The sequence below is a fragment of the Pleurodeles waltl genome, chromosome 12, assembly GCF_031143425.1.
Source record: "Pleurodeles waltl isolate 20211129_DDA chromosome 12, aPleWal1.hap1.20221129, whole genome shotgun sequence".
Taxonomy (NCBI): domain Eukaryota; kingdom Metazoa; phylum Chordata; class Amphibia; order Caudata; family Salamandridae; genus Pleurodeles; species Pleurodeles waltl.
In genome coordinates this window covers 693,668,698-693,740,786 of record NC_090451.1, presented here as the reverse complement: position 1 = coordinate 693,740,786, position 72,089 = coordinate 693,668,698, and the positions used below count along the sequence as shown (strand labels likewise).

Genomic DNA, 72,089 nt, shown 5'->3' with positions numbered 1-72,089 from the left:
CCTCACCAAGCACATGCACACTGTCACTGAAGATTGTGTGTGCTGGTGGGGAGAAAATGGTAAAGTCAACATGGAACCCCTTCTAGGGTGCCATACACACAGCCCACTGCCTGTGGCATTGGTAAGTCACCCCTCTAACAGGTCTTACAGCCCTAAAGCAGGGTGCACTACAGCACAGGTGAAGGAATAGCTGCATGAGAAATATGCCCCTACAGTGTCTCAATCCATTCTTAGACTTTTGCAAGTACAATATGGCCATATTAAGAACATGGGCTGGGAATTTTGTCATTTCGAACTCCACCGCTCCATGATGGCTTCACTAAAGGCTGGGAAGTTTGGCATCAAACATCTCAGCACAATAAACCCACACTGATGCAAGTGTTGGATTTATTATACAATGCACACAGGGGTCATTTTAGAGATGCTATCTGTATTCTACCCAACCCTTTAGAGTAAGGCTGACCAGTCTGTGCCAGCCTGCCACTAACAGACAAGTTTCTAACCCTATGGGGTGAGAGCCTTTGTGCTCTCTGGGATCACAAACGAAGCCTGCTCTGGGTGAAGGTGCTTCACACCTCCCCTGCAGGGACTAACACTTGGCAGTGACCTCAATAGACTCAGGCCTCTCGTCACAGTTCCCGAGGGTACTACACCTAGTGGAGATGGTTGCCCCTCAACCCCCACCCCCCAAGGAATCCCTGCTTTTGGCAACAAGTCCGGCGGGAAAATTAAGTAAAACAGGCAGAAGTGACCACTTCAGCTAGGACCACCTCTAAGGTGTCCAGAGCGGAAAGGACCCCCCCCCCTTCAGAATCCTCCATTTGGGTTTGGAGGACAGGGACCAATAGGGTTAGGAGTGTGCCCTCCCTCCCCAAAGGAAGAGGGAACAAAAAGGGTGTAGCAACCCCCAGGGACAGTAGCCATTGGCTTCTGCTGTCTGACCCCTGTAACACCCTAAATCTAGGGTTTAAGAACAACTCTGAACCTAGCTCATCAGATTCCTGGCGACCTCACGACAAGGACTGCTAAGCTGACCCTAGTAGAGAAGACTCCAGACACCAACTGATTTGGCCCCAGCCCTACCGGCCAGTCTGCAGCTTCAGAATCCCTGCTACAAAAATGTGACATATTCTGCAGGACCAGCAACCTCTACAAACCCCCAGAGGATTGCCTGTCCAGCAGAGGACCAAGGACTCCTGAGGACAGTGGCCCTGTCCACAAGAAACTCCAACAAGGACTCCAGAACTGCCACCATCCGAGAGTCCTGCCCACTCTGCACCTGACGTCCGCGGCCCGAGTCCAAGTGGCCCACCGGTCCAGAGCAGGTTCTCAGGTATTCTCACCATGCATCCACCCTAGGTTGACACCTCCTGGCCAACACGAGGACGCCTGCAGCCTAAATCCAGAGGACCCCCTGCCCGCAAGAGAACCGGATGGAAATACCCAACTCCCAAAGGTACCCCTGAACCCACAACTCCCTGGCCTTGGGGAATCCAACCGACGGTCTAGCAACGTTCAACAGGTGGCCCTCCTCCTTATTCAGCCTTTGGTTTTCCAGAACAGAGCCCCCATAACCCAGCCTGCAGCACCTTTGTGACACCCCAGAACCCCTACTGAAAAGCATTGGGAGGCCAATGCTGTGTTTCCACCATGCACTCGGCTGCCACTGTGTCGCTGAGGGTGTGTGTTTGGTGGTAAACTGTGTTCACCAGTTAAGGAAATGCCTCCTTGGCATGGTTACCCCCTGACTTTTTGCCTTTGCTGATGCCAAGTTATGATTTGAAAGTGTGCTGAGGCCTGCTAACCAGGCCCCAGCACCAGTCTTCTTTACCTAACCTGTACCTTTGTCTCCACAATTGGCACATCCTGGCATCCAGGTAAGTCCCTTGTAACTGGTACCCCTGGTACCAAGGGCCCTGATACCAGGGAAGGTCTCTAAGGGATGCAGCATGTCTTATGCCACCCTGGGTGCCCCCCCACTCAGCACAGACACACTGCTTGCCAGCTTGTGTGTACTGGTGGGGAGAAAATGACTAAGTCGAAACGGCACTCCCCTCAGGGTGCCATGCCAACCTCACACTGCCGATGGCATGGATAAGTCACCCCTCTAACAGGCCTTACAGCCCTAAGGCAGGGTGCACTACACCATAGGTGAGGGCATAGTTGCATGAGCACTATGCCCCTACAGTGTCTAAGCAAAACCTTAGACATTGTAAGTGCAGGGTAGCCATAAGAGTATATAGTCTGGGAGTCTGTCAAACACGAACTCCACAGCACCATAATGGCTACACTGAAAACTGGGAAGTTTGGTATCAAACTTTTCAGCACAATAAATGCATACTGATGCCAGTGTACATTTTATTGTGAAATACACCCAGAGGGCATGTTAGAGATGCCCCCTAAAAACATACCGACTTCCAGTGTGGGCTGACTAGTTTTACCAGCCTGCCACACACCAGACATGTTGCTGGATGCATGGGGAGAGTGCCTTTGTCACTCTGTGGCCAGGAACAAAGCCTATACTGGGTGGAGATGCTCCTCACCTCCCCCTGCAGGAACTGTAACACCTGGTGGTGAGCCTCAAAGGCTCACCCCCTTTGTTACAGCGCCACAGGGCATCCCAGTTAGTGGAGATGCCCGCCCCCCCTGGCCACGGCCCCACTTTTGCGGCAAGGCCAGAGGAGATAATGAGAAAAACATGGAGGAGTCACTGGCCAGTCAGGATAACCCCTAAGGTGTCCTGAGCTGAGGTGACTGACTTTTAGAAATCCTCCATCTTGCAGATGGAGAATTCCCCAAATAGGATTAGGCGATGAGACCCCCTCCCCACCGGGAGGAGGCACAAAGAGGGTGTAGCCACCCTCAGGGCTAGTAGCCATTGGCTACTAACCTCCCAGACCTAAACACACCCCTAAATTGAGTATTTAGGGGAGCCCAGAACCGAGGATGATAGATTCCTGCAACCTGAAGACGAAGAAGGACTGCTGACCTGAAGCCCTGCAGAGAAGACAGAAACACCAACTGCTTTGGCCCCAGCCCTACCGGCCTGTCTCCCCACTTTGAGAAAAACTAACAGCGACGCATCCCCCAGGGTCCAGCGACCTCTGAAGCCTCAGAGGACTACCCTGCATCTAAAAGGACCAAGAACTTCTGAGGACAGCGGCCCTGTTCCACAAAGACTGAAACTTGCAACAAAGAACAACTTTTAAAGGACCACACGTTTCCCGCCGGAAGCGTGAGACTTTCCACTCTGCACCCGACGCCCCCGGCTCGACCTGCAGAGAACCAACACTACAGGGAGGACTCCCCGGCGACTACGACCTTGTGAGTAGCCAGAGTTGACCCCCCTTAGCCCCCTCCAGCGACGTCTGCAGAGGGAATCCCGAGGCTCCCCCTGACAGCGACTGCCTGCTTCAGAGAACCCGCAGCCCCGAGGACCTGAAGGATACGACCCCCAGGTGGCCCTTTGCCTTGCCCAGGTGGAGGCTACCCCTAGGAGCCCCCCCTTGCCTGCATCGCTGAAGAGACCCCTGGGTCTCCCATTGAAACCTATTGTGAACCCGACGCCTGTTTGCACTCTGCACCCAGCCGCCCCGGTGCCGCTGAGGGTGTACTTTTTGTGCTGACTTGTGCCCCTCTCCCCCCCCCCATCCCCCCCCCCCACGGTGCCCTACAAAACCCCCCTGGTCTGCCCCCGAAATCGCAGGTACTTACCTGCTGGCAGACTGGAACCGGGGCACCCTCTTCTCCATTGTAGCCTATGCGTTTTGGGCACCACTTTGACCTCTGCACCTGACCGGCCCTGAGCTGCTAGTGTGGTAACTTTGGGGTTGCTCTGAACCCCCAACAGTGGGCTACCTTGGACCCAACTTTGAACCCTGTAAGTGCTTTACTTACCTGAAAAACTAACAAATACTTACCTCCCCCAGGAACTGTTGAATTTTGCACTACGTGTCTTGTTTTAAAATAGCTTATTGCCATTTTTGCCAAAACTGTACATGTTATTTTGTTGATTCAAAGTTTCTAAGATACCTGAGTGAAATACCTTTCATTTGAAGTATTACTTGTAAATCTTGAACCTGTGGTTCTTAAAATAAACTAAGAAAATACATTTTTCTATACAAAAACCTATTGGCCTGGAATTGTCTCTGAGTGTGTGCTCCTCATTTATTGCCTGTGTGTGTACAACAAATGCTTAACACTACCCTCTGATAAGCCTACTGCTTGACCACACTACCACAAAATAGAGCATTAGAATTATCTCTTTTTGCCACTATCTTACCTCGGAGGGGAACCCTTGGACTCTGAGCATGCTATTTCTTACTTTGAAATAGTACATACAGAGCCAACTCCCTACAACCCGCTCCCCCCAAAATCTGTCATCCAAAGTCATGGGCACTTACGTGCCAGCAGATTTGTATCCGAGTGCCCCAGTCTCCATACGATCCCATTCTAAATCCAACACCAACTTTGACCTCCTCACCAGTGTTGCTGGTAGTAGAACTGCACCAACCCCTGTCCCCGCTCCCCAAAGACTGTACTGAATTTTGAAGTGTCAACTTTTAAACATGAAAAGTGTGTTACTTGCCTGTAAACTGTTTCATTTGCCACACCCAAAGTAGAATTAATACCCATGTTCGATACTTACTTGTAAATGTACTTACCTGCAACAAGATCCTTTTGGTTCTCGAACTAAAGTAACAAAATATATTTGTCCTATATAAATACATTGGCCTGGACTTAGTCACTGAGTGTGTGCCTCATTTCTAGACTGTTTGTGCACAAATGCTATGCACCACCCTAATAAGCCTAACTGCTCGACAACACTACCACAGAAGAGAGCATTAGTATTATCTATTTCGGCCTCTGGTAAGCCTCAGGGAACCCCTGGTCTCTGTGCACACTATATCTCATTTTAATATAGTATATACAGGGCCAGCATCCTTCATTGATGGATCAGCGGTGAGGTGTACGGCTTTGCATTTGCTGGACCACTTAGCCAATAACTGATCACACAACTAAGTTCCGAAATTGCCTTTAGATTCAATTTATTTTTGCATTGACAGTTTTTAAAAATTGTTTAAAAGTCCTGCTAGGGCCTTGGTTAAGTCCCCTATAGCATTTCTATTTTAGAAGTAAAGTTATTGTAAGAGTAAGTAACAAGAAGTTGTTTTTAGTTCCTAAACGTAATCCCCAACTTTAGTAACAAAATGAGCAGCTGCGAGGACATGGTTGTGGAGCTCAACCTCACCCTTACCTCCACCTTGGCATGAGAGAGTTAGGGCCCCTTTGCGGACTGAAACAAGTCAAAACTGGTTCCAACCCTGTCAAAACTAAGTTCAAGGAGCTCTTGGCAAAGTATACAAGGGAACACCCTGGTGAAGAGGAAAATCTCCCCTCAGAGGAAGAACAAGTTAGAGTTCAGGAGGAAGAACACCACCCCCCACTCCTAACCTAACTAGGAAGGACAGGGTCTCTGTGCTCCTGTCCTCAAAGGTAGTACTCGCAGGACCTGGGTCTCACACAGGTGGGGCAGACTCCCCTGGGAACAATGAGGACAGCCTCAGAGAAGAGCACCTCCTTTTAGCAAGGATGGCCAAACGATTAGTCTTGGAGAGACAGCTCCTGGCTATAGAAAGGAAGAAAATGGGCCTAGCACCTATTAATGGTGGCAGTAACTCAGTAAATAGGGTCAGAGAGCATTATGACACCTCTAAAATCCCCAAAGGGATTGTCTCCAAGTATGAGGAAGGTGATGGCATCACCAAGTGGTTCACAGTCTCTGAGAGGGCTTGTGGAACCAGAAGATTGAAAAAGTCTCGTTGGAGAGCTCTCCTTTGGGAACTGTTCACTGGTATGTGTAGGGATAGGCTTCTCACAATCACTGGTGCAGATGCTGAATCCTATGACCACATGAAGGCTCCCCTGACTGAGGGGTTTGAATTCACCACTGAGGAGTATAGAGTTAGGTTTGGGGGGGCTCACAAAACCTCAAATCAGTTCTGGGTTGATTCAGTAGACTTCTCAGCAAAAACACTAGATGGCTGGATAACTGGCAGCGGAGTGCAGGACTATGATGGGTTTTATAATTTATTTGTGAAAGAACATCTTTTACGTAACTACTTCAATGACAAGTTGCATTATTATCTGGTAGACCTAGGTCCAATTTCTCCCCAAGAATTGGGAAAGAAGGCAGACCATTGGGTCAAGACTAGAGTCACCAAGACATTCGCTTGGGGTGACCAAAAGAAAGGGGTTACAAAGCCTCCCCAAGGGAAGGATGGTGAGACACCTAAGGATAAAAGTAAAGAGTCTTCTCAAGGGCACCAAAAACCTGCTCAGAAGCATCTTCACAATCTTCATGTGGGTGCAAGGGTAAACACTTTGATCCAAAAAAAAGCCTGGTGTTGCAACTGTAAACAGCATGGACACCACACTGGAGCTTTGGCCTGTCCCAAAAAGAATCCCCAAAAGCACTGCACCAGATACCAGTGGTATAGCCAATCTCCGGGTGGGATCATAGTGTGCCCAGAGGAAATCAGGGTTCACACTAAAGCTACTTTAGTTTCTGAATGTGAGGCTGCGACAAGAGGAGCAGGAGCTCGGTAGACCAAAACTGGCATGGCCACTTGGGAACTATGAGTAGTAATCAACAAGGTTCCCTTTTTGTTTGTTTTTTTGTTTTTTTAAGAACTCTTGGTTTAGAACTCTTGGGATCAGTGGGATCGGGGAGAAGTGTAAGCATAAATTCCTTACCCTCTGATCAAAAATGCACCGCCCACGACCTTGTCTGTGTTTGCCAACTTGCATAGTACTGGCATTTGGTGTTCTCTTTTGTCACGAAGAGGTCCAAGCTGGATGGAAAAGAAGATTTAGAGTCTTATGGTTAAGCTCCCAGAAGTGGCAGGTTGTTGTGATCCTGATTAGTGAGTTTGCAAGGGTCTTGGAGACTCCTGGCACATGCTCCGCCCTGAGAGTTATGTGGTGTCGAAGGCCCAGTTCCTTATCGCTTGCTCCCTCTTGTAGAATCTTCACCGCTTCAGATTTAGCATCTTCGGGAAGGAGATCAATGCACTGGGAAATGTCCGGCCCTATTTGGTGATCGTATAGCCCCAGGATCACCAATTAAATTGTTGCCCGGTAGTAGCTGCCATTGTTGAGAATTTCTTTCCTATTGTGTCCAGGCCTCTCCCTTCCTTATCTGGGGGTGCGGAAAGTGGATAAGATGGGTTTCTGGACCTTCGTTGGGCTGCCTGAGTTATCAGAGTCAGGTGTGGGTTGACCAACTAGACAAGCTGGGTAGTTCTCGGGCGCTATGCACTTTTTGTCTAATGTGGGAAGTACCGCTGGAATTGATGATGGAGTCTGCATTCCTTTAAGGCCCACTTCCCAAATAAAATCAACAATCACAAGAGCACAAACTGATTTTATGGAATCCTCCTTAAAGTTGTGAAGAAAGCAATCAGATTTCTTTGTGACAAAGGGAAGCTGAAACCTTTTAGCAGCTTGTTCCACAACACTATAGAACCCTCCTACGTCTTGCGGTTCCATAGGCAATACTTTACTGGGTGAAGTATATGATGGTAACAGTGTCTCCTGTGTGGACTTGCATCTTAAAGTATTAGTGTTATGGGTAGGAAAGGTGGTTGGTGCGAGTCAAAATCCGGCTTGTTATTACTGTCATCGACGGTGTTGCCATTGACGGTGTATCTGCAGAATGTAACCGAGTAGTCCACAGTGCTGCCGTCAATAGTGCTCTGTAGACAAGATGTTAGGACTCCAAGTCCAAGAGGCAAAAGAACAAGCTACTTACCTTCGGTAACGCCTTTTCTGGTGGATACACTAGCTACCTGTGGATTCCTCACCTAATGAATTCTCCCAATGCGCCAGCATTCAATGGAAATTTTATTCCCAGCTCTGCACGTCGACGAGGACGTCACAACTGCCCGACTTCCACGCGACGCTGTCTGACGTCATCGAGGCAAAAAGAGGTCTTCAGCGGTGTGCTGACATCAGTTTTCACCATTTTGTACGTGCCTTCAAGGCGAACAGGTGTCTACCGACTATACATACCTGACATGAATACATCAGTCAAATATAAAACAAAACCTTGAATAAAATAGAAACATCAAAATATCAAATCTATTTAAAAAGCACATATATGTACACATAAAAAGCAGATATATGTACACGCATTTACACATATCAAAGATATACATATATATATATATATATATATATATATATACACACACACACACACCTCTTTACATATATACACACACCCTAGGATATCTTGGTAAGACCAACCAGGCAACGGGAAGGCGGGTGTAACCGTGAGGAATCCACAGGTAGCTAGCGTATCCACCAGAAAAGGCGTTACCGAAGGTAAGTAACTTGTTCTTCTGATGGAAACAACTACCTGTGGATTCCTTACCTAATGACTAGAGTCCCAAAGTAGTACCGCACTTGGTGGCGGTGCCTGAATGGTCACACCATGAAATCCTGCAGCACGGACTGTGCAAAATGGCTATCCCTCCTAACCTCTGAATCCAAGTAATAATGCTTCGCAAAAGTATGGAGGGAAGACCAAGTTGCAGCCTTAAAAATCTCAGCCACAGGAACATCTCTGGCCAAAGCCGAAGAGGCTGACTTAGCCCTGGTGGAATGGGCTCTAATTCCAACAGGAGGAACCTTCTTTGCCAAAGAATAACAAATTTTAATGCAAAGAATGACCCACCTGGATAGTGTTCTCTTGTGGACCATCTTGCCCTTCCTCTTCCCCACGTAGCCGATGAAGAGCTGATCTTCCACTCAGAACTTTTTTGTTCTGTCAACGTAGAAGCTCAAAGCTTTTTTAGGGTCAAGCCGATGAAGTCTCTCCTCCTCTTTCGATGGATGGGGAGGAGGATAAAAGGATGAGAGCGAAATGGACTGCCCTAAATGGAAGGGTGTGCCAACCTCCGGAAGGAAAGCCGCCCTGGTCCTCAGCACCACTTTGTCCGCATGGAAGGAAGTGAAAGGGGGTTTTACGCTAAGCGCCTGCAGTTCACTCACTCGCCTAGCTGATGTGATGGCTACAAGAAAAAAACAGTTTTTAACACTAAAAACCTTAAGGGGCATGAATGTAAAGGCTCAAACGGTGAACCCAGTAAGAATGTGGGTACCAAATTCAGATCGCATTGAGGCATAATAAAAGGAGAGGGAGGGAGCTTATTAGTAAGACCTTTCAAGAACCTTACAACTATAGTGTTATCCGTCAGAACCTGGACCGACTTACCGCCAAGGGAGGGGAGGAAGGCCTTGAGAGCTAAACGTATCGCCCGCAATTCTAACAGATTGATGTGAAACATTTGTTCCACTGGAGACCAACGACCTTTGATCTCCAGGTCCCACAGATGAGCTCCCCACCCTAGAGTGGAAGCATCCGTTATCACTGTGGTCACCGGAGGCGGCAGTGAAAACGGCCTTCCTTTGGAAAGATTGCCGTCCACCGCCCACCACCGTAGATCCGCAGCAGTGTCTCTGGAGATCTTTATCGACTCCTCAAGATTACCCTTTGTGTTGAAACCACTGCCTGCGGAGGCAACACTGAAGAGCCCTCATGTGCCAGCGTGCTTGAGTGACCAACAGAATGCATGAGGCGAACAGACCGAGCAGACAAAGGACCTTGAGGACTAGAACAACCGCTCCACTTTGAAACATTGGAATCAATGACTAAATTTCCTGAATCCGCTGAGGCGGAGGAAAGGCCCGATTCAACGTTGTATCCAGTACAGCCCCTATGAACAGGAGGCGTCGAGAGGGCTCCAGATGAGATCTAGACATGTTTACCAAAAAGCCCAGATCGAACAACAACTGGGTTGTCATCTGCAGGTGACGCAACTCGAGCTCTGGAGACCTGGCCTTGATCAACCAATCGTCCAGGTACAGGAATACCGCTATCCCCTTCCCCCTGAGATGCGCTGCAAACACCGCCATCACCTTCATGAAGACTCGCAGCTCGGAAGTAAGACCAAAAGGAAGGACGGCAAACTGATAGTGGTGTGTCCCCACCACAAACTGGAGATACTTCCTGTGCGACTTGAGAATAGTCATGTGGAAGTAAGCATCCTGCAAGTCGACAGCCACCATCCAATCTTCTTCGTTCAACACCAAAAGCACCTGCACTAGGGTCAGCATTTTGAACTTATCCTGCTTGAGGAAACCAGTTCAAAACCCTCAGGTCTAGGATAGGTCTCAACCGACCATCCTTCTTGGGGATCAGGAAGTATCTTGAATAACAACCCTGATCTCTTTCCCGCTATGGAACCAACTCCACTGCACCTTTTGATAAAAGGACTATAACTTCCTGCTGCAACAACAGGAAATGGTCTTTTGTGCAAAAGGATGGATGGGGAGGGATGGCAGGAGGAAACTCCCTTAAAGGAAGTACATAACCTTTCTCCACAATATTGATGACCCAGGAATCCGATGTGATCAGCTTCCACATGCGGAGAAAAAGAAACAACCTTCCCCCTACAGGAAATATATGGGAAGGAATGGACGGAGGACTAAGGCTGCTTTCCCTGTTGTACCCCCCGGAGAAAGAGGAAGAGGCAGGGTGCTGCTGGGTGGCTCCTCTGGTTCGAGCTCTACCCCTCCCTCTAAGTGACCTATAGGGAAGGTTAGATGGTTGTTGGCCTGCAGACTGGAGTCTCCCCCGAAAGGAAGAGCCTCGACCAAACCCCCTGAACCTTCTAAATGACCTGAATGGGGTCGTGGTAGAAGCCTGCAAACCTAGGGACTTTGCCGTAGCCCTACTCTCTTTGAAGCGCTCTAAGGCAGAGTCAGCTTTTGAACCAAATAGTTTATCTCCATCAAATGGCAAGTCTAAAAGAGTTGTTTGCACATCAGAGGAAAAACCAGAAGACCTCAGCCAAGCATGCCTCCTGGTTACAATGGATGTCCCCATTGCTCTGGCCACTGAATCTGCAGTATCTAACCCCGACTGAATGACCTGAGTCACTGCCGCTTTAGCATCAGTCAAAAGACCCCGCATGTCCTGGGGTAAATCTGGCATCTCAGCCTTAGCAGCGTCCATCAAGGCATCAACGTATCTTCCCAACACACAAGTTTGCGTTAGCCGACTTCAGGGCCATACTGCAAGATTAAAAGATCTTCTTGGCCGACTGCTCCATCCTTTTCGACTCACTGTCTGATGGAGCCCCAGGGAACGAACCAGGAGCTCCAGACTCTCTGGAGTCGGATGCTTAGAGAGGAAGCCCAGATCCCCAGGGGCCACTCTGTACCGCCTCGCCACTGATCTGCTAACCGCCGTTGAAGATACTGGTTTCCTCCAAACCTCAATAATCGGTTCAGTGAGAGCTTCATTAAACGGCAGGAGTGGCTCTGCAGCAGCTGAAGCCGGATATAACACCTCTGTGAAGATATTGGTTTTCAACTCAGCTGCAGGTAACAGAAGATCTAAAAAGTCCACTGCCTTTCTCACCACTGAGTGAAATGAAGCAGCCTCCTCAGTGAATTCCCCTGGAGAGGCCACGTCCCACTCTGGGGAAGTATCAAGACCGCTGGCAGAGTCCAAGCCCTGAAAAATCCCCAGGGGCTCTGCGATCTCGCCTTCCTCTAGGAGCTGTCTCTGATATTTTTGCTCCTCCAAAAGTCTGAGGGCCTTCCGCCGCGATCGCAACCTGGTCTCTATCCTTGGCGTCGATAAAGAATTAGCCGACACCAGATCCATCGGCGCCATGGGAAGTCGAGCTCTCTTCAACTGGAGTCCTGGCGAAGTCAACAGCGCCAGTGAATCAGCCGAAACCACCGGCGTTGAAGGTCTCCTCGGCGACGTCAAAGGCACCACTTGTATGGAGCCGTAACACCCAGATCAAAAGCCAATGGACCTGAGGGACCAGCCGGTGCACCTCCAGGAGCCATGGCACTAAAGATGTTGAACATCGCATTTAAGAAGGCCGCCGGATCCGCTCCCGGAGTCGGGAAGGCAGGATACACCTGCGGCATCAGCACCGACTGAGACGTCGGTACTGGATCCGGCACCTCTGATTGTGAAGGTGAGAAGGCAGGACTCTGGCCAAGCTCGTCCATCTCGAACACTGACGGCGTCGGAGATGCCTGAGGACTTTAAGGCTGTGGCGTCACTGTCGGGCTGACCTCCCACGTCGAGTGACGCTGAGCAGCTGGAGACCTCGAACAAGATCGATCTTTCCCCGACCAATGTTGGGAATCATGCCGACGCCGAGAGTCATGACGGCGCTGTTTCTTGTGCGAAGATTTCAGAGAAGGTCTGCGATGTCGATGCCTTTACTTCTTCCTCGACTTTGCTAAAACAAGCTTGGCTTCACGCTCTTTCAACGCCTTTGGAATAATTTGCTGACAGGAACCACACTCTTCAACGTCATGCTCTGAGCTCAAGCACCATAAACAGTCATTATGCGGGTCCGTGACTGACATACGAATCCCGCATTCCCTACAAGGCTTGAAGCCGGACTTCCGAGGTGGAGACATTTTAACTGGAAAGTATCTCTTCTGAGAAACAATAGCTCCCCAAGACCCAGGAGGAAAAAAAGGTTACTCGAAGGCACGAAAAAAAAGGGAACTGACATCAGCACGCCGGCGACGACCTCTTATTGCCTCGATGACATCAGACGGCGTTGTGTGTAAGTCGGGCAATTGTGATGTCCTCATCAACGTGCAGAGCTGGGAAGAAAATTTCCGTTGAATGCTGGCGCATTGGGAGAATTCATTAGGTGAGGAATCCACATGTAGTTGTGTCCATCAGGAGAGCAGTTTTCAGAAGAATTTGTCAGAAAACCTCTAAACTGAGCAGAGCTCAGGGAGACTCCCTTCCAACAACGTGCAGTAGAAAATCTGACAGACTGGAGTCTTTGTGGTTAGGGTTCTAAAGGGTGCCGTTGTCTGATTGGCAGGACTTTTGGCCATGTCTAATAACACTGATAAGCTATTCAAGCATACGTCTTTTGCATTAACTTCAATGCAAAATTTTTAATTACTGCTTTCTATGTACAGTTGGACTCCCACTTCGAGGACAGGGAATGATTCAAGCATGTGAATCTATGAAAGATACCCAATACAGGAGAACTAAGGATTATGCATGGGACAATCCATCTAGGTAAAGATTGTTTGGAAGTGGCATATCCTGTCCGTAGAGGACCATAGATGACAAAGTTGTTTTGATTTTGTCATAGCAAGAAACAAATTCATAACCCTCCTAACATCCACAGTATAGAGAGACCTTTCTGCATGAGGAGAGTGGTTCTGACAGAATGTAGGTAAAGTAATAGTCTGATTGGCATGGAAAACCAAGATACCTTTGGGAGGAATTTAGGATGGGTCCTCTCCACTACCCTGTTGCTATGGGTTACTGTGTAAGGTTCAGGTGAAAGGAGAACCTGTTTCTCACTAACTCTATGACCTGAAATTAACTCTTCTAAAAAGGATGCCTTCCAAGAGCAGTTTTGGAGAGAAGCCTTATAGGTTTGACAGGAGGAACCATAAGGCAAGAGAGGACATGTTCCCCATGGAGGAATAGGTATCCTGAGGGGAAGATATTTCTTCTTAAAGCCTTCCAGAAAATCTTCAATGACCAGCATTCTGACAAAGAACGTTTGAGAAGGACATTTTCGATAAGCTTGGATTGCTGTAAAGTGCAACCTAATTGAGGAGAATTGCAATTTTGCTTTAGTGAGATGGAGAAGATATTGAAGAATAGCCTCTTTCTGGCAAGTAAGAGGGTTGACATTGTTCTGAGAGCACCAGATACAGAATCTCTTCCATTTGAAGGAATAGGTAGTCCTAGTAGATGACATCTTGGCTTCCCTCAGCACATCCATGCATTCCTGAGGAAGGTTTAGGTGGGCATATAGTATGAGTTCGGGAGCCATGGAGTCAGGTTCAGAGAGGGAAGGTTTTGTTTCTGAATCTGGCCTCCGAACTTCTGAAGAAGATCCGGTCTTTATGTTAGCTTCCCACGTAGGCACTCAGAGATGAAGACAATCTATGTACCACCACTGTTGAGGCCACTCCAGTTCACAATGAGAATCATTCTGACTTAAAACTGTGATCAATGTTAGCAGTAGGGGGACTGGAGGAAAGGTATAAAGAAATTTGCCTTATCAGTAGATCCATAGGGCATTCAGCCAGTGTGCCCAGTTGGTAGAATATGGAGGCAAAGATTGGTCATTTTTTGTTTCCACCGACTGTGAAAAGATCTATTTGAGGAAATTTCCAATTGGAGAAGATGTTTTGTAGTAAAGCTTCATTCATGATTTCCTTGAATAACTGCTGAGAGTGTCAGCTTAAGTATTTTGAGTTAATGGAAATGGACTACTGTAATCTTGAGATCCCTGGAGATGAGCCACTTCCATATTGTTCGCACTTTCAGGAACAGACGTCTGGATCTAGTCCTGAGATAATGCATCATTGTTGTACTGTCTGTTTGAACAAGGAGAGAGTCTAATCTGAACGACGGGAGGAAAGCCTTCAGGGCAATATGTACTGCCATCAGTTCCAAAAGGTGGATGTGGTTGCACTGTTCCTTCAGAGACCACAAGCCTTGAATCTGTATATGGTCCATATGGGCATCCCAACCTGTCAAAGAAGCATCTCACTTTGGTCTGGGCTGGAATGTCTTGGTAGAAATTGATCCCTTTGAGGAGACCCTCTGAGCAGCACCACCATACGCATGACGGGTCAATATTACTGTCTCTCCCCATCTTCCTGAGTTCTGATCCCATTGACATTCAAGACATTTTTGGAGAGGCAACATGAAGACACAGGCGTGCAGTATCAGAAAGATGCATGACACCATGGAACCCAGCAGGGAAGAGACTTGTATCACTGTTGGATGGAATGTTTTCTTCATACTGTGACATTTCTGAAGAATAGATAATTGTCGCTGCTCTGAAGGAAAGACTTTTGTGTGGATTGTGTCTAGAACTGTACCCAGGTAATGCATGGATGAACAGGTGTTAAAATGGATTTGTCGTGATTCATGTGCAGACCTAGTCGACTGAGAGTCATGACATTTTAGCGGATAATGTAGGCTTGCTTGCTGATAGAAAGATGCCTTGATGAGCCAATCATACAGATATGGATAGATGAAGATTTTCATTTTTCTGAGGTGGGCTTCTAGAACCGCCATACATTTGGAGAAAGTTTATGGTGTAGACTTGAGTCTGAAGGGAAAAATAGCGGTCTTTTACTAAGGAATATTTCATGTTTTGTGGCTATTGGGATGAGAAAATATGTATCTCACAGGTCTATTGAGCAAGACCAGTCCCCTTTCTGGAGTTGAGGGCAGATCTGATGAAGAGCCACCATCCTGAATTCTTCTCACAAAACCCATTTGTTTGCTTTCTTCAGGTCCAAAATGGGTCTGTATTTTTTTTCTTCTTCACCAGAAAACACCAGGAATAAATTCCCAGTCCTTTCAGGTGAGAGGGACCATCTCCACCGCATGTTTCTGCAAGAGGATGGATGCTTCTTGTTGCAGTTGTTCCTGTTGCTAAAGGGAAGACTCAGTTCCGTCTTCATGTGAGACATCTCATCATCCTCATGAGATCAAAATAACATATTACCTAAAAAGGAAGTATGATATTGTGTGGTGCTTCTAGCTTTAGCCCTGTAAGTTGGAGTCATGATGAGCGAGGGAGAATTAGGCTCTGACAATATCTATTTGAGAGTAGAAGGACTGACTGCAGCACTGATGATTTGACTTAACACCATCATGCCTGTGTTGATAAGTTTGTTGAAAATCTTGACCTCTGTCCCTTGGAAGATCATCTAGGATTTTTCGATCAAGGTCCCAAACAGATCTATCATACTTCCCCTGAAGTGCTCGTCGCTTTTATTGTGAACGAGGAAGTTCCACATACCTTTCTTCCTACAGAGTCCAAGTTTGTACTCTCCTTGCCAGGAGGAACAGTGGATGAAGGTGCAGTAGCATGTAACTTATGTGTCCCTGAGACTATAACTGAATCTGGAACAGGGTCTGCATGTAGTAAAGAAGCATCTCAATCTGGAGGCTTTCATTTCTTCTGAAAGTGGGAGGGGCAGTCTTCACAAAAGCCAGTGTCAGAAACAATTCCATAGCCAGTTCCAACAATCCAGATACCAGTGGCAGTAGCTTTGGTGCAGCATCTCAAAGATTACTGATGTGTTAGCAGTAGTTATTTGTAAGTCAATATTTAGTTTTTATTGGCTCCTCTGATGAGAACCTCCTGGAAAGTGTCAATGTCATCTATAGAAGATATTCTTGGTGGTGGAGAATCTATCAGAGTAGGTGAATATAGACCAGAAGGCGCAGATGTATGATGGGACCATGAAAATCTTGATTAGGTGGAAGACAATCTTTGCTGTGAGTATGATAATCTTGAGTGACAATGTCAGCAGCAAGAATTAGATATTGAGTGTGACATAGGTGCGAGGTCTGATGAAACGTGAGGTCGATCTAGAATGCCTCTGAGAGGTTATAGGTGAAGGCTGAGAAGAAGTAGTGGGCTGTGGCAGACATACTGCTGGCATGGCTCGTTGTGAAGGAGAAGATGGAGGAGGTGATTCTGCAGTAGCCTGAGGAGGTGCTGGTGAACCCAGTATTGTGACTGGAAATATTGGCCTTGATGGTGAGCATGTTCTGGAATACTAAAAGTCAAACTCTGATGGAAGCCTGTGAGCCTTCATGCATAAAAAGCCACCTTGCCCTCTTATTTAAGGAAGACGAATGATGTCTAGAGGTCGAACCACTCGACACCAAAGTCCTCAACAATGTATGGTGTCTTAACGTCAAAGTTCCTGTCCACAGTGGTCCCCTCCTCAATGTCTTAAGTGTTCTTGACATAGATCAAGCCCTTTAAAGCGAAGAAGTAGGTGCAGTACTTCTTAACAATGTTGATGTCCTTGATGTTGAACTGAAGCGTTGTCTTCCTCCAGATGTTATCTTGTTATCTTTTTGGATATTCCTCTGCAGGAGTCCTCAGAAAGGGATTTAGGAGCAATGGTAAAGGGTACAGCCTTTCCTCATCCTTCAGAAGACTCATCTCTCTGTGCTCCACTTGGCCATTGAGGCGAATTCTCTCGTTCTCCCTCAAAGTGAACCTGGGGAGTGTCTTGTGTGAGTCTGCCAAACATAAAATACATATCCTGTGTGGGTTTGTTATTGCCATTTTCCTGCCATACTCTAGGCAGGACGCAAAAAGAGATAGCAAATTGAGAAACATTTGCCTTGATGGGTGCCTTTCTATTGGAAAATCCAAACAACATAAATCTGAAGATAGAGACACTTTGTGGCAGGAAAGAGGAGCTGTCCACCTACACTCCACTGCCAACTAATAGCCAACAGAGCCAGTTAGACCTTAATTGGTTTCTGGGTGACTATGATTGCACTGTACTCCAAAATTGAGACCAATATCCAGACACTACACAATCAGGAATTCATAGGGAACTCACAAATACTTTTTGTTGGTGAGGATATTTTTGTTAGGGTGTTGGAGTTTTGATAATAGCTATTTTTCAATAAACTGGTGAAGAGAGGCCATGGGAAACGCATTTGAAGTGTAGGGATGGGTTATTAAGCAACAATGTAGCAAGGCTCAGCCATAAGGAGGTGTGGCAGTGGGCGAGGCGATAGTAAGGACTACCATACTCAGTTGGGGTGTGAAATGAACGTCTTTATTATTCTAGTTATCTGTGACAATGCTCCGATGGATATAAACTATTAATCCTTAATAAATCCTATGCTGTTTCTTCCTTTCCAGGACTCCTCTTGACAGGCGAAGGTGGTCTCTGAGGGTCTCCCAGATGGACCGGAAAACAAGAGGAATGGAAATATGGGTAAGTGTGGGGTTTTTAGGATGGTAAGAATTCTTGTTGATAGGGTAGAGAGTGTGTGAGAGAGAGAGAGAGAGAGAGAGAGAGAGAGAGAGAGAGAGAGAGAGTCCACTCCCTAGAAGTCAGTGATATTCTAAGGGTAAGAGCGGAAAGGGGAAGTCACCTCCGTGTACTATATATATATATATATATATATATAGGTATAAGTCTTTTATAATACTCTATCTCTCCTAGTTCTTCTATATAGTGCACCTATTTTGGTGTCCTCCTCCCCTTCTCCACTCCTCTCTCCCCCCTGTTCCCCTCTCCCACAGCCCTCTCCCTTCCCGAGTTTAGTTTGAAACTGTCCTTTAGAAAGGACCGTACCTGGTGTAGCCACGTCCCTCCCGGGACGTGGCGGAATTCTCGACCTTCTGCACCCTCTTCCTTTGTTGTAGTCTCCTTGACACCGTACGTCTTCGGGCTCGCCGTCGTCGTTCGTCTTCTCCTTGGTTTCTGTCTTCGTCTTCCTCTTCTCCTCCTCCTCCTCCGGCGTCCTCCTTATTTGGAACTCCCCTCCTCTGTAGTCCCTCTTCACTCCTTATCTCGGAAACCCGGACATCCGGGTTCCCCGTTTGAGCATCCGCATTGTCTTGGCAACCGCGTAGTGACTTGGGAATCCGCCCACCAGGACTCCTGACGCCTTCGCGTTCGTTGCACGGGTGAGGAAATCGGGACTCCGGTCCAGATTTCTCCCGTGTTGTAGCCGGAACTGCCAACTGCCGGCTACAGGAGGGGACATCGAGAGCTCCACTCCGGCCGCTTCCTTTTCTCACCTCCAATCCCTCGCGCCTCTATTTCACGCTGATGTCATACTTTACATTACCGTGGAATACAGAGAATTCCACACACCGAAGCAAGCACAATGAAGCACAGAGAATACCACCCCCCCCCCCTTTATATATCAAAACAAGATAATTGCATACTGATAACAGGAAGAAAAAAAACACAGTGACACATTGGAGAAGACCCAAGAAGCTCCAAGAAATTCAGAACACAAGTCACATATTGTCTTTTAAATAAGCAGGGCTTTGCGTTTTCCGATCAGATCTTCTTAAGGACCCACCAGTAGGAATGTTCTGTTCTTTCGAGATTGGTCATTCTCATCCACATCTTGTATCTCCTTTCCCTTGTATGGGACTACACGGTTGAGATTCCATACACGATGATCATCCGTCCTGATGGCATTGTTGAATATTTTAACGAATTTCATTGGTTTACTTAGCTTGTTGCCACCCGACTGGAACCCTGGACGTTTTATCATGACCCAATCACCCACATTTACCTTGGTCACTTTAACAGAATGCTTGTGGTCAAAATAAGTCTTGCGGCTGTTCGCTTTGACATTTTCCCTTTCCATCCTGACATTGTCATCAACAGTTAGATTGTCATTTCCTAAAAACACATTAACCCATGGTGGCTCAAGTACAGTATTGAGACGTCTACCCCTAAATTATTCAAAAGGTGAAAAGCCTGTGGTGGAATGAGGCGTGAATCTGTATACACTAACTCTCTTGACAATTTCCTCCTGCAAATTTCTACCATCACCTTTCTCCAAGGGAATTGTTTGCTTTAGCACCCTGTTGAATCTCTCGATCATTCCATTTGATTCTGGATGATACAGGGTGCACGTCTTGTGCCTTATGTCACATTCAGCAAGAAACAACTCCATTTCTTTGGAAATTAGCTGCACCCCATTGTCGGTGAGCAAGGTCTCTGGAATGCCCTCCCTCATTAACAGATCTTTCAAAAACGTTACTACATTTCCAGTTTCCATACCTCTTGTGAAGCAAATTTCAGGCCAACGTGAAAACATATCTAATACAACAATGACAGTTTTCTTGCCCTCCATTATGTACAGGCCCAAGCACATCTAAAGCAATGTTTTTCCATGGTTTGTCTGGGCAATCTCTTATTATCATAGGTTGGACCCTAGGTTTCCTGTTCTTTTCACTCATGGCACATTGCATACACTCCGTTATCCGGCGTTCAATTTGAGCATCCATACCTGGCCACCAAAAGCTAGCTCGCAACCTCTCTTTCGCCTTAGAGATTCCCAAATGACCTTCATGGGCCATGTTGAGTAAGTCCAACCTTAGTTTAACCGGAGGAATTAGCCTCGTACCACAAAGGAGCAAACCCTCCCTAGAGGCTAGTTGATTCCTGAGCATCCAAAAGTCCTTGCACAAATCTCCTCCCTGGTTCTTGTACGACCAACCGTGACTTATTAGGTCAGTGACCTTTTGTAGGGTAACATCTCCTCTGACCTCTTCAAGCCATCTATCTTTTGAAATAGTTACATAATCAAGTTCACACACATCAAACATGTGATCCTCTAAAATATCAGTCTCAGTGTGATCAACCTTGCCCTCATCCACTAGCCTGGACAAAGTATCAGCAATTATGTTCTTCACACCAGGGATGTATTTTACCTCAAAGTCATACTCCTGCAAGTCGATCACCCATCTGGAAATCCTAAAAGATATGGAATCAATACCTTTCTTGTTAAAACTTCACACAATGGTTTGTGATCGGTCTTAATCATGAATTTTGTGCCCCACAGGAATGTTTTAAGTTTCTTAACGGCCCATTGTACTGCGAGGGCTTCTCTTTCTATTACCAAATACTTTGATTCTGCACCTTTAAGACTTCTAGAGCGAAACATGATGGTTTTATCTTGACCACTCCCCTCTTGCTGTAAGACTGCCCCAAGGCCTTTGAGGCGGTCATCAGTGGTAATTACTTACATCTTCTTTGGATGAAAGTTCCTGAGTTTAGGGGCTAAAGCCAACTTGTTCTTGATTAATTCAAATTCCTTTTCACACTCTATGCCCCATACAAAGTTTGTACCCTTCCGCAACAAACATCTCATATTATAAGTAGCCTCAACGAAGTTCTTGACAAAAGTATGATAGTACTCTACCATCCCCAGAAAACACGTAAGTTCCTCTTTAGAGGTGGGAGGAACCATGTTTTAAATTGTGCCAACCAAAATCAGCCTTGGGCATGACCCCATCACCCGTAATGGTGTGGCCAAGATAATCAATGGTTTCCATGCCAAATTTACATTTCTCAAATTTAACCGTTAAATTGTGATCACACAACCTCCTCAAAACGTGCCGAACTATTGCATCACGTTCGCTCCTATTCCTGCCATGCACCAAAATATTGTCTTGATATCCACAAACCCCTTCTAAGGTTGTCAGAATTCGTTCCATGACTCTTTGGGAAACCGAGGCAGCTGAAACTAGCCCAAAGGGGAGGCACGTATATATAAATGTGCCAAAGGGGGTGATGAAGGCAGTGAGATCCATTGACTCCTCATCCAGTTGGATCTGATGGTAGGCAGATGCTAGGTCGATGGTGCTAAACACCTTGGCATCACCCAGCATTATGAGCAACTGTGAGATGTTGGGTAGGGGGTACTTGCCCACCACAAACGCACTTATTAAGCTGTCTAAGGTCAACACATATTCTGAGAGACCCATTAGGCTTTCTAGGCGTGACCACAGGTGCCAACCAAGTAGAACCTTCCACCTCCCTCAATGATACCCTGATTCCTGAGTTTATTAAGTTCAGTCTGCACTTCCTCTCGTGATTTACCGGAACACTTCTTACCTTACTGCAAACTGGCATAGAGCCTGGATACATTTTTATTTTATGCTTATATCCCTTTAAACAACCTAATTCACTCTTAAATACATTGGGGAACTCAGAACGCAAGGCTTGTTGTAACTCCAAATCTGTACACAGTGCCACTGTGTTGACAGGGGTTGTCTCTTTCAACTCAAAGGGATTATCCAAAGTGACATCCAACATAATACCTAAATCCTTTTGATGCCACCAACTGATCATACTATCGCCTTTCTTTGAAACATAGATCTTGCCGGAGAAATGACAACCCGTATATTTAATCAAGCCTATGAAATATCTATGTAATGGTATGAGTTCACCTCCATAGGCACATGGCTTGATATCAGGTTCAAGCAACACAACTGTGTCTTTCAAATGAAGGTTGAAAAAGTCAGAGATAATCGTGATCTTGGCACCCAAATCAAATAAGACTCTGGTTCTTTTGCCTTCCACCAGAATAAAATCAAGGGGACCAACACATTTACCTGTTTCAATCTGCAAGACAATTTGCCCACAATCAAAGTCGGCCGGGGAAATCTCCTCACTATCCATAGCACTAATCTCATGTACGGTTTGCTTAGGTTTTCTCAACTTGCAGACTGAGAAAAAATGACCCCGTCTTCTACAATAAGTACACATTGCATTAATTGCAGGACAGCTCTTATCGTTTGCAAAGTGCGTGCATTATCTTGGAAAGATAACGAATATCCAACTTGCGTATACAAGTTACATACTCATTGAGATCTATTGCCTAACTGTCAGGGATGTCCGGCAAATGATCAAACACCTCTTGACCTTCGGAGCCCAGACAGTGGAGCAACAGAGCAGTTCTTTCAGCAAAGAGGTTCCACAAACTTTTCCATACCGCTCAAATACTTTTTTCCATTTGGCCCATCTAATGGGCGGTTCCCCAGGAGATGACAGGAAAAACGGAGGCGCTGGAACATTCTGCATACTCGAGAAATATTATGTACAAGGTATATAACACAAGTTAAAAGTAGTATCACTGATTACAAACCAATGAGGTTGGTACTATACACCACATAATGAGAGTGCTCCCACAACCAACAAGAATGTTAACATTGCTCTCATAGTTCAAGAGCAGTAGGTGCACCCAGGAAACTGTGCACTTCAGGGAGTCTCTAGGTTGTGCACATCAGCAATGTCCTTAGCAACAGAGCTGGTGAACAATCCACAAGGAGAACAAGCTGGAAACAGTGTCAATTCAGTAGTACGGCCAGAAAGGTGTGCACCTCAATGAATCCTTAAGCTTTGCACATCAGCGACGCCCTCCATAACAGGGTTGGCCAGCAGTACAATCCTTTATACAGCACAGAGGAATGTTGTATTTAGCAGTGCTGGGAGTTTTGAAGTGCTGTACCATGTAGACAAACAGGTAGGGAGAAGGTAACAAAGATGGCTTATTCAGCTGTTTACAAAGCCTCCAATCATTTATTGTTATTCTTTCTTTTTCTTGAAGACTGCAGAAATCTGATTAGGGACAATGGGTGTTGAGGAAATACCGAAGCACAATCGTAAACAGCCGAGCGTTGGAAATAAAACCCTCCTGGAGCAAGCACTTAGAAGTCCAGGGTACGCGTAGGCTGATATGCAGAAACGCTACACGCTTTTGTTTAGACTCTTCGCTACACGCGTCTTGAATAAGTTTGAACAAACAAGGCATACACGCCCAGGTTGAATCACAATAAAGCAAGCCAACTGTGAAAGTAAAGCGCAGAGCGCGCGTCGTCCGGTTTCCAAGGAGACGCTCCACACGCCTGGGTCAAATCCAAACAAGTGATCAACCGTGAAGGGATAATCGCCCGGGTTGAATCGTAAAACGCTGTCAGCTGAGAAGATATAATTGGGCAACCCAGGGCACTACAATACTTGAAACAACATACTGTGTAGCAGCCGGCTTAAAAGCGCATAGTCAAAGGAAGAGTCTTCCTTTGACGAAGAAAGCGCTCACCGCATCTCCGAAGGAAAAGTGTTTATGTTGAGCCTTTTCACATCCCATCCTCGTCACCAGGGAAGAGAGGCCATGGGAAACGCATTTGAAGTGTAGAGACGGTTTATTAAGCAACAATGTAGCAAGGCTTAGCCATAAGGAGGTGTGGCAGTGGGCGAGGCGATAGTAAGGACTACCATACTCAGTTGGGGTGTGAAATGAACATCTTTATTATTCTAGTTATCTGTGACAATGCTCCGATGGATATAAACTATTAATCCTTAATAAATCCTATGCTGTTTCTTCCTTTCCTCTCCGCTCCAGCCGTTTCCTTTTCTCACCTCCATCCCTCGCACCTGTATTCCACGCTGATGTCATACTTTATATCACCGTGGAATACAGAGAATTCCACACACCCAAGCAAGCACAATGAAGCACAGAGAATACCACACGTTTTATTTATTCCCAAGCTTGCATAACATGTATTAGCAGGTTAAAGCCTGGCCATATTTTATTTTATTTGAATATCCTCTAGATAACAAATCTCCAAGTCAAAGTACAGACCACATAACATTTTCCCTAGCTGTATCCAATCATTCAACTCTTCTACAGTTAGAGACCTGAATGCTTCCAGTTACAAGACTCAACTTAAGACATCCCGTTCCCATCCTTGGTAAATAATACTGGCCATAAAGCGTAATGCTACATATGTGCCAGGACCAAGCACACGTAAGCTATAAAAATTCTAGGTTAAACCGTGGCCCCATAAGGCCCTACCTATGAAGAAAGCCTTGGTTACCTTCTCTTGCATCCATCCGAGAATCGACTGCTTAAAGGGACTGCTGTGGTGTTGCAGCTCTGGGATTCCAGCGGTAAACAAAAGTTCCTATACAGGTTAGTACATTTCTTGCAGGTAGACTGTTTAACAACAGAGACAACTGGAACTAGCTTGGTTGCAGCCAGTGTAAAAGGTCCACCTCATCAGCTAAAGAGAAAACGTCAAATGACATTATCTGAACACAGAAACATAATGAACAAGCTCACAATAACAATCAGTGAAAACTGTTAGAATACTCTGTACAGGCGGAGATTCAGGTGGGAGTTCTATTGAATTAGAAGTCTTCTTCTGAAAGTAGTGGGATGGGAATATGAAGAGGCACATCATAGCCAAGTATACACCTATTAGAAGCAAGGAGGCAGACGCCAGTATGAGTGCAAGGAGGAGGAAGGGCAGGAAGAAGGTATGTCCTAGGCACCACATGTTCTGCATGCTCTGCCAAATCTGCACTAGTCTTTCTGGAGACACACCATGGATAACCAGTGCCTTCTTGTAACTGCATATGCCGTTCAGTGTTCCCAACGTGTCGAAACGTTCATCATGGCGGAGAGATAGGTTGGCGGCCAAGGCCAAAAAACCAAAGTACACGTCATCCAATGGAAAAACGGGGAGCCAGGTGGACACCTGGTAAAGGGCAGGGATGAAAGCGCCAGGGAGGATAAACCCACCTCCAGAGGGGAAGATTGGGTACAAGCAATAAGGGAAGAGGGACTTGCTAACTCGATACTTTCCAGTGTGCATCACAACAGACTTGGTCTGCATGTTGCCATGAATGGTATGGGCGGCCTCAGGAGTCTCCTTTACGTATTTCACAACTGCCTCAGGGTTCACAAACTCGTCATCATCGCCTGCAAACGTAAAATGAATAATAAGCAGAAGCTGTAGACCCATCAATAGGAACTTCACGTCTAATGGATGACAACAAGGTTATGTACATTATCAAAAATAAAATCACATGCACGGCAAAGACCATCATTTAAAAAACACTATCTTCAGACTAGTAATTGACACAGCTCTGAAAGGAAAGGCAGAATTGTAATCAGAGTTCTCAATTATGTATATCATCTCTGATTTAATTAACTGTAAAATATTCCCATGCACATGCATGATTCGGGACACACACAAAAACATTTTCACTTTTGAAAATAATTTTATCATAAAAACATTTGCTTACAAATTAACCATTTTTTTTTTTTATATAATTCAATTAAGTCTAATCAATAATACAGAACGGATAGCCAAAAAATACTGTATTAATGTCATACCTCGAAAAACATGAGAAAAACGAATACTAGTTTTCCATCGTGGAAATCTTAGTTGACAAACACTTTAAAATTCCAAGTCTTATTAACAAATTAATTATTTTAAAACTTTTAAAATGATAATACATTTGCAGCCTACAGATAGATGACGCATTTGATTAGATTTTTTTCTGGTTTAAGACAGAACCAATTGAACCATAACATTCTTCGAGTCACCATATAACTCAACTCTGTGGGTGAAAGTCTGTTTCTTTCTGAACTCTTTCCCTGCCGAATGCAGGGCCCTTGCATATTGTTTCAGAGTGCCAATCTCTAGACTGAAATCTTATTAACATGGACTAGGTTAATCTATTTCAAGGTGAGGAGGGTGGGTCTATGAGTAATCTGCAGTTAGCGAATCCACCAGAAAAATGGTACCGGAAATAAGTAACTTTTTCTGATGGATACTTCTAACCGCAGATTTCTCACCTTACAAATAGATACCCAAGCAGTACCTCTCCCAAGTGTGGCTCTATAGGATGTCTCAAACCAGGAAATCCTGCATGGCAGACCAAGAATATTGGCCCTCCTGCCAAACCTAGTTATTTCCAGCAAACCTGAGTTTGCTTGAGCGGTTTCTTGCTTTGCCAAGTGGGATCTGAGGATAGAGTCTTTCGCTTTGAAAGAAAATTAGTTACTTAGCTGTAACTGTAGTTCTCCAGTATTGGAATCTTTCATAGATTCACATGCCTGAATCATTCCCCGTCGTCGAGATGGGAGCCCCCTGTATATTTAACCAAGGAGTGTTACTACAGATTTAAACCGAAGGGCCCTTAGGCCTCTCAATGTAACATTCTATCAGTTACTTTATGAAAAAGGACCAAACTTCAGAATCCACCATTTAGGAGACACCACCCTCTAGAACCCTCCTGAGAGAAGCTCCAGTACCTCAGATTTTCAGAGCACAAGTGCATATAACAGGACAACGAAAACAAGAAGTGAAGGTGAGCTTCTCCGAGGAGGTGGGTGGGTCGCATGTGAATCTATGAAAGATTCCAATACTGGAGAACTACAGTTACAGGTAAGTAACTAATTTTCTTACTCCAGTATTGGAACTTTCATAGATTCACATGCTTGAATCAGAGTACCAAGCAATACATATGCACAATGTATCACTCCTGCCATCTGTTCAAGTCACACATTGAAAATATGTCAACATACACCAATATATCGTAATTATTATTATTATTTTTTAAAACATTATAGTCATATTCATGCTAAATGCTTATGGTGATCTACGACCACTAGTCATAGAAAATGGGCATACCTGTCATCAGGATGGTGGGATAAAAGAGGTGGCTCACCTTCACTGAAAAAGGTTCCTGAAGACTGCTTGACCCATTTCTACCTCTCCTTGAGATAGAGCTTCCAAACAGTAATGTCTGGTAAACGTATGGCAGCTCTTCCACGTTGCTGCTCTACAAATGTCTTGCAGCGCTGAAGAAGAAACTGCCCGCGTCAAATGTGCACGGACAAACAAATTTGGTGGCTTTCCCGCTGTCTGATGGCAAAATTTAACTGCTGAGAAGATCCATCTGGCTATGCTCTGTTTAGAGAGCGGTTAAACCAGTCGGGGTGCACTGTAAGCCACAAACGGTTGGACCTGCGAAAAGATTTAGTCCTGTCCAAATAGAACTTAATACACCTTTTAATGTCTAAAGAGAGCAATGCTCTCTCCGCAGGAGTCGTCGGATCTGGAAAAAAAATTTGAAAACAAAGGGCTCATTCCGTTGGAAATCCGAAGGAACCTTTGCGATAAAATGCGGGTTAGTACATAAAATTAGTCTGCCTTTTTTTGATCTGTAAAAACGGCTCCTGTATGGAAAGTGCTTGTATCTCACTGACTCGTCTGCCTGATATGAGGGCAACAAGTAAGGCAACTTTCCAGGAGAGGAATTTCAGAAAAGCTCGAAGGATTGGCTCAAAAGGCTGCTTCATAAGTTTCGCAAGAACAGTATTTAGATTTCAAGAGGGAGGAGGAAGCCTGAATGGTGGAAACACTCTGAAAAGCCCTTTCAGAAATCGTTTAATCAACCTAGAGGACCATAATGAAAGTAAAGAGGCTGAGCATCTGTAAGATACAATTGCCGCCAGGTGCACCTTTATAGAGGAATGCGCCAGTCCTGATTGCGCTAAATGCAACAAGCAAGGCAATATTTGCTCCGGAGATGAGGAAAAAGGATCAATTTGCTGTTGGTGACACAACAAACAAAACCTCTTCCACTTACAAGAGTAAGCCTTATTGGTGCTGGCTGTTCTGGCCTTGGATAGAATGTCCCTGCACTCTTGCAGAATATTTAAATGTGCAAATTTCCTGTGCTCAGGACCCATGCAGATAATCGCATTGATTGAGGATCCGGATGCAAGATCTGACTGCCTCTCATAGTTAGCAAATGCAGAGATGTTCTCAGTGGGCTTTGAGGCTTCACTGACAGAAGAAGTAGCTCCGCGAACCAATGCTAGCAAGGCCAGTACGGGGATATTAGTATCAGAGTGCACAGTTCCCACTTCATCTTGGTTAGGTCTCTCGGGATCAAGGGTGTTGGTGGAAAAGCGTATGCAAATATTCCTGACCAAGCTATGGAAAATGCATTCCCCCATGATCCCTTTTGGTGATGCCAGCTTGCGAAGTATTGCATTTGGTGTTCAACTCGCTGGCGAACAGGTCGAATTTGGGTGTTCCCCACTGGGAAAAAATGTGGTTGACTGTGGACTGGTCCAGTTCCCATTTGTGACAAAGATCTATGCCTGCTGAGTGAGTCCGCCATTGTGTTCTGTATGCCAGGAAGGTGCACTGCTGTGAGCAGGATGCCCTGCTGCGACACCCAGTTCCAGATTCTTTGAGCTTCCCTGGAGAGAGGAAGAGATCTTGTGCCTCCCTATTTGTTGAGGTAATGCATCATAGTGGTGTTGTCCATTCCTATTACCACTCCCTAACTGGCAATCTTGGGGAGGAAAGCCTGTAAAGCGAGATGAACTGCTTTGAGCTCCAGCAGATTGATGTGCATTGTTCGCAACTCTAGTGGCCATTTGCCCCTTACTTGTAGGTCTTGTAAAACAGCTCCCCAACCTTCTAGGGAGGCATCTGTGGTGACAGTTCACAGCGCTGGGCGATGGAGAAACGATAGGGCAACAGACAGATGATGCTTTTGAAACCACCACACCAGAACTTTGATTATTGCCGGAGTAATGTTTATTTGATCCTCAAAGCTTCCTAAAATTTGGAGTCATTGTAGCCGGAGCTGCTCTTGCAGGGGGCGCATCTTGAGTCTGCAGAGAGGAACTAGGGGTATGCATGAGGACATCATGCCCAATAAAGACTTGAAGAGGCGTACTGAAATGTAGTCCTTCTTTTGAATTGATTTTGCTAGAGATATTAGTTTCTGCTGTCTTTCAGTAGTGGGAAATGCCATGGTGAATTGAGTGTCCAGTATTGCCCCTAAGAAGGTGATCCTGCGTGATGGTTGGGGTTTGGATTTCTCCCAGTTGAAGGTCAGGCCTAAGCTGCTGAACAACGAAACACACTTTTTTGTTGACCTGCGCGCTCCGGTATAGGTGTTTGCCTTTATCAGTCAATCGTCTAGGTATGGGAATACCTGATGTTCTCTTCTCCTGAGAAAGGCTGCAATCAGAGCTGGGCACTTCGTGAATATCCTGGGAGCTGATATAAGGCCAAATGGGAGGACTCAAAATTGAAAATGGCTTCCTGCTACCATGAATCTCAAGTATTGTCTGTGAGCTGGGTGAATGGGAATGTGGAAATAGGCATCCTTTAGATCTAGTGTAGACATAAAATCTCCCTGGTTCAAACGCAGAAGGATTGTTTTTTCAAGTAGGTGTTTAGTTCCCTGAGATAGAGGATCAGCCTCCATTACTTCCACTTTTTGTGAATGAGAAAGAACCTGGAATAAAAACCCCTTCCTCGCTGTGATGGAGGTACTCTCCCTATTGCTCCTTTGAGGAACATTTTGTTGATCTCTCTTGAGTTGTGCTGGATACTTTGGTGAAGTTCTGCGAGGAGGATTGGGAGGAGGCATCTGGACAAACTAGTGTGTGTCCATCCTTCACGAGTTGTAAAACCCACTTGTCCAATGTTATGACTTGCCATTGTTGGAAAAACAGGGATATCATTCCCCACTTAGAACTGGGAAAGGAAGGTAGGGAGCAGCCGGAGCCTTGGGTGTATCATGCTGTGCGAGCTGAGTCTTTAGCAGGTCGAGCTGAGCGTCCTCTGGTGCCCAATCTGCTGTAGGCCGATTGTGGCGGCTGCCTTTGGGTGTAGTATTGACAAAACTGCTGAGAAGAGAAAGGATACATCTGGTACCTGTGATGCTGGTAGCCTCCCCTATATAAAGGCATCCCACATCCTCTCGTGGTTCAAAAGGAAGGCTTCTGAAACTGGAGAGTTCCCAAAGATTTTGCTGTATCCGTGTCAGACTTATTTGACTGCAGTGTCTCGTCAATATGCCTACCAAACAATGCCTGGCCATCGAAAGGAAGATCTAGGATTTTATTCTGGACTTCAGGATGAAACGATGTGGCCTTTAACCAGTCCTGCCTCCGAAGGACAGCCGAACATGCGAGGTGACGAAACGCAGTAGTGGCTATATTCATAGCACAATCTATAATTTCCGCTGATGTACGCTCTCCCTCATGCAATGTCTTTTTTGCTTCCGACTTAACATCCTGCGGCAACTGGTCAATATGCGGGGCGATGTCTGCCCATAATTGTCTGTCATATCATGCTAACACTGCCAGAGAGTTAGCCGCTCTTATGAGGCTAGACATTGACGAAAACCTCTTCCCAATGTTATCCAACCGTCTACCCTCTTTGTCCAGAGGCACAGAAATTGGAGCTAGAGATTCTTGGATCTTCTCTGTGCCGCTTGAGCGACCACTGAATCTCGATGTGGGTGACCAGTCAAACATGCTGGGGCATCTTCCGGTGCCTTGTACTTCTTGTCCAATCGAGGAAGTACCGCTGTGACTGTAGCAGGGTTGTGCAAGACTTTCAAACCCTCTTCCCATATGAAATCGACTAGCGGTATGGAGTGTACAGATTTCTGGAAAGGCTCTTTAAAATCATATAGAAAACAATCTGTTTGCTTGGATGACATTGGAAGAGCAAACCGTCTAGCTGCTCTCTCCAAAAGATTATGGAATCCCCCGATGTCATCTGGAGGTGAATCCACTTTTGGCTGAGAAGGAGGAGGAGATGGAATCACATATTCATCCCACTCTGACTGAGTGTCGAGGAGTTCTCCTTCTTCTTGATCACCATCCGAAACATCTGTGCCCTGTGGTATGGTCGCATACGGTGTGGCCACATTCGTTAGTGGTAAAAAAGTTGGCCTCTGACGTGGAGTGGTAACCCTTGAAACAGGCGAAAAAGGAGGCTGTGGTTGTCCCTGTTCTTGAGGAGGAAAACGGGTACTGTAGTCAGCAGGCATCGCTCTGAGATCAGAAAGCAAGGAGCTTGGCAAGTATACATACTCCTGCTATGCCTGATCCCCTGCGTAGTACTGTGGGTTATAGGTTTCGCCAAACTCATCATCCTCATCTTGATATTTAACATTCAACTGTGAGGGGCTATGCGCTGTTCCAAATGGCACCTCCTCATCTGATTCTTCATCACCCTCCAACAGGTGTACTGGCATGAGAGGGGTTACTTTACTGGGCGAAGTATGCTGTGGGGTACGTTTTTCTTGCCAATCTGTGTTGTAGACGGCACAGATATAACCTTCATCGACGGCGGAGTCATCGACGACGAATGTATGGAGATTTTAATCTTTGACAGCTTGTATGTGGAAGCTACTGTCAACGAAGACAATGAGGACACCAGCGGTAAACTGGATCTCTAGTATCTCTTACTGAAACAAGCAACCACTTCGAACAAGACCACTTTGGATTGAGCACCACATTGAATACTATGTTGGGTTTCAGCTGTTAAATCATTCATGAAGCACCAATTTAATTGAAATCTAACCCCACATCACAAAAGGAACTCTGTCCAGAATGCTATAGGATTGCATGGAAGGGCTTTTACCATTAAGTCTCATTATTGATAGCAACATTAATTACAACAGTATAAATATTGAACTCGTTTGACATTCCACATAATCTACTTGATGTACCAAGAAGTACATTTTGAACAACTGCACACTCCAGTCATTAGATGGTTTTGAATATTGTCAATACGTTTAGTTGATTTGAAATAGCTGAAGCTTTAACTATTGAAGCAAGGCAAATAAAGGCAGATTCTTTCTTTACCATTTAATAGCTCCAATGAAACAAATCGTATAATGTAAATCAATGTAGGAAATGGGGGACCAGCGGTTCCTACCACCTTGGCTCCGCCCTATCCCTCTGCATCCTCCTACCGCCCTATGACATAACAAACCTTGCCACTCCACACTACCCCTTCTACCCCACCACTGAAGACAGACTAAACCACTCTCCCATCCTCAAGCAAACTCTTTGGTGACTAGCCCACTCGACTCTCTTCTGTATACTCGTCTACTGTAGGCCTATTTTCTTAAACCCTCTTTCTACTCCGCCTTATCCATTTCCCACACTTAGGAAACTATGACAGTGTTCCTGCTCTGCCTAAGTGTCACTATGCCCCAAACTCCACACCCTCACTTTTTATATGTATGTGCCTGGTAATTCTTATCCCGACCAATGGCAATCGTCTCTTTACAGAACATTTACTATCTACACTCACTCTCTGATGACTTTGTAGGTTCTAACCACCATCCGCTTTTCCCTGCCTCAACTTCTCCCTCTCCTCCTGAATAGAGAACATAAATTAGACAACTTGGTTAAGGAAGTGAAATTGATCCCATCCAAGCTTGAATCCAAAAATCAAAAGCGCTCAAACTTGTAGAGGTTGTGTTGAACTTTAATCTAAACTCTAACACTCCCAGATTCCACTGGCTCACAATTTCACTATCCAATAATAGCCTCGAGCCAGAGAGGACTGTCAATCTTTCAGAGGAAGAAATTGATTATCTGCTCACTGTCTAAACATATGCAGTGTAGAACTTACACAAAATCCCAGTGATCGCAGGATCCAGCAATTACAGACTTTGTCTTCACGAGAAGAGGCCTGCACTGTGCAATTAAATCAACATTCTAATTATCTTAGAGTCTGATTGAACTAATGAGTAAAATGTATGCTGCACAACTGCAGATCATCAGCTATATACAACATAGAGATAGCTGAATTGATCTTGTTCATGAGACTGACATTCTATTCCTTTAATGAAACCTGGCAGAATACGCTCTGATCGATCTATTGGTTCCTCCAAATTTCTCCCTGAAGGGCCTTGACGGGGAGAGACAATTTGGAGGTGTTGTGGCTGTCATCCACTGATACTCCATAACTTACTGTTTTGGTGTAGATAAATAATTTCAAGGGTCTAGGGGTTGAACTCTTCATTGAAGGCTTGAAGCCAACCAAGTTTCCCGTCCTCTACCACCTACCAGGTGACATACAACTTCTACAGTGTTGGATCTTTCATAGATTCACATGCTTGAATCATCTCCATAGTCGAAGTGGGAGTCCCACGGTATATTAACATAGCAGTATAAATCATTAGCATAGGCTCTAATTACAATGAACAGTCTCTTTAATAACACATCCATGCCCCTTTTTTTTTTTTTTTTTTTAAAGGACCAAACTTGACTTATGACCAATGAGGTGATAGCACCCTATAGACACTCCCAAGAGAGGCTTATTCCCTCAGATTTTCTACCTCACGTCGAGTGAGAGGGAGTCTCTCCGGGCTCTGTACCGTTTTTCTTCAGATTTCAGGCATTTCAGATTAGATATGACTGACACACCTAAAAAAGGATTATTTCGAGCCTGTCCTACATGCGGCAAAAAGAGATTACATTTATGATCCTCATGGGGACTGTATATACTGCCTACATCCTCACCACAAGGTGAAGGATTCTAAGATTTGCCACAAATGTACATTGAAAATTCTCAAAGATCGGGAAGGCAGACTCCTATTATGCTACAGAACTCTCAAGCCTCAATTTCACTCAGTTCGGAAGAGGACTCTGACTCTTCTACTATTCCTCACAAAACAAAACATGTAAAATGAAAATATTCTCTGATAAACAACCAGTCTCCAAAGAGGCCTTAAAAATGACTCATCATGAGACAGCCAAGGGCACAACTGATAAGGGGAAAAAGGAAAGCATGCGCTAGTCAGAGTAGATCTCATCCTTCTATTCCATCCAAAAAGTCTGTCATCTCTTCTTAACCATCTTCAGAACAGAAGTCGTCGAAACCGACTTTGAATCTCTTGACTGCAACATAGACGATGGCGCGGACAAGTAACGTTTTATCAATTAAAGCGTCATCGATGACACCGTGGACGTTCGTATTGACGCCTATTCCGTCAACTATCTCGTTGGCGTCAATTTGGGCTACATCACAGGCATTACTGCTGACAAAGGCTTCATCCAAGAAGACAACTATGCCGTTGTCGACATCACCAGACAACACTACTGACGATGGTTGCACTGTCGACATTCCCACTGTCATCCTCACCACTGACGATCCCACCTTTGACGACCTTGTGGGCGATAGATTCAATTACAAAACTGCCACGCTTAAACATATTACAACCCTCTTTGACGGCATTGTCAACAACACCGTCAGCGGTTATCAAAATAACAAAAAAGATAATTAGACCAGAGCATACCTCTCTCAGTAAGGTCTCTCCTTATCCTCCTGGATGTAGACAATTCTGATGATGAGGATCAGTTTGGGACAGTGTATAGTCCTTCGCAGCTATGGGTAAAATGCTAATATCTGGACGAGGATGATTACCACCAATATTATGGCAGATACTATCAAAAGCCAACATACACTAGTAGACCACCTTCTCAGCGTTATAGATCACAAGAACAACCTCAAGTGCCTCAATACATGGTACATAGACTATGGGAACTCTTTATATCTCAGTTCCCCAGAGTATGTAATAAAGAGGCTGCAGATTGTGCAGAACGCAGCAGCTAGACTTCTTACTAACTCTCCCAGGCATCTCTCTGCTAAACCGGCGCTGGTAACACTTCACTGGCTCCCGATCAAACAGAGCATTCATTTCAAATCTATGTGTTTCATTCATGGAGCCTTACATAATAGGGGCCATCTTTTTTTTTAGAAAACGGATCAACTTTTATGTTCCCTCTAGACACCTGAGATCACTATCTTCTCGACAGATTTATATACCTCGTGTCAAGAGATCATGGGAAGGTAACTCTTTTACCATCAAGGCTGCCCGTTTTTGGAATGCTCTGCCCTCTGAACTTCGCCACGAACCTACAGAACTTCTCATTAGGAAGAAGCTGAAAACTATCCTTTTTTGCAGTTAATCTCTTCCCTTTGGTCTCTCCGAGAATCGTTGTGTACTTTTAGCGCTGGGATGCCCAGGGGTAGCTATGCGCTCTACAAACTCATAAAACTAAACTAAAAACTAGTACCTGTAACATTACTTCTAGATTTACAAAGTATGTTGAAAGATTACCAAACTAGGTACCCAGATGTGCCTTGCCAACCAGATAAGGATCAGGCACCTGCTGCACCTCCGCAACAACCAACAACTCTGGAGCACCTTCCTACTCCAATTACACCAAGAATGCCCCCAATGTCTAACATTGCTGCTCCTCCGAGGGATGATCCTTCTTCATCAGTGATGAGCATAAAGAAGGCGAATTTCAGGACACTCGCCCTCACAATGAGTGGGATGAATACCTTTTGCGAACACCGTCCCCACCCCCTTACTATTCAGCAGATTCTCTGTTGGAGGATATTTGCGGATTTCATGCAATCATGGAAAGGGCTGCTGACATATTCCATCTCCCCAGGTCAGTAAAGCAGACATAGATAAAGAGATAGAGGAAGAGGCACTGTCCTCGTCAGAGAGTGGCCAGCCTTACCTTTCTGAAGCCACAAAAGCAAACTACTTTCTCTGTCTTTCAAAGTCTTTGTAGAAATCTTTCTACATATCTTGCAGTCCTTGGTCTTATGACTTGGGTATAAGCAGTAAATGCAATCCTCATGTGGATCATCCACATATAATCTTTTCTTCAGACAGGAGGCACAGGATCGAAAAAGGCCCATTCTTGGTATCTCTGAAATGGCAGCCAGTTTGAAGCACCAAAGAAGAAAAGAAAACGTCAAATTTCAGGAATAAGCTTCTAAGAGAAAATGTTTTGAGCAGAGCTCAAAGGATAATGCTCAGCACGATGTACGGTGGAAAATCAGAGGGAAGGCAGCTCCTAACAGGAAGTTCTATGGGGTGGGGCAATGTGAGTGGTTCAATTTTAAGTTTGGGTCTATTTTACAAAATGACTGTGATAGGTTGTTGAACTAAGGCCTAAGGCATGTAATTTAAATGTACATTTTAGGCCTATGTTGTACATTCCACCCGGGACTCCCATCTCGACGACGGGAAAGTATTCAAGCATGTGAATCTATGAAAGTTCCAATACTGGAGTAATTGCGGATTTCATACAATCATGGAAAGGGCTGCCAACATATTCCATCTCCCCATGTCAGCAAAGCAGACAGACATCTTCTTGTACGAACTCAAAGAAAATCAGCAAGTGCCACACCAATAACGGATTCTTTTTGGCAGGAAGGAGTAAAAAATGATGAAAAATCCAGCTAGTAAAGTACCCTCTTTTTGTCATGGTTACCAACCTTTTTGCATATCAGTGTGCTTAGGCTGTCTTCACTGGGATACTGCTAATCAGAACCCCAGTGATTTTGCTCTCTCCCACCAAATTAAGTTACCTAGGACCTTTGTGCGCTCCACAATTGGCATACTGGTGTCCCCTTATAGGTCCTTGGTATATGGTACTTAGGTACGCAGGGCACTGGGGCACCAGGGGTCCTCCATGGGCTGCAGCATGTATTATGCCACTCAAGGGAGCCCATGCAAAATGCGTCTGCAGGCCTACCATTGCAGCCTTCGTGAAAAGGTGCATGCACCCTTTCAGCTCAGGTCACTACACCAGGTCACTGTACGTCATCCCTATGGTAGACAGTAGGAAGCTGGCCTAGTGTGTGGTGGGTACCTAAGGTACTTACCTATTAGTGTAGTGTAGGCAGTGTCTAGAAGCCAGACTCTCTAGACGTAGCTGTGGATGAGCAGCCAAGGCTTATCTTCAAGACATGCACAGCTCATGCAATACCACTGTAGTCACACAGCGCACCCGTTATGTAATGAAAATGTATACAGCGCATAGCTACCCGAGGGCTTCCCAGCGCTATACAGAAAAACCTTTGAATATACGGCTTTGGGACACAAACTAAAAAAAACTAGTTTTTAATACATGAAAGAAAACAGTGTTACAAAAATAAAGGTACTTTATTTTAGTGATAACATACCAAAAAGTACTAGAGAAGCAACCCTCCAATAGGAGGTAAGTAACACACTAAATATACGTAGAGGGGGAGCTAGCGGTACTAGGAAATCCCAAAGGAAAGTACCACAGTGCCCCCTAGCAATCAGAAGAAAAGGAGTAAGTTAGTGGATTTTCCCCAAATCACCCAAAAGGAAGGAAAAGAAGAAAATGCAACACCCAGACAAGACTGCAAGAAACCAGCGGTGGTACCTGTGGAAGAAGGGAACCAAGTCCAGAAGTCACATAAGAGTCCAGGAGGAGTAGGAGCTACTACCCACCCAGCTGTGGATGCAGGAGTTGGTCTAAGGTGATGTGAAGGTCAGCACTTCAGCCCTGGAGTCGGTGAAGAGTTCCTGAGGGATGCAGACGATGTCCCAGGCTGGAAGATAAAATTCAGTCGGTGTTGGTGCAGGAAATCCACCAACAAGCCTTGGCAAAGGTCGCGACTAACGAAAAGTGGAGCTGCGGGGGACCAGCAAGGCCCAGGAGGGGGAGCCAGAGAGGGCCCTCAGCGATACGGAGAGTCCACTGGAGCAAAGGCAGCACCCATAGGAGCCCCAAAGGACAGGAGTTGCAGATGAGCCCATGCAGCAACACTGAAGAAGGGCACCACGCCTCAGTAGAAGCACACAGAGGGATGCGCGATGCTGGAGGCTGAAGCTACAAGTAGCCTGAAGATCCTCTGAAGGAGATGCAAACAAGCCTTGGCAGCTGCACAGTGACATGGGGGTACTGTCCTGCGTGAGAAGGCAAGGGGACCCTCCACCAAAGTTAGACAGCTGACAGAGAGGACCAAGAGGACTACCCCGGACCACCACCCGTGATGCAGGATCGACGCAGTTCAGGATGCAAGGATAGTCACGCAGCCGGTCATCGTTGCAGTAGGTGCCTGCATAAGCAGGGGAGTGACTCCTTCACTCCAAGGGAGATTCTTTCTTCCTTCTCGTGCAGACTTTAGACTTGCCGCCCTCAGAGGATGTACAGCTGGGGAAATGTTGCAGAAGATGGAAGGAGTCATAGAAACAATGTTGTAAGAAGAGTCGTCTTTGTGGATGCAGATTATCAGTACCCGGGGGGGTCCAGTTGTGGTTCCAGTGTAAGGTTGCAGAGGAGTGTTGCTGGAATCTTGCAAGCCGAATCTGAGGACCCACCCAACAGAGTGACCCTAAACAGCCCTGAAAGGGGGATTGGTCACCTAGCCAGGAGACCACCTATCAGGAAGGGGCTCTGACGTCACCTGCCTAGCCACTTAGATGCTCACAGAGGTCGCTGGCAACCTTGGATTCAAGATGGCAGAACCCAGGGACCGTCTGGAGGAGCTCTGGGCACCACCCCTGGGGTGGTGATGGACAGGGGAGGGGACACCCTCCTTTCCATTGTCTACTTTTGCGCCAGAGCAGGGACAAGGGGTTCCTGAACCGGTGTAGACTGGTTTATGCACAGAGGGCACCAAATGTGCTCTTCAAAGCATACCATTGGCTTGGGGAGGCTACCCCTCCCAAGCGATATAACACCTATTTCCAAAATGAGAGGGTGTTACCCTGCTCCCCCAAGGAAATCCTTTCTTCTGCTTGATTAGATCAAGCGGCAGGAAGGCAGAAGCCTGTCTGAGGGGTGGCAGCAGCTTGGGCTACCCAGAAAACCCTGCAAGGCTGGTGGTAGCAATGCTGGAAGTCCTAAAGAAGCCCCCCCAAAGCGCATGAAATCATAATTCCAATACTTGCAACAGTATTGGATTATGATTCTGACATGTTTGATACCAAACATGCCTAGGTTTGGAGTTACCATTATGTAGCTGGACATAGGTAGTGACCTATGTTCATTAAACGCATAAAATGGTGTCCCCGTACTCACGAAGTCCATGAAAATGGCACTGGAGTTCGTGGGGACACCTCTGCTTGTGCATAGGTGCCCTCACATGCAGGTACCTGCACCCTGCCCTCTGGGCTAGTGCAGTGACCTATGGTGAAAAAGGGTGCATGCACCCTGTCACGCAGGCTGCAATGGTAGGCCTTCAGAACACTTTGCATTGGCTCCCCATGGGTGGCATGTGCTGGCGAACTGTCAAAGAAAAATACTCAAAAAATGGCGAAAACGGGCTGGCACAAGGAAAAGGAGAGAAGAGGCGGTCAGCAAGGCTGGCAGCAGCAGAGGAGCTGGAGGAATCTGTAATGGCAGCTGCAGCACGGCCCCTGTGAGCATAGGCCTGGAAGGGGAGGAGTAAAGCGCTGGAGGCGTAAAGCACTGGAGGCAGGAAAGCGGCCCTTGGGAGCAGGAACCAGTGCTTTAGCGTGCGCTGACGGGGCTATCAAAGAAAAATACTCAAGATAAGGCAAAAACGGGCTGGTACAAGGAAAAGGATCCAAGAGGCTGTCAGTGAGGCGAGCAGCAGTGGGGTATCTGGAGGATCCTGTTCCAACTGGCACAGTTAGGGACAGATCTGATGTAATGCCAGCATCTGAAATTTCTCTTTCGGAATCCATTTGTTGACTGTTTTTAAGTCAAGAATGGGTCTGAACTCTTTCTTGTCTTTTTTCTTCAACAGAAAGTACTTGGAGTAGATACTGTTTCCTGCTGTTTGTGGTGGACGACCTCCACTGCATTCTTCTGAAACAAGAAGCAAATGTAAATGGGTGGATTATTTTGGTAGTATGGTTGAAGGAGAGCTGGTGAATATGAGACAATACCCATTCTGAACAATATTCAGCACCCAGGAGTCTTTCTCATTTTTCTGATTTTTTGCCACCCTGACAGATAACGTGTGATGCTTTACTCCCTCTGGAGTGGGTAACAATAGAGGGGGAAGGGAAGATGCAGTGTTTGGCACCTGTTGTGTGTTTAACCCCTTGGGCAGGTAATTGTGAAGCTCGACCTTTAGAATGCCTTCTTTGTTGGTAAGGTTGCTGTGGCGACTATGGTACCAATGAGGGGTTTGATAAAACCGGGGTTAGTAGGGCCTGAAGGGGCGGCTTTGTTCTTTTGGAGGTCGTTTCCATTTCTGACTTCGTGTGACTGCCGAAGAAGATAGATCCAGAAAATTGAAGATTCAAAATCCGTTGCTGTGACTCTGATTTCAAAGACGTGAGCCATAGCCAAGAATGTCATCTCAAGGCTATGGCATGACAATATTCATGAGCCGCTAATAACGAGGAATCTGCTGTGGCACCAACTGCTTGGTTTGATACTATAAGGCCTTTGTTAACTATTTCTAGCAAGTCAGCAAGTCATCTTTCTTGTCCTTGGGAAGATCGTCAGCAAATTGTTGGATAGAGTCCACAGCAGTCTATCATATCAACCCAGGAGGGCAGTAGCACTTGCCGCTTTCATGGTGTTTGCAGCTGTGTTACAAACTTTGCGACCCACAGGGTCTAATTTTCTGCTCTCTTTATCAGGAGGAACAGAAGAAGCAGGAATGGTAGCATGACACTTCTTAGCCGCCAGAATGACAACCTAATCAGGGGGCAGATCCACTCTAAGGAATAGAGGATCTTGTTCCAGAGGCCTATATTTCTTTTGTTGCCTTGAGATGTTTTGGTAGTTGCTGGGGTGAGAAAAAGTCCTACTGAAGGCTCCAACAATCTTCCCACCAATAAAAAACAGGGTCTTAAAGCCGATCTTTGTTGAAGCATCTTAAAGATAAGATGTGGTAGGTGAAGTAAAACAACATCTGTATGTTTATCTTTGCTGCACCCCTTACTAAAACCTCCTGGAATGTGGATATGTCATCCACTGGAGAGATGCGAGGAGGAGGGGAGCCTGTTAATGTCGATGAGTAGCGTCCTGTTAAAGATAAGGGCGTGTGTGTCTAGCTCGATGTCTAGTGACTGTGATGACAACAGCACCTAGAAGATGAGGAACACCTGGAATGATGTCTGTGGTGGCATGACCGATAATGCGTTCTAGAGCGCGATCTGGCCTGTGGCATTGCCATAGATGCAGGTGGATGTGCAGGCATAGCAGGTGCAGACTGAAAAGGGGGTGGAGGAGGAGGTTGGAGAAGGTAGTGGAGGCAGCGAATCCGGCAGTACTATTGGTGATGAAGGGGAATGAGCCCTTGAGTACTCAGAGTCAGAAGCCACCTAGAAGGCTCCCCCACACCATACATACTAGGAAAATAAAACTAATCAAGTTAAATTAAAATTGAGAACCATAAAATTATAAACTCATGAAAAGCACCTCAGCTACAGGCCTGCAATACTGATGATTAAATGGAACTTGGCTGCTACTTTTAGGACTTTCAATAGGCTGCCTAAATTATATGCTAGATACACAATTGGATATTTTATTGAAAAGTGTGATGTATTGGAGTTACCTCATGGTATGTAATACCTATTAATTTCCAGATCTAATCAGGTAACCCAGTTCATGTTTGGTATCCACAGAATTGTACTGAAAAATACTCTCATGGTAAAGTCAAGTAGTGCAGGACCTCAGAATGCTCTGTAACCATAAACTAAGGTACTCGGTTTATCAGGCTAATTTGGATCCTGTAGCCAGCCCACGCCCCATTACAGTAAGCCTAAACTAGTGACTATGTCCCGGTTTGGCGCAACCAGATATAAACTGTTGGTGCTTTGTGCTTTTTGGGGCTATATTCCCTGAAATCTTTAAAACTACATATCCCGGGTTCTATTGCTTGGAGTTGTCACTTTGGTCTTGTTTTATTTATAGAAAATGATTGTCTAAACTGGTTTGGGATCCTTTTCTGATGTGTTTTCACCATGTGACTGTTTGTAGGGCTGCACAAATACTTTACACATTACCTATCTGTTAAGCTCTGTGCCAAACTACCAGGTGGTTGAGTACAGGTTAATTCGGGTTTTGTAACTTCACCCTGACCAGGTCTGTGGGTGCTGTTGAGTAGGGTTTTACCCCATCAAATAGTAACCCAATTTCTTACATTCCATGTGAGCGTGAGACAATTCAGTGCTGTGACACAGTCAACATCAATAACGTATACTGTTCCAAAGTTGTTTATTGGTTACTGTATTCAGTATACAAATTTAAATAGGTCAATGATAGTGTTAGCTAATCGGAACGGGAACGTGGAAGACGGGTAGTTGCAGCGGCAACCTCTACATTATGGGGTAATGACTTCTGAATACGGTCTCCACAAAGCCCAAGGAGCTTTTTTACCAACGGATAAGGGCCATAAATGTTTGCTAACGGCTATACCCCTAAATCAGGGATGTCAGTCCTCAGAACAACATTGTTGTTTTGATGTCACTGAGTGACTATAACGTGTGCATGTTCACGCAGGATTTCTGAATACTATAGGACACCCGCACAGATAAAAAATTAGGTAGTTTTCAAGGACTAGATAAACAGCCATAGATATTTAGGCACATGACGGGCAAGAAAAATTTTAACCATTGGCCACCTAGTGAGAATTTAAGGAACATCATTATCCTGGACATTCTCCTTTCTGGTTTTAAACCTTAACATACAGGCAAGAAACAGGTCAACCAAAGACTACTTAGTGATAACTTAAGGAAAATTATCCGGCACATTCTCCTTTCTAGGACCCAAATATACACATGAGTAAATTGGGGTCTTCACTAATCTTCTTCGACATGTTTTCACTACAACTTTCTCCTGATTTTAATTTAGGAGACAACAGGGTCGCACAATTGCAACGCTTAAAGCTATCATCTACAAAAATATTTCCAGCAAACAGGATCCGGCTTTAAGAATAACAGAGTAACTGAAATTCAGCCAATTTAGCATCCCAAAAGCTGTTTTTTGTGTAAAAGGATAGTATATCTTTATTTATATTTTACACATAGGCAGGACAAATTTTATGTTTAGACAATTTATGAGGATGCCCGGGAACAGAACCATCTCAATCAAGACAAACTCATTACTTATGATAATGTTATCAGTAGAACACTCCTGAGAGAGTTTTGCCATCTTTTTACAATCATATCAGCGAGGAGGGAAATAAAGTGCTATACCTTTAAAGATGAATTCCACTTCCTTGCAGTTATAGTGGACCCATTCCAGGAAGCAGCGCTCTTTCAGTGACAGGTTATGATGGCTTTCCACAAAGTCCCACTGAAGAATGTCGTGATACTCCTTGATCTCTCTGGCCACTAGCTGCATGTGTGATGCGTTCTCCGTCTTTGCCATCAGAAACAAGGTCTTGACATGGTAGCCCGACACCTCCCTCTCGGCAGCCCATGTCTGGCGAGTGGCCATTCGCCGGTAAGCAGACATTGGGTGGCTCTTTATTGCCAGAATAAGCAGGGGATTGCATTCAGGACAGTGGCAGAACCCGTCCTCCTCTTCCAAAATGGTACAGTTGTAACTCTGCAGGCAGGGAAATTCTCGCTTAAAGTCAGAGATGTTGAGCTGGTAGGTGAATCTGTGGTCCCTGAGAGTAGTAGAGCGCCGGTGGGTAGGATGAAGGTTTTCTGACTTGTATAAAGAGACACTGAAGTTTCTTAAGACAATGGCAGTGTACAATCGGGGCTTCAAGAATACTGAAGTCATGACCAGAGACAAGGAGAGGAGGAGTCCAAGGACGAAGAAGCAACCAATCAGTAAGCGTTTTTTCCTAAATCGCATGCTGCATTCTCCTTACCTGATGGAATAGAATGGAGATACACCATAAACACGACGGCATAAGATATGCCACATCTTTCTAAGACAAAGCAAGTGTTCAGAATAATATATTTGTGTTTTTTAAAAAGGTACTTTAACTATAAGGAACCACGAAAAGCAATTATAGGGACCATATTTGATAACACAAAAACAGTAACACAAGCAACATATTACAGGAGCAGGACAAGAGGGAATAGTTACTTTATTTGTTTTTATATAGCTCGGACCGGACCCACTGGGTGACAAAGCACTTTAACAGACCAAGTTACACAAGTTTACACCAGATACAAGGAAAGTAAAACGTACACTGACAGGAGAAGCTAAGCTTATGCTGTAACTTTACAAGTTATTTTCAGAGGATACCCTTTTACTTTTATAGGAATAAGAGAAAATAATTAAACACATATGCATGATACACATTTGCACAATAAAGTATTTAATGCAAAAGAGAGCTAGAGTCGGCTCATGCGTGGCAGTGGCATTTAAACAACACACATTTCAGTTTTCTTTTGAGGATAGCCACAGAGATATTTCTGATAACTGGTGAAATATAGGTCCCTACTTTGGAGCTGCCTACGAGAAGCATTGTTTTAGTGTTATTTGCTTATGAAAGGTGGGGGTTTTTGCAAAAGCAGGTCAAAAGCTCTCATGATTGCTAAGACTACCTGTAATGCATAGCTTCTGAGATAGATAGCTTGAAGTTTCATTATGAATGACTCAGACTACACAATCCAGTTTGAACAGATATTATGGTTGAAGCATTTATTTCCAGAAAACACCACTGCAGTGGTATGAAATGGCACCTTAAGAGGAGCCAGATAAATCTAAAAAATGGACGCATAAAACAGGCCATGCTATACCCTAATCTAAAATAAACTAAAAATAAATCTCATATCCACTACTGTGTTGAGCGCTAAAAAAGGAAATAGGATTGCAGTCCACTTTAGATGATAAATTCAAGTTTGCACAACGCTCACAACCCTGGCTTCTCATGCACACTTATACTATCTTGGCGCCATCACAATATCTGATCTCAACCTTCGCACTACATATCAAGCATCGTTTGCTGGCTCTTCGTTTAGGAGCTCTACAATCTAGAGCAGACCAACCGTTGTGGAAGAACGGAGGAGAATCTTCCTGTAGGTTATGTAAAGGCCCCAAGGTAGACATGGTTCACTTGATTCGTATTTGCCCAGCCTTAAAAGAAGCACGTCGACAACTGTTAAAACCAGTTTTTGAGAGGAATGGGACTCGTTCTTGTCGGCCAGCAGTGATGTCAATGTTTGACCCTCATGATCCGCAGTGAATCTGTAGATTTAGCAAATTTTTGACCATCCACACCACTAACGTAAATCTGCTATCAAGGACACACCTTTAATTGACATGATCAAATAATTTTAACGTTTAATATGATTATAATTAGGTGTTTGAAAGGATTTTATAGAATTTTATATATTGTACACAATGAGCTGATTGTTAAGGTTTTTATTAACTAAACAATAAAGATTACTACTACTAATAAACTAGGGGTTCCACCACTGTTTTGAAATCGTGCTTTGGAACTTAAAATTGTGTTTTTCTCAAACACCAAAGAGGGAATTGTGCACTTCGGCCATGGAATGAATGTTTTCCTGTAGATTAGGATTCTCATCCTGCATGAAGCCCAATGTTTAAAGCGACAGCAGTCATGCAGGATAAGCAATTTTAGCCAAAATTGTACTGAAATTCAGTAGTAATCCTAATTATCCAACATGGGTATTCACTCATTATGTATAAAAAGTGCAATATATTCTAGCAATTGCAGTGTCCACTTAACTTGTTATTTTTACCTAAGAGCTATATTAAAGGGAATAAAGCCATAAGAGGCACCATTTGTTTTGGTTTTGTTTTAAAACATGCAATTAATAGGCAAGTTACTTACCTTTGGTAACCATCTTTATGGTGAATATTTGATCTAACAGCAGACTCCTCACCCTGTATATATTCTGCAGGCATCAGACTGGATTCGGGAAACTCAGGAAGACAGTAGTACTCTGGCGAGCTGTCAAGGGGGCATTCTGGCCAAGAGAGCCGTAACCACCTCTCTGAGAAGTGCCAAGTGATCCTCCATCATTCGATCGTAGGATGGTGGCATGGATGGATGGGTAGTCTCAAAGGGGAGGGAGCAGCCTCTTTCGACTATCTGAAAAAACCCACCACTCTGACGTGACGGACTGTCAGCGGAGCAGGTGATGGTGAATTCTGCCTCCACTTTGTCCCTGATGAGGAAGTGTCAGACTAGGAGGGTTTGGAGGCAGCTGCAGAGGGGAGGGAGGGCGGCAGACTGGCTAGACTGCTGGCTACCTGATTCATGAGAACGGTGGATCCCATGTCCTTGGTCACACAGAGACTGGGAAGCATGCAAAGCAATGTGGCTGTAGGGGAACGGACGTGGCTGGGTGCCTCTTCCGCAGCCACAAAAGGGGTAAAAAGAAGACTAATGTAGATGAGGGGTTGCCGCAACACCCAAGCTCCTTGCAGTAGCACAAAAATTCTTGAAGTGCTGAGTCTGCTTTTTCTAGGAAGAGATAGATGCAATCAACGAGCATATCCATAAGATTGGCTTGAACATCCCCCAAAAATCAGGACGTTCTCAACCAGGCGTGCACCTAAGGGCCACTGTCAATGCAAAAGCTCTGCCCAGTTTATGGGTCGTGTTCAGTCCACATTGGATTGTGAACTTTGCTTCGCCATCACCAACTGTTTGGGAAAGTACAGCCCGGGCCTCCTCCGACAACTGGGTCAGCACTTACGCAACTGTATCCCACAGTGTGTGGGAATAACGGCCCAAAAGGCATGCAGTGTTCATGGACCACAATGTCAGGCTGGCGGAAAAAAACATCTTGCCAACTGTGCCCAGCCTCTTGGATTCTCTATCCTGGGGTGCGTAAGGGTATGTGCCCTGGTAAGTGGAGGCTTGGATAACCAAGCTCTCGGGAGTGGGGTGTTGCACTACTTGGGTCACCCGGTGCAGAGCAATGACGGTAGCAATAGTCCTGTTCACAGGAGCCCATATGCTGGGTTTGGACTAGCTACCCAGCAGGACATCGATAAGGGCTTCACTAAAGGGCAATAGTGGTTCAGCGAATTAACCCCTTCGCTGCCAGGCCTTTTCCCCCTCAGGTGCCATGCCATTTTTTTGCTATTTTGTCTACATAAGCTACCCATGCCAAATATGCAGCATTTTTTCCAACATCCTAGAGGTTCTAGAGGTACCCAGAGTTTATGGGATCTCCTGAAGGAGACCAAGAAATTAGCCAAAATACAGTGAATATTTTGTTGTTCTTTTTAAAGGAAAAAAAGGGCTGCAGAAGGCAGCTTGTGTTCCCCCCCCCCCCCTGAAAATTACATAAACAAAGGGTTTGCAGCGCTGAAATCACCATCTTCCCAGCTTTCAGGAACAGGTAGACATGAATCAGAAAATCCAAATATTCAACACATTTTGCTGGGACATAGCCCATGTTTATGATTTTTTTTGTGCTTTCAGCCTCCTTCCAGTTAGTGACAGAAATGGGTGTGAAACCAATGCTGGATCGCGAAAAGCTAAACATTTCTGAAAAGTAGACAAAATTCTGAATTCAGCAACGGGTAATTTGTGTAGATCCTAGAAAATTACAGCTGAAAAGAAAAAATATTGAAATTGATATATAGGGCTTGTAGGTTCATCAAGAAACCTAGGTACCCAGAGCCAATAAATAAGCTGCACCTTGCAATGGTTTTTCATTCTATACCGGGTATACAGTTATTCATTTGATGAAATATAAAGAGTGAAAAATAGGTGTAGAGAAAACCTTTGTGTTTCTAAAATGGGCACAAGATAAAGTATTGAGAAGCAGTGGTTATTTGGACATCTCTGAATTCCGGGGTGCCCATACAGCATGTGAATTCCAGGGCAGTTCTCAAATAGACTTTTTTTTTTTTTTTTTTTTTTTTTTTATTTATAAATACACTGTCTTACATTGGAAGGAAAAAATGTAAAAAAAAACAAGGGGCAATAACACTTGTTTTGCTATTCTGTGTTCCCCCAAGTGTCCCGTTGAAAATGGTACCTCACTTGCGTGGGTAGGGCTAATGCTTGCGACAGGAAACGCAACATGGACACATCACATTTTTACATTGAAATCTGACGTGTTTTTTGCTAAGTGCCTACCTGTATATTTTGGCCTCTAGCTCAGCCGGCACCCAGGGAAACCTACCAAAGATGCGCATTTCTGAAAACTAGACACCTAAGGGAATCCAAGATGGGGTGACTTGTGGGGCTTTCACGAGGCTCTGTTACCCAGAATCTTTTGCAAACCTCAAAAGGTGGCAAAAAAAAAAAAAAAAACTTTTTCCTTACCCTTTGGTGACAGAAAGTTCTGGAATCTGAGAGGAGCCACAAATGTTCTTCCTCCAGCGTTCCCCCAAGATTCCCGCTAAAAATGGTACCTCACCTGTGTGGGTGGGCCTAGTGCCCACAACAGGAAATGCCCCAAAACACAACCTGGACACATCATATTTTACCAAAGAAAACAGAGCTGATTTTTGCAAAGTGCCTACCTGTGGATTTTGGCCTCCAGCTCAGCCGGCACCTCGGGAAACCTACCAAACCTGTGCATTTTTTTCTGAAAAGTAGGCACCTAGGGGAATGGTTATGCTATTAATTGTGTTTGACCAATGACTTTGTGTTTCACCACTGGGCATAGTAGTTGCTCAAAGTTCACCAGAAGCACATTATTCAGTTTAGCTACCTATTGGCTTTAACATGGCATTAGACATTCCATTTGGTATTTAGGTTAGCTGCCTATTGGCTTTAACATGGAGTTAGACATTGCAGATGAGCTGAGTTTTTCCAAGCTGTGTTTTTCCACATGATAGACCAAGCTGTGTTTTTCACACCAAACCCTAGCTGATAAGAGAGCGTAGATTTTGTGTTTACCTCTAAATCCTGTCTGGGAACGAGTGAAGTTTGGAGAATTGGCCACTCTCCAAGTTTATTCGTTCTCACACTGAGTTTGCTTCTTAACTATGGCCCTGGGCAACAGCGAGGGGGAGAAAGATCTTGACTTCAGACAGGAACAGACGTCAGTTGCCTGTCTCCCGTTTGGGTAGAAAATCTCTTTCTTGAAGTTGAACCGGAGTCATCAACTTGCAGACCTTAGAAAGATGAAGCGGAGTGATATGCCCTACAGTGATGCAATTTTGACTTTTATGCTTTGCTTTGAAGTTATGCTATAATATAATCACATGTATTTGCTGTGTACATTGCAACTGAGAAGTACTTGGATATATTTTGCTTTCATTGCTGCAACTACTTTTGAACGTGTGCTCCCAACCTACTAATTGCGTCTTTCAGGAACTTCGTGGTGAAGTAATAATAACAATAAATGTCTTCTTTAAACTAAGACGTGCATTCCAGAGAAGTTTTGTAAGCTCGGTCATAAGAGAAGGAAAGCAAAACAGGAATCCAAGAGGAGGTGACTTGTGGGGCTCTCACCAGGTTCTGTTACCCAGAATCATTTGCAAACCTCAAAATTTGGCCACAATAACACTTTTTCCTCACATTTCGGTAACAGAACGTTCTGGATTCTGAGAGGAGCCACAAATTTCCTTCCACCCAGCGTTCCCCCAAGTCTCCCAATACAAATGGTACCTCACTTTTGTGGGTGGGCCTAGTGCCCTTGACAGGAAATGACCCAAAACACAATGTGGACACATCACATTTTCCTAAAGAAAACAGAGCTGTTTTTTGCAAAGTGTCTAGCTGTGGATTTTGGCCTTTAGTTCAGCCGGCACCTATGGAAACTTACCAAACCTGTGCATTTTTTTTTTAAATTAGACCCCTAGGGGAATTCAAGATTGGGGTGACTTGTGGGGCTCTCACCAGGTTATGTTACACAGAATCATTTGCAAATCTCAAAATTTGGCCAAAAAGAAAATGTCCTCACATTTCGGTGACAGAAAGTTCTGGAATCTGAGAGGAGCCACAATTTTCATTCCATTCAGCGTTCCCCCCAAGTCTCCTGATAAAAATGATACCTCACTTGTGTGGGGGTCCAGGTGCCTGCAACAGAAAAAGGCCAAAAACTTGTAGAGATTGAGGGGATAGCACACCAAGTTGATAAGCACATATTTTTCTTTTATACATCTTTAGGTTGACTCTGCTTTGGGGACCCACACAAGTGAGGTTATCATTTTACGTGGGAGACTGAGGGGAACGCTGGGGAGTAGGAAATTTGTGCAGGAGCGGTGATCCTGCAAAGAAAAGTGAGGAAAATTTGCTTTTTTAAGCAAATTTTGAGGTTTGCAGAGGAGTCTGGGTAAGAAAATGTTGGGGGATCCATGCAAGCCACACCTCCCTGGAATCCTTGGGGTGTCTAGTTTTTAAAAAGTCTGGGTTTGGTAGGTTTCCCTAGATGAAGGCCGCACCCGGAACTAAAAACATAGGTGCCCCCTCCCCCTCAAACACAGGTAGATTTGTAATATATAATTTTGACGTGTCCACGTACTTCTGTGATGTTCCGAACACTAAAATTGTGAAAAGAAACACACTTAGGTTATGTTAAAAAGACTACTCACCCAACAACCAAGTTGGTGGCATGCTTCATCATCTGGGTCCCACCTGAGACACCTACCGTGTCCCCACTGAAAAGAAAACAGTAGCAGCAACCAACATAATATCTAGAAATTCCCCACCCCACAAACCCTATACTCCTGGAACCTGAACTACCTTTTGAGAGGCAGGACTACCACATGCACCAACAGGGCATCTAAAACTAACACCAGTCTCAGCCATCCAGTGCTACAATCCCTGTAGGCACTAGTGGTTTCACACCAGAAGAGGGGGTTCTCTGCTAGTCTATTCCAGGTAGATCCACCGGCAGACCTCAAAATAGGTAGAACTCAAAAACGAGAATGTGCTTTTAAGTACTTATCCCCAAGTACCAATGGAGCAGCAAGCACAGTACACCAGCCCAATTCTGTGAAGTCTACAGTAGAAGGCTACCTGAGGCACCTCAGGGGCCCCCCGCAAAGGAGGCCAGAAAGACAGCGCCACGTCAAAACTGGGTCACCACAAGGGTCCACCCCTCCAGCCCACACCTGGGGCTTACTCTTGCCGTCTACTGGTCCTGTCCAAGAGGAAAGCAGCAACCAGTCCAGCAGCTCTCTGTCCGCAAGCCAAATGCTCATGAAGTGAGGCCGCTTCAACCATCTTCCATACCAGTCGTCAGGCACTAAGGGCCTGATCTATATTTTTTTTTTTAGCACCGCATTTGCATCATTTTTGACGCAAAAGCGACGCAAACTTACACAATTCAATTATGCTGTGTATTTGTGCCACTTTTGCGTCAAATAAATGATGCAAATCCAGCACTAAAAAGTATAAATCAGGCCCTAAGTTCTGCACGTGGGCCCAAGATCATCACAGCCACAGCTGCAGTCTGCTGCCCCTCACTGCACATTCACCCAATCTCCAAGAGTTCAGAGCATGAAGGCCACCAAGGGTCTCCACAGAACTGCCCACCATGTCCTCGGGGGTAATGTAGGCAGGATTGGGGCACAAGCTGCAGAGCTTCGCCCGCCATCATCATCATCGATGCTGTAGCCATGCCCCCGTCTAGTGCATACTTTGAACTGAGTTCCCTCTAGTTTTCTAGGTGGGTTCAAGTTGTGGGTGTCTGTCCATGAGGGGGCATGGTTGACAGCACTGCAGAGGAGGCAGAAGGCTGTGGGAGTTTCTCACAGTACATAGGAGTGGATCCTAACGGTTTGCAGAGTAAATGAACATTCAGTCCATGGTGCCTCGGAGGATCAAACAGAATGATGGATGCACATGCGCAAATTTCAATTGCGGGGAGGTGTGATGTAAAGAAATGGCTCCCTGTTGCAGTTACCCCCACTTTTTGCCTGAGAAGTGTGCTGGGACCCTGCTAACCAGGCCCCAGCGTTCTTTCACCTAAAATGTCCCATTGTCTACACAATTGGCACAACCCTGGCACCCAGGTACGTCCCTTGTAACTGGTACCCCTGGTACCAAGGGCCCTAATGCCAGGGAAGGTCTCTAAGGGCTGCAGCATGTCTTATGCCACCCTAGGGACCCCTCACTCAGCACAGACACACTGCTTGCCAGCTTGTGTGTGCTGGTGGGGAGAAAATGACTAAGTCGACATGGCACTCCCCTCAGGGTGCCATGCCAACCTCACACTGCTGGTGGCACAGGTAAGTCACCCCTCTAGCAGGCCTTACAGCCCTAAGGCACGGTGCACTATACCACAGGTGAGGGCATAGATGCATGAGCACTATGCCCCTACAGTGTCTAAGCAAAACCTTAGACATTGTAAGTGCAGGGTAGCCATAAGAGTATATGTTCTGGGAGTCTGTCAAAAATGAACTCCACAGCTCCATAATGGCTACACTGAATACTGGGAAGTTTGGTATCAAACTTCTCAGAATAATAAACCCACACTGATGCCAGTGTTGGATTTATTAAAAAATGCGCACAGAGGGCATCTTAGAGATGCACCCTGTATTTTACCCAATTGTTCAGTGCAGGACTGACTGGTCTGTGCCAGCCTGCTGCTGAGAGACGAGTTTCCGACCCCATGTGGTGAGGGCCTTTGTGCTCTCTGAGGACAGAAACAAAAGCCTGCTCTGGGTGGAGATGCTTCACACCTCCCCCCTGCAGGAACTGTAGCACCAAGCAGTGAGCCTCAAAGGCTCAGGCTTCGTGTTACAATGCCCCAGGGCACTCCAGCTAGTGGAGATGCTCGCCCCCCCTGGACACAGCCCCCACTTTTGGCGGCAAGTCCAGGAGAGATAATGAGAAAAACAAGGAGGAGTCACTGGCCAGTCAGGACAGCCCCTAGGGTGTCCTGAGCGGAGCTGACTCTGACTTTTAGAAATCCTCCATCTTGCAGATGGAGGATTCCCCAAATAGGAATAGGGATGTGCCCCCCACCCCTCAGGGAGGAGGCACAAAGAGGGTATAGCCACCCTAAAGGACAGTAGCCATTGGCTCCTACCCTCCCAGACCTTAACACACCCCTAAATTCAGTATTTAGGGGCTCCCCAGAACCTAGGAACTCAGATTCCTGCAACCTAAGAAGAAGAGGACTGCTAAGCTGAAAAACCCTGCAGAGAAGACGGAGACACCAACTGCTTTGGCCCCAGCTCTACCGGCCTGTCTCCCCACTTCTAAAGACACTGCTCCAGCGACGCTTTCCCCAGGGACCAGCGACCTCTGAATCCTCAGAGGACTGCCCTGCATCTAGAAGGACCAAGAACTCCAGAGGACAGCGGCTCTGTTCACCAAAGACTGGAACTTTGAAACAAAGAAGCAACTTTGCAACAACTTGCGTTTCCCGCTGGAAGCGTTAGACTTGACACTCTGCACCCGATGCACCCAACGCCCCCGGCTCGACTTGTGGAGAATAATCACTTCAGGGAGGACTCCCCGGCGACTGCGAGACCGTGAGTAGCCAGAGTTGCCCCCCCTGAGCCCCCACAGCGACGCCTGCAGAGGGAATCCCGAGGCTCCCCCTGACCACGACTGCCTGCTTCTAAGAACCAGACGCCTGGCAGCGACACTGCACCCGCAGCCCCCAGGACCTGAAGGATCCGAACTCCAGTGCAGGAGTGACCCCCAGGAGGCCCTCTCCCTTGCCCAGGTGGTGGCTACCCTGAGAAGCCCCCCCCCCCTTGCCTGCATCGCTGAAGAGACCCCTTGGTCTCCCATTGAAACCTATTGAAAACCCGACGCATGTTTGCACACTGCACCCGGCCGCCCCTGTGCTGCTGAGGGTGTACTTTCTGTGTGGACTTGTGTCCCCCCCCTCAGTGCCCTACAAAACCCCCCTGGGCTGCCCACCGAAGACGCGGGTACTTACCTGCTGGCAGACTGGAACCGTGGCACCCCCTTCTCCATTGAAGCCTATGCGTTTTGGGCACCACTTTGACCTCTGCACCTGACCGGCCCTGAGCTGCTGGTGTGGTAACTTTGAGGTTGCTCTGAACCCCCAACGGTGGGCTACCTGGGACCCAAACTTGAACCCCGTGGGTGGTTTACTTACCTGCAAAAACTAACAAACTCTTACTCCCCCCAGGAACTGTTGAAAATTGCACTAAGTGGCTAGTTTTAAAATAGCTATATGTGATTTATGTGAAAACTGTATATGCTATTTTGCTAATTCAAAGTTCCTAAAGTACCTACCTGCAATACCTTTCATTTGAAGTATTACATGTAAATCTTGAACCTGTGGTTCTTAAAATAAAGTAAGAAAATATATTTTTCTATACAAAAACCTATTGGCCTGGAATTGTCTCTGAGTGTGTGTTCCTCATTTATTGCCTGTGTGTACAACAAATGCTTAACACTACTCCTTTGATAAGCCTACTGCTCGACCACACTACCACAAAATAGAGCATTAGTATTATCTCTTTTTGCCACTATCTTACCTCTAAGGGGAACCCTTGGACTCTGTGCATACTATTCCTTACTTTGAAATAGTGCATACAGAGCCAACTTCCTACATGTGAGATATGCACATGAATGAGTTTTAGAAACTGGCAGGGGGGGGGGGGGGGGGGGGGGGGAGGGTGTGTCCAACATAATAAACAGAATAAAGTGGCGTGAAGAAGAGAATCAGAGTGATTGAGAAACTCTGAAGGGCATTACCCCTTCTACAGACGTTAGTAATATTTAAGACACATATTTTCATAATATTTTCAATTCTAAATATTTCAAACAAAATTGTTGTTTACACTATGAAATGACCCTCAAGTCCCTTTACTTCTACCCATCTCTGAACCCTAAAGCATCCTTATTTGCCTCTACTTCTACCCATCCCTACAGCTACAAGCACTAGTAAAGCCAACAGGTCTGGCTTGTTGTACGTAAGTGTGGTGCTGTTATGACATATTTGAATGCAACAGAAATCCCATTGACAGGCACCCAAATACTGGTCAAGTGCCATGCTGTATGGTATGATGCACTGAATTTTAGTTTAAATGCTCTGAGTCACACCTTTAATTACATAGGTCACACCTCTAGGAAAGGGTTTCAAATTACAACTCTTCCATGCCCGTTTAGAGACCACTCCCTGTTTTTCATTCCACTTATAGCACTGATTAATATAATGGCATTTAGTAGTCTGTCAAAGCACTATATGCCATACATGCTAACACCTAAAAATGCATAACCTTTACCTATGTCCCACTTCTTCAAGTTTCCCACAGTTCAATGCAAGTTAAAAGAGTAATTAAATTCCCTTAGTCTGTTTTTATAACCATCTTTTGTGTTCATGAACGGCTTAAGCGTAAACTGCAATCTTTAAGTTAGGATACTAAAATAGTGAAGACATTTCCTGTACAAGTATAATTATACAACTCTACGTAACTCAAGCTTGTTGCCATCTGATCTTAGGCCTCGATAAATCTATTTGCTATGGCAAGTCAGATTTTATCAGGGCATGTTTTTTATTAGGACCTAATGGCACGGTTTTGCAAGATAGCTGGAGCTGGCAAAGAATAGGTCTCTGTTTATTCAGAGAGCGAATGAGCATTAAAGATGCCTTTAAATCTTTCTTTTATTTTGATAAATGTAGTGTGCATTCAAAACTGTAGGTCAAATGTCACATTATGTCTTCTTACAAATTGCTACAAAATTGATATTGGTATTTACTCAAAGCTGTTTATTTCGAATAAAACAATCCATAAAATACAATTCATAGTACACAAAATTTGAGCATACAACTCTTACAGCAATAATTTAAAAAAGGAAAAAAAAGAAGAATGCCGAAAACACAAAGCGTAGATGCAATAAAATTATTAATAAAATATCCTGTCAATCAACAGTTACAATCCAAATATATCTGGTGTTTAACAGCAGACAAAAAAAGTTATGTATAATCCAAGCAGTATGAAAGAATTTTGTCATCGCAATTGTATCACTTCTCTTGTGTCAGAACGTAAAACATGTGGTGCAAGTGCATACTGGCAGAAACCCAGAAGCTTAAACAAAGGTTTTAGCCATTTTTTTAATGGGCAGGAATAGGCAGGGCAAAAAAAGGCAAAGTGATGTGAAGTTTGATGACTAGGTTACTTAAAGGACAATTTCTAGAACTGCAATAAGTCTTTCCCCATTTAGCAGAAAACTGTTCACAGGCAAAACCCCATACCTTCATCTTAAATAAAGTTGTAGTGGGGTAGACCCTGGAAGGGTGTCAAAATGCAGTTTATATGTGGGGATGATTTTAAGATCTAGAAACAAGTATAGCAGACTGCCAGACTTTATAGACTTTAGTTCTCACAGCCACAAATGCTCCTTCAGATGATCCTTAACCAGGGACCGAGAGGCTGAATTTGCTGCATCCGGGGTATCCCAAAGAGAGGGAAAACCGATCTCCTAAAGCATAGATTTGATGTGTGCATTTAAGCAATCTGGTCAGCCCAGAACCTCTAGAAGCGCTTTCAGATACTCTAAAGGATTGTAGCTCGTCTGTATTCCAGTTCATAATGGGTCGAAGCAAAACACCAAGTTACTCGGCTAAATGTCAGTATCCATAGGTAGAGGGAGGCAGGTAGAACCCTACAGGAGATTGAGAAGACTCCTAACAACCCTGTTTTCTATTTTGCATAGATCATCAACACCTGTGTAACCCCAGAGTTCTGCTCAATACATAATTGAGCTTTTTTCACTTTTAGGTTGAAGATCTCCATTCCTGCAGCAAAGGAGCATGACAAGGTTTTGAGTATTTTGGTCGACCTCTACATGCCCTGAGATGGAGGCAGATCGATGAGATCAACTTCTGGTTAGCTGCCACAGTGCATCATTTAACAGGTCCCAGGTCTAGTTGAGGAACGATCCAAGCTGCATCTTCCTCTTCCATTAACGTAAGGGAACTGGAACCAAAAGGTTCAAATGTAACATTTAGGTTGCCAGCAACGATTACCCTATCATTACCCGGGACAGTATCTATGGCATCCTTTAGAATGTGGAGAGTGCTAGGCGGCCTGTTTGCCCCATTGGACCTAGTATAAACATTAAAAACATAATGGTGAAGCTCACCCCTAGCAAGGGTCAGCCACAGACTGTCCAGGAATTTAGTTCAAACTAAGATGTTGTGAGAACTACGAATTCTTGATCCACATAAATAAGTCACCTGCCGGCCGACCTCTGTGTGAAGCAGCTTGACCAAAAATAAATAAATAAATGGTAGTGTATCCAAAGCTATAAACAGGCTCTACACACCAGGTTTCCTGCAACATACATAGATCAAAAGGAGTCAATGAAAGTCACCAAGTTGGGATCGGTCAGTTTAGAGTTAAGGCCAGCAATGTTCCATGAAAATATATTCCAGACTTCAGATCTTAGACTTGGAGTGGGAATCAATGGGAACAATTCTGCGGGTGGAGTTGGCTGTCATACCTCAAGTGGATCGTACATGTGTGCTGAGATGGAACCAGGTTATTCTCTGCTACAGCCCTTGGATCATTAAATGTCAAACAGATCTTGGTAAAGCATTTGGAAAGCGCACCTCAAGGGCAATAAGATTGTCTGCTATAGTGCAGGAGACCAGAGTGAGTTAGACGATGTCCAATCCACCCAAACATGATGGAATACATCCCACTCCAGCAATATCCTGGTGAATAACAGACAGACATTTACTTACATTATGCAGCAAAAACATTACATTATTGGTCAGAGAAGCTTGATCTTCACTTCCCCCTTCAGGAAACCTTGGGACTCTGTGCATGAAAATGGTACTGGGCCACCCTAGTTTGTATACTCTTGGAAGGGATTGCAGTGAGCTGGCAGATCATATAAACGAACAGGTGCCAGCTCTATTGACCCAGCCCCCATGCTCGGCACCGTGTAAAATATTTCCTACCCTTTGCAAGAGGGTCATCATCTGCTGGTTGATGGAGTAGAGGCCGACAACATTTTGGGAGCCAATTAACAACTTCAAGTCAATAACCTCAAATCAGAGGTGTGCAACAGAATTGACCAGGGTTTTAACCAATTCAGAGAGCCTATTTGTCTCCCCCTTGGCAACTCCAGGCCCACCACAGGAGCGAGTTCAACTATATCAATACCCTCCAAACTTACAAAAGAAGTATAATGATTAGTGCAAGGTACGTTTGTAATAGAAAGAGGCTGTGGTGGAGAGATCTCTTGAACAGGAACAATGACCAAGGGGAGGCTGCAGTAAGACCATTCCTTCGAAACCAGGAATTAGGAGACCGTGAGCAATGCACTTGGACCCTTTACCCATACTTTTTCACAAAAAATACCAGCAATAGGTTTCCCAGACCCCTTATCAGCGTAAGAAGTAGAATGCACAGGAGGTGGATGGTTGACCAAAGACAAAGAGTCAGAATTTAACATGGTTTCCACTTCCTCTATGCGGTTATTTATCTCTGTTAAAGCATTTTTGGTATATGCAGCAGTAGACTTTTTCTTTGAGGTAGAAGCCTTCATAAAGGTCTCCAATAGATTACTTTCCCCCCATAATGACAGAATGAGCTAACACAGTGAAAAAATCCAAGGAGCACAGGTAGAGATAACTCCTTTGCTACCTTCCTAACTGGAAAAGAACATACAAAAGTAAAGTTTCTGACAATCGTACTGGGGTAAAAGCAATGTAAAACGAAAGGCTGTAGAAGATCAATTTTTTTTCTTCAAAAAACAATATTTAAATAGCTTACAACTGTACAAATATTTCAAAATATTTTTAGTAATTAGGAAAGCACATTTTTGCAATTCTGAAGTGTGATGGAAACAAAGGTTTTAACAGGATCAAATCAAACCACAGCATTTTACTTGATGTTAAAATAAAAAATATTTACTGAAACCTGATTTCCACACATTATAGTTTGAATACTATAGTTTTATCAGTAAAACTGTATACGAGAGGGAAAGTTTATGGCTATTACAATTGAAAATATGCTATCTACGAAAGACAGTGTGGTACATCATACTTTATTGATATATCCATTAAAAGTGAGAGTTTTTAAACATGACCTGAGAAACCCACCTGTCTGCACCCTCATGACAATGCTATAAGTGGACTAAGAGGCAAAGGGTAATGTATACCTTGTATGTCGGCTATTTTTATTTTTTATTATGCATGAAGCACATTTTTAATCTCGTAAATTAAGATTTTTTTTGTACAGTAGACATATTTGAAAGCGCTCTCATATGTGATAATAAACAGAAAGGAGACTTTGTAAAATAAAACAGTTGCCAAGGATCACAGATTTGAGACGATTTTATGGGGCAAGGGCATTGCAGTTAGGTTGAGTGGATTAATCAAGTCACTAGACCTGCAGATCTGGTAACATATTTATGCTTTTTTTTTTTTAGAACAACCTAATGATAATAAACAACTTCAAAAAGCAAATGAATACATAAAGTGTTACAAATGCTAAACAGGAACACTCAAACTTTGATTTTCCTGGCATCTACATTTCATCAGATGAGTTTATTTTTGTAAATGAATGCATTTCCTCTGCCTCTTCTCTCTGTTCCATTTTTTAATGTTATTTTTGGGGGGACAACCCGCAAACACCTTCCTTTATTTGTTTACTCCTTACCACCTCTTTTACCTCTACCCACTCATAAACCTTTCCTTACCCTATTTGCCCACCCCTGCATTCTAAAATAACGTAGACCCTTCTCATACCCCTGAGCCCTAAAACCATCCTTACCTCCCTTCACCTCTTCTCATCACTGAAACCCAAATTCATCCTTACCCTTCTTTAAATCTACTTCTCCTTGAGGACTAAAATTACTCTTACCTCCTCTTTTCTCTGCCCAACCCTAAAATTATCCTTAAATCTACCAACCCCTAAACTCTACAATTGTACTCACCTGCCTTTACCTTTACCCACTCCGAAACTTTCTTACCTCCCTTTACCCAACATTAAGCTGTAAAATTACCATTACAGCTTGTATCCTCTACCCATCTCTAAACCCTAAAATCACCCTTACCTCCTCCTCCCTTTACCCGCACCTAAAGCACTTTAAAAAAAAAAAGTATGTTTAAAAAACAAAGTATGTTAATAAAAATACTTTTATGTGTAATGTGGGATAAAGGTACAAATACTTACCTGCGTGGTACTAACCTGTATGGAAAAGCATATATGCCAACAGAACACCAAATGATAAAATCAAAAATGGCAATTGAGCGGTCTCCCACCTAAAACTGCCTCCTTTTCAACGCTAAAGCCTACCAAGACAAGAAAGGGATGGTAGAAATGCTTGAATTAATCTGAGCCCCTGGTAATTACTCGGGCCCATTATTTTGCACACCATGCCACCCCAGTTTCGACCTAGCAACATGCAAATAAGCGGTATAACACATTCTCGTGTTTTGTTTTCACTATCTCTCTCTTTCCGGTTTCAAAACAACGGCATGTGTGAGAAAGACATTGTGGTAAAAGCATTCGTGATAAAGCTTGCGAGGTAAGGGTGATTTCCTCCACAGAACAGCTATTTTAAAATTAAGTACAGAATATTCTATTAACAGTTATATTAAAGTATCTTATCCCAGCCTGCACAGACACTTAAAACGCGAAGAAATTGTAGCATTTTTCTATCTTATATTTCAAGCCATACCAAAATCTACTAAGATGTACTGTTAAAAAGTAACATGTTCCACTTGTCAGCCTCCCAACTATCACAGGTCAACGACAAAAACGTTTGCTTCCACAGAAAAAACAGGCGTCGAACGCACCTCCGAACGGCAAAAGGCCCAACACTTACCTCAGGCACTGTGCGATGCCTGAATCCCACCACAGACAAAAAACGATAAATTCGAGTAACAAAAGGCAAAAACAGTGCCTTGTTTTGTACGCTTTACGGAGCACAGACGAGAAGGATAAAAGATTTTTTTTTTTTTTTTAAAAGAAGCCCGGGCCGACTCTTCAGCAAGCTGCGCCACCGAGGTGCGGTGAGGGAAGCGCGAGCTGAGGCGAAGAGTCGCGCGCCCCGCCAGCTGCGTCAACCGCGACGCACGGCGCCGCCGGGAGGGGCGCGAGACCCACCGCACGCGCCGCCGGGAGGGCCGCGAGACCCACCGCACGCGCCGCCAATGCCTCGACGCGGAGGAGGGCGCTGGAAGGCCCGAGCGCAGCTCTCCGGGCAAGTTGGGCTGGGAGCGAGTCAGTGCTCGGCGGGGAAAGCGAGGGCTGGATCTCGACTCCTTAGGGATCATTGGACTGCACAGAGCGGTCGGACGGCTCTGCCAGGAAGGTTAGGCTGAATGCGGAGGGGTGTAATTCGAATTCAATTAATACATATGCGGGGGGGAACATTAAAAAAAAAAAAAACCTGTGGAATTTATTTTCCTCATAGGTGTGTATTGAACAAAAAGGTAATTTTAGTCAGGGAACAATTAAAAAAAAAAAAAACATTTTTGGCTTCAACAATCATATCTTCTGACTAAATGGGGTCTGTTGGCATGTGTGGTGAATGGAGAACAAAAAAATGTTGAGGGTAATGCAGTTTTGCAAAGAGGGCAAAGGTAGGTCCATAGGAGGCACGCTGGTTTTTAAAGGGTTGAATCCTTTCATCAGCTTATATTTGAAACAAAGACAGTTCTAGTTGGGAGACAGAATATAAAGCCATTTTTGGTGTCAACACTCAAGAGTCTCGTACCTTAATCAAGTCTTCCACCTTGTACTGTAAGTGGATTACAACAAAAACAAGCATTTGCAATGCAACGGGTCTCGCGTTTGCTCATGTTAGAGCTGATCGCGTTGTAAACTCCTAACCCGACTTTTCATCTATCGGCAAAACTGCTTTTATGTACATAACCTGAAAAAGTGAAATTAACTGTGTAAAGCGCTCGACTTCTGCCAAGCGAAATCACGCTAGGAAAATAGAGAAAAAGTAGTCCACGATCCGACAGAAAACAGCGAGCCTCACATGTTTTCTGTATTTGGTTGCTGCGCTCGAGGAGGGCTAGCCACCGGAAAAGGCATGACATATGCATGCCTTCGACTAATGAAAGCAAGCAGATTTTACTAGGCAACCCCACGCATCAATCAAACACACTGACGTGACGTCGACAGGGCTCTGAGCCCTTTTCTAATAACTAAAGCGTCTCGCTGCGATATGCATGCGCTAGAGCATGCAACACAGGCTCGACCCTAAAAATGTGAGGGTAATGCAGTTTTGCAAAGAGGGCGAGCTTAAATTTGAAGGAGACATGCTGCCTTTTTAGGAGGCTGAATGTCAACAGAAAGAGGGTGGCTCCCGGCAAATTATGGAGAGTTGACAAGTCTGGGTCCTGACACCTCAAGTCTCAATGATTCTGAATGCAACTCACACATTGGGATAGCTGTCAACGTTTCTAGAAAGAAATACCCCATTTCCATGTACTGGGATGCCACCTTTCTAAATTTGCAGGGGTTGCCTCTCTCTGTAGCTGCACCCCCATATTGGCGACTGGGGAGTCACTTTCCCAGCTACGCTAAGTGTTTGGCTTAGTTTAGTCTGCAGATACCCCCTCCCATTACCATAGAGCTGCTACCCCAGCCCCTTAAGGCGTGCGCGCTGGAGTTCACAACAATACACTGCATGCAACATAATAAGACACCTAGGACACCAATTGTGGGTATAACATGTCGCAAGTTTATTGATTACACAGGTTGGGTTAGCTTACGGGCGATCCTGGTGTCGGAGATGAGTTCGTTAAAGCTGTCCGATACCCATCCTGAGAAAGCTAGAGCTGTTCCGTCTGGTGTTCTTTGCACCAGCGTACTTAGATTCTTACAGCTCTTTTCTTTATCGTGGTTTACCACTCTCCTCCTTTATTCATTTGTCATTCTCCTGACAAGTCAGAGCAAGACCCAGGCCAGTCTCCACAGTTGCTCAGGATTCCAACTGCCCCTTGCGGGATTAAGGAGCGCCGCCACGTCTTCCCAGGCCCCGCCGTAAGGGCTCCCAGCAGCCTGAGGAATTGCTTTTGCCTCCAGGAATAACCATCTGGAGGTTTTTAATCATTTTAACACTTTAGGATCGCCCTGTAACTCCGCTTTGTGACTCCTTGATTCATCTGTAACGAAAGTCATGTTAATAAGTCTTTCTGCGAACATGCTTATTCGCTTCTTCCTAATGCATCCAGCCCTGGTTTGCCAATGTTGTGGGGTGGGTGGGAGGGAATCAGCGTGCGTCTAAAGAGGCCCCAGCCCCAAGAGGTCACCCCTTTTGAGACCTCCCAGCCTCACTCCTCCCTTCTGACACCTCGGGGGCCCATAAACCAGGGGTGGACCACCCTCCCAAGGTATGGTGGCTCCTTCCGACCATCCGCCTTCCTAGCAGGGGAGCGACGCTAAGGCGCTGTCCCCTTTATTGTCGCACTTTGTGCGACGTGGCCAGCTGCATAGCGCTGCTACCCCTTAAGGTGTGTGCGCTGGAGTTCACAACAATACACTGCATGCAACATAATAAGACACGTGTCAATGTTTCTAGAAAGAAATACCCCATTTCCATGTACTGGGATGCCACCTTGCTAAATTTGCATGGGGCTGTCTCTCTCTGTAGCTGCAACCCCATATTGGCGACTGGGGAGTCACGTTCCCAGCTACGCTAATTGTTTGGCTTAGTTTAGCCTGCAGATACCTCTTCCCATTACCAGTGTGTGTGCTGACTTCTGCCCTGCCTCTATTGGCATCTGCTGGCCAGGGCTGGGGGTGTTATCCTCCTCACTGCCACTATGCACGCTGCTCCAATCATATGCTAAGCCTAAAGGTCTGCCTTTGCCTACCTATGTTAGGGGTATGGATTCCGGATCTTCTACATCCTGCTTCGTGCCAATGTCCAACCATCCTGCTGTGGTGTTGTTCGTCTTGCAATTACTTCCTTCTTCACCTCCTCTCCCTCCTCTCAGTCTACTATGGTAAAGTCTCTTCAAAATTCAAAAAAGTTTATTTCATTAAAATGCAGAAGAGTTTCACATCAAGCTATCTCACTGCATTGAAAGGCGTTTAATAAAGGAGATAGTTTTCAATTATCAGCTTAGAAACATTCATACCTCTCCCCTGACAACAATGCCACTAGGGAGGCAAGTAATTTATCATGTGTACCCTCTGGCTTGCCTAGATTGTTGATCTACATACAACACAATTATAGTTCATTAAATCAAGTACACATATTCAAATTCATGTAGTGCTCTCATAGGAGAAATGGAAGGGAAAGGATGCAAAGTAAAATAACAAATTGCCTAGGATCACCAATTTGGGCAAGTCGGAAGCTAGGATTGATCTCAGGTTTTCTGGTTTCACATTGCGCTGCCGAGCCATTAGGTGGGTATCTATTTCCCACTCTTGTTTAAAATCAAAAGATATAGCTATGTCTTTAAATCTTTGTGTTTTGGGCTTGAGGATCCCTAATAACCTCGAGCTGAGTCAGAACCAAGCATCTGGCTCAAGCCTTCAGTAGCTTGCCCAACTCTATCACATAATGGCAATTAAGGGGCAAAGGTATAGGAAGTATATGATTTTTTTGTTTTTATTACCCCCCCCCCCAAAATTTTGTGAAGCAGGAGTACCAACACCACAATACAGAACTCTTTTTTTTTTCTCCATGATTCATAACTTTCTCACTATACAATATTTTAGTGAGTGGACTATGAGAGTGGGTGTTCTCTCCCCCTGGGTAAAATCAAATGATTGTTGGATTACAGTCCTGTTTTTTTGTTTTACGTTTTTCCATTCTCTGTAAACAAAATAAGCAGAGAAGTATGTTCAAGAAGTGTATGGAAACACTCAGATTAACTCCATGACTCACTATACACACCATGTACATGATTTGCTTTCACTATGCCCACCTCATGCCCCCAACCTCCACCTTGTTGGCATTAATGAAGTCCTCGGCTAAAGACATGGTTCTTATTTTTGGGGGGGGTTCTTGAACTGAGCCTTGATTTTTTTTTTAATTGCACCTTTTTAACTGTACCTTTTTGTGTTTAACTTCATTTTGTTTTCTGGTTGCTACGTGGAACAATTTGTTTTGAAGTAAACATTTTCTTGAGGGAAATGCTTATGTGTTGTCAAACATTTTAATCAATCATTTAATGCTCAAAAAGTTGGCCGATCTAGGGACGCAGAGGATCTGCAGAGCCTACAGATCTCCAGCTGAGATCTGATCACTTGCCACTATATCAAGAAGGAAGTGGTGGCAGACATCTTAGAACTTGGGACTCAGTAGTGTGGTTCTAGAGGTTCCCTACCTAGGGCCAAAACTATTTCTTATTACATTTTGCCACAAATTCACTGGGGTTCCTTGAATCGCTGGCAAAATGAAAAAAAAGAAGCATGGTCTCACGTGCTTCTTTTTTAAACCCGCCGCGGTCCGGGTGGACGACACACGTTGTGTTTAATTTGGAGCGTGGAGATTTTGCAGCAAGTTCACAGAGGATGAACGAATCTGCAGCAAAATGAAGAAACAAAAAAAAGTATGCGCTCCAGTGCTTCTTTTTGAAACCCTCCGGTGTAGGCCAGGGTCTAGGGGGAACAGCCCAATTTGTGTTTATTTATTTGTGTATTATATTTGTTTATATTATATTTATTTGTGTTTATATTGTGTATATTTATTTTTTGGGGTCCCGGGCCGGGTTTTCGGTTCTGGGACCCCATTCCCAGGGCCCATACCTATTTTTATGATGGGATCACTGGGGCCTAAAAAGGCTCGAGGAGTGGGGGACCGCATGCCCCCGTGTTTAGCTGTACTTTTCCCTGAGGGGTGGGGTCCCTGGGTCTTACACAACCTGGCAAAGCATCACCCCCCTGCCTTGGATGTCCAAAGGTCATGTGCATAGTGGGGTTGGCTGCATGCTGGCTGTGGCCAAACCACCGCCACACAAGACCCAAAGCTACATAAATGTTAAAGCCCGTGCACCTGCGGGGTGGGGGGGTTGGGTTTGGTTTATGTATAGAAATAAATTATTACTTTGTTAAAAACAAATCCTAGAAATTCATTGAAAAAACTAAGGTAAAGTAACGTTTCAGTTAAAAGAAGTTCAAATTAACAAAACCACTGAAATTCACCAGTTTTAGTTATTTGAAGTATCTATAACTTGTGACCTAAAGCAACTATAATTCTTGCCCTTGCGTTTTTTCAGTGAATTTCCATGGTCTTTTTTATTAAAATGTAAGGTAAGATATTACTATCTGAAGCGCACTTTAACCTTTGATTTTTCCAGCTGATTTCTGGGATTTTCTGCTTTTAACAGAAAGCACGGCAGATCCACTGGCTTTGTCAAAGTGTGAGCACACCAAAATATAAAAAAAGGCAGATCTACTGAAATCCGCAAGCGGTTAGCACATCAACCGCTGTAAAGCAGACCTACTGGCTCTGTCAAAAAGTCACCATGGGTTATGCATTGAGTGACCCCAGATACCTATTATTATTATTTATTCATTTCATTCCTAGCAGGGCTTCTGTCAGCTTTGGAGGAAGTGGTTCAAGAGCTTCTCGCAAAGGGGGTCATTGAACCAGCATCTGCACAACAATGCTGGACAGGGTTGTAGTCCTCTACTTCCCGATCCTCTCTCCAATTGATCCTCGAGCTCTGACTAATTAACATGTTCATCCTTCCCGAGCACTTTCACATAGTCACCTTGATGAATGTAATCCTACTGTGAACGCCAAGCCGACTTGATGTTAATACTGGAGCTGAAAAATGCTTACTTTCACATCTCGATCCATCCAGTGCTTCACCAGTACTTTTGATTCATGATAATTGGATGAAACTACCAGTTCAAGGTGTTACCCTTCGGCGTCACTACAGCTTCAAAGGATTTTACAAAGTGCGGAAGGTAGTTGCAGGTCACCTGCACAGAAAGGCCAAAAATGTCTTTCCATATTTAGATGATTGATTGATCAAAGCCTCAGTGCTCCAAGTGGCCACTCCTGGCATACGGGGTTGCTCCAATGAACCTCACTTGTTCGGTCACGCTGGCTTCTCACATGGCCCCTCATGCCCTATGAGGTCACAACAAGTTTCCCAACTTATGGGCTATGGCCCAGTCAATGCAGGACGCTTCCTTGGCACACGGCAGCCCCTCCTTGCATATGAGGTAGACAACTTCCACATTACTGGTGTTGTCAAACTCTCAACACTGCGCACAGGCGACGTCCCAACTGATGCAGCACTTGTCCTAGGTGCATGACGACCCCTCCTGGCATACAGGGTAATCAAACTCACAAAGCTGCACATGGGCACAGCCCGATCGATTTGGTACTTATCTTTGGTGCATAGCAGCTCCTCTTGGTATATGGGGTCGCCAAACTCACAAAGCTACACACAGGCGAGTGTCCGTTTGATGCAGCACTTATCTTTGGTGCACGGCAGCCCCTCCTGGCATAGAGGGTTGCAAAACTCACAACACTGCATATGGGCGACAGCAGGTGTCAGGGGCCACACACATCTGGACTCCTCTGGATCCCACTCCCTTCAACACGCTGCTCTCCCTCATGAGCAAACCGGTCTTGGTGAGCAGGTAGAAACTGGTGCTCCAGACTTCAGGGCAGGTGGTCTTGGATTCCCTGGCTGACGTCCCCTCACCCAGCAGGAAGACTAGCATTCTGTGCTCCTAGTCTTGGTCACAATCAGAAGTCTTGCAGAGCTTCCCCTACTGATGCAACATGGCTGGTTGCTCGGCAGTTAGGGGTCTCAAACTCCCCTACTTATAGTTCTTTTCCAGACACCAAATTTGATTAGGGTATGGATCTTTTGAAGTTTTATGTTGGGGTCTGCTTCTTTGAAACTGACATTTCTTCCCTTCATCTGGATGTCAGCCACAGTGATATGTGCATCCTGGCCCTTGGCCATTCCCTTTAATATTCTCGTATCAGCCACATCTCCTTCTTCCTGAGATGTGCCTAGGCCCCTTACTTGTGATCTGTCACTAACTCAAAGAGGCCTTTGAAATGTATAGGGAGAGTGTGGCTCCCCCTCATCCAGTGCTTGTCCCACCCAGCTTTTAGGAATGTAGCAATATACAACTTTATTTGGGGGGATTCCTCTACTCCTCATGCGTCCACCAGGCAGGCCTGGGTTTCTCAAAATGAAACCCAAGGTCCTCCATTTAATGTACAAGTACAGACACTTCTCAACTCAGTTTACCACGGTTCCACTAGCATTCACACAAGCAGCACACACTAAGTCTGAGCACACTGTTCAGTACTACAATCTCTCTGTATTGAACCAGATTATATAACTTTAAACACACACATTTGCCATGTACACATTATTCCACTCTGCACCCTCTCTCTGTAGTGTAGTGTGTCTTGCACGCTCACTTGTATTCAGCACATAATCACGCACGCAGTTCCATATCAGCCTGATGTAGGCCATGGGTGAGATAAACACACAGCAGCAGAACTTTTAAAATGTGAGTGAGCCTGTAGGCCTCACTCTAGTCACACAGGGTAAAAAGGACCTGTTCACAAATACTGATCTCTACACGGTAGGCTGCCACCAGCATACTTGTGCTATTTAACTGCTGGTGAAGGCAGTAACCTTCCACCACCGCCACACTCGTAATGAGGGCCTTAGTGCATAAAGATGGCCACTTGATCATTTGGCAGGAGAGGTCCTTCACCTAGATTATCACCCTGGATTCTGCCAGATAAGGCCTCACCTACTGCCTGCGTACTTGGCAGATGCTACATCTCGCCTGAAGCCAATGAAGCTACATCCTTTGAGGAAGACAGCAGAAAGCATATGCCCTTTTGCAAAGGAACACTGTCTTTGCATCGCCACTGATAAAGACAGCCTTTGCTTTCAAAACGGTATGCAGTGAGTCTCTTCTCCCTAAGAAACTTGAGACTGCAAGTTGCACTGCCTTCCATGCTCTCTTAGTATAGTGAATAAAAGTAGGCAATAGGGTGTTAGGTTTTAGATGACATTTTAAGCATGCTAGAAATTTTAATTTTATTCTAGTTATTAATAACATGCCTTCTTGTTGTTTTTAGAATATTCTGTGTAGTTTTAGATGTACTGAAACACAGATTGTTCCTGTAATAAGGAATACTTTTAGTTAAAAGTGTTCATTCTTCTTAGTGCAGTATGTGGTAGTGTAAATAATGGAATAGATCAGTTATTGTTACCACGGTGCCCCGATCCCTTTATGATGGAGTGTTAGTAACACAAAAGCAATAACCCTATTTCAGTGACAAATTGATAAGTGTTCTGTGGGGGGTAGAATCACCTGTCTTTCACAAGCATCGTTAGTGCACTGATTCATGTTCACCTGTGTCACCCGTGGGTGGGAAAGTACATGTTGTAGAGCTATGCCAAAATCGTAGCTTATGCAACAGTTGTACCACACGCCTAAGTGCATAAATGCACTCTCTATAAGAATGAGAAGTGAGGCAGTGGGTGTGCCTAGTGTTGGTAACAACCAGGGCTCAGCACTTTGCTTTGGAAGAATAACAACAGCCTCATTCTTGGCAAGCCGTTTCTAGAATCACTTCCACAGGTGGCCATCACCATTAATGCATCTTTCGTGGGCTGGCGATCTCACCTCCATGAGATGACTGGACAAGACACCTGGACCCCTCAGCACTTGGGGCACCACATAAACTACCTGGTAATTTCTGCTATAAGATTAGCCCTGAGGGCATTCCTCAAACTTTTTCAGCGGAAGACAGTACTAATAAAGACAGAAAACATGGTATGTAGATTTGTAGAGTGCACTTATTACCCATGAGGGTATTTAGGACCTTGAGCAGGTGAGTGGGCATGTGGTCCTCACTGAGTATTAGAAGAGCTACGACTTCAGCCTATTGGTGCGCTCAAGACGTGAAGAAGAGCCCAGATTTGCAGAGGGATGTTGTTCCATGTTTGGGCTGCCATGCAGGAGAACCTCCTGCTCTGAATTTGTGAATGGGGGGATGCATGTGTGAGCAACAGTGAGGCAGAGTGTAGGTGTATGATTGGCTGGTAAACGTTTGAGGCTGTTGAGAAATGCTGGTCCAAAGTCATGAACGGCATTGTATGTGTGGGTGAAGAGTTTTAATTTGCTAAACTTGTGAATAGGGAGCCAGTGGAGCTCCTTGAGGTGCAGTATGATGTGTGTGCAGCTCGGGCAGCCCCTTTTGAGTCTTGCTGCGTCATTCAGCAAGACTCCCTTGGGTGTTCGTAGGTTTTCCTACATGGCTGCTGAGACCAGGACCAAAAACATAGGTGCTATCCCCACAACCCTTGCAAAAACAGGTATTTTGTATTTGATAATTTTGATGTGTCCACGTAGTGTTTTGGGGCATTTCCTATCCTGCTAGAGGCCAAATTCCACAGCTAGGCACTTTGAAAAAAAAAAAACAGGTCCGTTTTCTTTGGGAATATGTAATGTGTCCATTTTGTGTTTTGGGGCATTTCCTATCGCGGGCACTAGGTCTACCCACACAAGTGATGTACCATTTTTATCGAGTGACTTTGAGGAATGCTGGGTGGAAGGAAATTTGCAGCTCCTCTCAGATTCCAGAACTTTCTATCACCGAAATGTGAGGAAAAAGTGGTTTTGTTTGCCAAATTTTGAAGTTTAAAAAGGATTCTGGGTAACAGAACCTGGTGAGAGCCCCACAGGTCACCTCATCCTGGATTCCCCTAGGTATCTAGTTTTAAAAAATGCACAGGTTTCGTAGGTTTCCCTAGGTGCCGGCTGAGCAAGAGGCCAAAATCCACAGCTAGGCACTTTCCCAAAAACGCGTCAGATTTTAATGTAAAAATGTGATGTGTCCATGTTGCGTTGCCTGTTGCAGGCATTTCGCCTGTCCATGCAAGTGAGGTACCATTTTTATTGGGAGACTTGGGGGAACACAGAATAGCAAAACAAGTGTTATTGCCCCTTGGCATTCTCTACGTTTTTTCCTTACAAATGTAAGACAGCGTGTAAAAAAGACATCTATTTGAGAAATGCTCTGTAATTCACATGTTAGTACGGTGACCCCAGAATTCAGAGATGTGAAAATAACCACTGCTTCTCAACACCTTATCTTGTGCCCATTTTGGAAATACAAAGGTTTCTTGGATACCTATTTTTCACTCTTTATATTTCACCGAATGAATTGTTGTATACCCAGTATACAATGAAAACCCATTGCAAGGTGCAGCTCCTTTATTGGCTCTGGTTACCTAGGGTTTTTGATGAACCTACAAGCCCTCTATATCCCCGCAACCAGAAGAGTCCAGCAGACATAACAGTATATTGCTTTCAAAAATCTGCCATAGCTGGAAAAAGTTATAGAAGAAAACGTGGACAGAAATAGCTCTTTTTCACTTCAATTTCAATATTTTTTTTAGTTTACCTTTTACTTTCTGTAGGAAAACCTTGAAGGATCTACACAAATGATCCCTTGCTGAATTCAGAATGTTGTCTACTTTTCAGAAATATTTAGCTGTCCGGGATCCATCTTTGGTTTCACACCCATTTCTGTCACTAACTGGAAGGAGGCTGAAAGCACAAAAAATTGTAAAAATGGAGTATGTCCCAATAAAATGCCAAAATTGTGTTGAAAAATGTGGTTTTCTGATTCAAGTCTGCCTGGTTCTGGAAGACGGTGGTTTTAGCACCGCAAAGCCCTTGTTGATGGCATTTTCAGGAAGAAAACGTGCTTTCTTCTGCAGCCCCTTTTCCCATTAAAAAAGAAACTCTGGGTACCTATAGAATTCCTAGGATGTTGGGAAAAAAAAGGACACAAATTTGGCGTGGGTAGCTTATGTGGACAAAAAGTTATACAGGCCAAAGCGCAGACTACCGCAAATAGCAAAAAAAAAGGCTTGGCACAGGATGGGGATGAAGGCCTGACAGCGAAGGGGATAATACTAGATATGTTTATATACAATAATTTTAGGAAACATTGTTTAAGCCGATTGTACCTGTGGGTTATCTTATTGCAGTCCTCAAGTGAAAAATAAAAAAAGAAGATTTACGCAGGCTGTCTTCTGTTGGTTTTATTTATTTAGTGTCTTTTTGTCTTTCTACTGTCTCTTATCTTTTCCTTGGTCTTCATGTTCAACGTTCCTTGACTTCTTCCGGGACTTTTTCTTGTTTACGGGGCTTAAGATTTCTCTTGTTCCTCCCAGGTACCGGAGAGGTTGTTCCTTTGATAGATGGTGGACCTTGGAGGAATTACAAAAGGCACTTGGTCAAGTGAGTGCTTAACTTATAGGCAAACATGCATGAAATAGTGCTCATTAGGGGAGGGGGGGTGCCCAAGTAAAAAGTCTGTGCTCTCAGGGGATTCAAACGAGTGGGGTGACTTGGGGAGGGATCACCAATTCCCTTCTTACTCCCCCTCCGTGCTCACCAGTTTTCTCAACCCCTTCAACAGGTATCAAACCCTTTCACTCCCACCCAGCCCTCACCTTCCCATCATCCTCTAGTGGGTGGCCGGTTGTAGTAGGGA

At 44.9% G+C, this 72,089-nt stretch overlaps 1 protein-coding gene across 1 annotated transcript; it reads right to left on the bottom strand.

Moving 5' to 3' along the window:
• Positions 1–23,690: 23,690 nt before the first annotated feature.
• Positions 23,691–60,665, bottom strand: LOC138266856 (beta-1,3-galactosyltransferase 5-like). The gene is made up of 3 exons (XM_069215557.1): positions 60,435–60,665; positions 43,003–43,631; positions 23,691–25,168 (listed from the first exon to the last, which is right to left on the bottom strand). Exons 2-3 carry the CDS (start codon positions 43,613–43,615, stop codon positions 24,492–24,494), a joined length of 1,290 nt encoding a protein of 429 aa, XP_069071658.1. The 5' UTR covers positions 43,616–43,631; positions 60,435–60,665; the 3' UTR covers positions 23,691–24,491.
• Between the last annotated feature and the right edge of the window lie 11,424 nt (positions 60,666–72,089).

Excerpts from the sequence above, each read along its gene's own strand:
- LOC138266856 (XM_069215557.1), bottom strand. The coding sequence starts at position 43,615 with ATGCGATTTAGGAAAAAACGCTTACTGATTGGTTGCTTCTTCGTCCTT. Across the intron at positions 25,169-43,002 it reads AGTGGAATTCATCTTTAAAG|GCGATGATGACGAGTTTGTG; the intron begins GTATAGCACTTT and ends TTACGTTTGCAG.